The sequence below is a fragment of the Triticum aestivum genome, chromosome 5B (genome assembly GCF_018294505.1).
Source record: "Triticum aestivum cultivar Chinese Spring chromosome 5B, IWGSC CS RefSeq v2.1, whole genome shotgun sequence".
Classification (NCBI taxonomy): Eukaryota; Viridiplantae; Streptophyta; class Magnoliopsida; order Poales; family Poaceae; genus Triticum; species Triticum aestivum.
This window is the reverse complement of record NC_057807.1, coordinates 4,224,696-4,296,784: the sequence shown is the minus strand read 5'-3', so window position 1 is coordinate 4,296,784 and position 72,089 is coordinate 4,224,696. Positions and strand designations below refer to the sequence as shown.

At 47.6% G+C, this 72,089-nt stretch overlaps 3 protein-coding genes and 2 long non-coding RNA genes across 7 annotated transcripts in view; 2 read left to right on the top strand and 3 right to left on the bottom strand.

Annotated features, from left to right (window-relative positions):
- Positions 1–17,493: 17,493 nt before the first annotated feature.
- LOC123115389 (B3 domain-containing protein Os03g0212300-like) lies at positions 17,494–18,477 on the bottom strand. The gene is made up of 2 exons (XM_044536550.1): positions 18,373–18,477; positions 17,494–18,282 (listed from the first exon to the last, which is right to left on the bottom strand). Exons 1-2 carry the CDS (start codon positions 18,445–18,447, stop codon positions 18,034–18,036), a joined length of 324 nt encoding a protein of 107 aa, XP_044392485.1. The 5' UTR covers positions 18,448–18,477; the 3' UTR covers positions 17,494–18,033.
- A 5,809-nt stretch (positions 18,478–24,286) lies between these two features.
- On the top strand, positions 24,287–27,179 carry LOC123115387 (cation/H(+) antiporter 28). Its single transcript, XM_044536549.1, has 2 exons — positions 24,287–24,682; positions 24,800–27,179. Exons 1-2 carry the CDS (start codon positions 24,539–24,541, stop codon positions 27,110–27,112), a joined length of 2,457 nt encoding a protein of 818 aa, XP_044392484.1. The 5' UTR covers positions 24,287–24,538; the 3' UTR covers positions 27,113–27,179.
- A 727-nt stretch (positions 27,180–27,906) lies between these two features.
- On the bottom strand, positions 27,907–29,309 carry LOC123115386 (uncharacterized). The gene is made up of 2 exons (XR_006456602.1): positions 28,697–29,309; positions 27,907–28,610 (listed from the first exon to the last, which is right to left on the bottom strand). It is a non-coding gene; the product is annotated as an uncharacterized lncRNA (long non-coding RNA).
- A 14,000-nt stretch (positions 29,310–43,309) lies between these two features.
- Positions 43,310–47,516, bottom strand: LOC123110044 (uncharacterized). Of its 3 annotated transcripts, none has more exons than XR_006453121.1 (5): positions 47,305–47,516; positions 47,114–47,242; positions 45,798–46,087; positions 44,162–44,912; positions 43,310–43,500 (listed from the first exon to the last, which is right to left on the bottom strand). It is a non-coding gene; the product is annotated as an uncharacterized lncRNA (long non-coding RNA). The 3 variants fall into 3 exon arrangements; XR_006453119.1 differs by having other exon boundaries at positions 44,184–44,912; XR_006453120.1 differs by having other exon boundaries at positions 44,184–44,912; positions 47,315–47,490.
- A 21,877-nt stretch (positions 47,517–69,393) lies between these two features.
- The window catches only part of LOC543056 (probable sucrose-phosphatase 1), a 6,084-nt gene continuing 3,388 nt past the window's right edge, over positions 69,394–72,089 (top strand). The window contains exon 1 of the mRNA XM_044530448.1: positions 69,394–69,664. Coding sequence (XP_044386383.1) covers positions 69,410–69,664 — 255 coding nt within the window. The 5' untranslated portion in view covers positions 69,394–69,409. The remainder of the gene's footprint in view (positions 69,665–72,089) is intronic.

Sequence of the window (72,089 nt, the reverse complement as noted above, 5' to 3'; positions counted from 1 at the left end):
ACATAAGTGATTACCAATTGTCAAAAGACAAGAAGTATTTGGAAATAATTCCCGGTGGTAGATAGCAAGGATATCCGACATCATCTTCAGTCCAAACAAAAAGCTAATTGCAACTTGTAGAGCTAACATGCCACCTAGGAACAAGATAATTTACAATATCAATTCTAGGTGACAATATCTCAAATGTACAGATTTTCTAGGCTTGTAATATGCACTTAGTATATTACTCCCCCATAATGTGATACCAATAAGAACTTAACAAGAGGCAATAAGAGGATCCAACATGAGATAATCAATGGAATTTTTAGAATTTGAATTTCTCATGAGAGATATACCAACTAGCGACTAGATAATCTAGTAATATCAATACTAGATGGTATTCCTCATGTACACACATTTATAGGATTGTGAGGTGCACAAAGCACATCACTCCCCAAAAATGGGATGTTCCATTGATCTCTCACACGAGCCAACTAGGATGCAAACAGGAAGCAAAAAGGCTCAACGCATGATGCACACGTACATGATGTGCAAACCAACGCACACATACTTGATTGCTCAAGCTAAGCAAGTTGGAAGCGCAACATATACAAACACATGCAAGGAACAAAACCAAAACATGCAAGGGGGCAAGTAAATTTCAAGGTAAACAATTTAAGTACAAGTTACCGCAAGGAGGGACATTGGATATAAGATAGAAACTTGATAATCCAATTGACTTGGCTTGAGACAAAGAGAATGATGAAGTCCCCTTAATTCTTCATAATGTAGCCAAGTCTCCAATGCCCTCCAACAACACCTATTGATCAAGTTTGAGCTTGTTGGTCCCCAACCAAGTTGGGTCCTAAGAGGTTAGTCACAATAGGTTTGACTACCCAAATGGTTCTTTTCTTGACACCACTTTGAGTACCAACAAACTTGGCAAACACATTGCCAACCTTATCCTTACCAAGAGAATAGATATCATCAATAATAATTGGGTTTGATAAGTTACCACTAGTGCATGAAGAAGCGACGTGACCTTTCTCACGACATAAGTAGCAACGTCTACTCTTCACTTTCTTCTCACTTGATTTCTCAATTTGAGAAGCATTAACTTGAATCTTCTTGGGAAGAGGCCTTTCTTCAACTTGATGTTGAGCATGAGATTGAAATTGTGCCCTCTTCCTTGTTGCTTGACATTAATGGCCTTCTTCTTCAATGGGCAAGATCTAAAATGATGCCCTTCGACTTTGCACTTGAAGCAAACAATCTTGGCCGAATTCTTGACTTGTTCTTGGCCCTTCTTCTTGTTCAACTTGGACGTCTTCTTCTTGTTGGAGTTGAATCCAAGTCCACCTTTGTCATTGGGGGATTTTTGCACACTCAAGATATTGTTGAGTGTGGCCTTCCCTTCATGACACTTTTCCAAGTCTTTCTTCAAAGAAGTGACTTGGGCCTTGAGCTCTTTGATTTCCTCTACATGGTTAGTCTCAACACAAGTACTAGAGGAAGTATAAGCTTCATCGTTAGAGCAACAAGGCAAGGAGAGCAATTCATCACAAGATGTACCAACATTGTGAGTAGATGAATTACAAGGACTAGCACATGGCAATATACTATTTTGACTAGAAGTAGTGCTAGTATCCACATCGGGCTCACTAGATGTTACCTTAGCAATCATGGCCTCATGAGCTATCTTTAGAACACTATGGGATACTAGAAGATCATCATGAGAGCTTGAGAGCTTTTCATGACTTTCTTCCAATTTCCCATAATTGCTAGATAGCACCTCAAGTTGAGCCCGTAGCTCAACATTCTCCTTCAAAATGGATGCTTCACAAGTAATAGAATTAGTAGCACAAGCATCATCATTAACAACAAGAGGAGAAGGCAACTTGGCAAGCTCTTTTAAATAAGAAGCTTCAAGTTGGGCATGAGACTCGGTGAGTTTGATGAGCTCACCCTTGATGACCCTTGAGTCATTTTCGAGGTGCTCAAAATCCTCAAGGAGTCTAGCATGAGAAACTTCAAGCTTAGCATTTTTAGTTTTGAAATCGTTGGCCACCTCAAGAGCTCTATCATGAGATTCCCTCACTCTAGATAATTCTAGAGCAAAAGTCTCCTCAAGAGATTCGGAGGTGGTTTGCTCATGTTCAAGAGCTTGAGATAGCTCCGCGATCTCATTTGCGTAATCACGCCCATGAGCTTCCATTTTCTCAATGGTGACCTCATGCTCCTCGAGATGAGATTCCAACTCCTCAATATATTTCTTGCCCTCAATGGCAATGGACATAATTTCCATGAAGTTGGAATGAGCAATTTTATTTTTATGAAGAGATTTAAAAATCATCTCCCCCTTAGTTTTTAAGGAGGCAACATTATCATTCTCTTCATCATTATCCTCATCATCATTAGCATCAACATCATCATCAAGAGACATATTGGGGTACAAAGTAGGAGATACCTTTGATGCCTTAGCCATAAGGCAAAAAGCAATAGATGATGATGTAGGATCCCTTGAGGCACCATTAAACACCACATCTTGTTCCATGGAGTGTTCGGTTTCCTCTACATTGTTAGCACAATAATTCGAGGAAATAGATTTTATCATGGCAACAAGACATAGCAAGCATATCATCATGCGATTTAGTCAAGCAATTTCTACATGATATGCAAGGACTATCAACACAAGCATGTGAAACATTTGGAGTGCTTGAAGTGTTAAAGCCCAAAGAAGGAGCATTGCAATAATATAGTGATGAAGGATCATCCACAATAAGCATACTATCACCATTGCAATGACCAACACTACTCACCATATCATTACCTTGTGGCAAACCACATGTGGGTGAAGTAGAAGAAGTTGAGAAGACTATACGACCGGAGGTGGAGGGGGAACAATCATCCCCACAAAAATTGGACACACCATATTTATCTTGAAGCTTTGTCCACAACTCATGAGCATCCCGGAACGGCATGAGTTGAAAAATAACTACATTGCTCCAAGCATCAAAACGCACATTAGAAGCTTGAGCATTGAGATAAGAGTTTTTCTCATCCTCTAAAGATAATCTTTGGGGATCCTTTGGAGGAGAAAAACCCATATCTACAATTCGCTCTAAATTTGGGTCCATGACCCTAAAGAGATTAAGCATGCAAATTACCCAAACATCAAAATTTGTGCCATCGAAACTAAGAGTGTCAGAGAATCCTAATCCCCTAGTCGACATATTTACTCTCTAGGCGGTTAAGCCTAACAAAGAGAGACGAGGCTCTGATACCAATTGAAAGATCGAGGATGTCGCCTACAGGGGGGTGAATAAGCGCTTTAAAATAATTACGGTTTAGGCTTGAACAAATGCGGAATAAACCTAGCGGTTAATTTGTCAAGCACAAAACGTAAAACAACTAGGATCACCTATGTGCACCAACAACTTATGCTAAGCAATATAAGAAACTATGTGATAGCAAGATATATGACAAAGAACAATATGGCTATCACAAAGTAAAGTGCATAAGTAAAGGGCTCGGGTAAGAGATAACCGAGGCACGCGGAGACGACGATGTATCCCGAAGTTCACACCCTTGCGGATGCTAATCTCCGTTTGGAGCGATGTGGAGGCACAATGCTCCCCAAGAAGCCACTAGGGCCACCGTAATCTCCTCATGGCCTCGCACAATGCAAGATGCCGTGATTCCACTAAGGGACCCTTGAGGGCGGTCACCGAACCCGTACAAATGGCAACCCTTGGGGGCGGTCACCGGACCCGTACACTTTGGCAACCCTTGGGGGCGGTCACCGGTACCCGTCAAATTGCTCGGGGCGATCTCCACAACCTAATTGGAGACCCCGATGCTTGCCCGGAGCTTTACACCACAATGATTGAGCTCCGAACAGCACCAACCGTCTAGGGCGCCCAAGCACCCAAGAGGAACAAGCTCAAGGGCACCAAGCACCAAGAGTAATTAGCTTCCCAACTTGTAACTTCCACGTATCACGTGGATAACTCAAACCGATGCACCAAATGCAATGGCAAGGGCACACGGAGTGCCCAAGTCCTTCTCTCCCAAATCCCACCAAAGCAACTAATGCTAGGGAGGAAAATGAGAGGAAGAACGAAAGAAGAACACGAAGAACTCCAAGATCTAGATCCAAGGGGTTCCCCTCACTTAGAGGAGAAAGTGATTGGTGGAAACGTGGATCTAGATCTCCTCTCTCTTTTCCCTCAAGAACTAGCAAGAATCATTGGAGGGATTGAGAGTTAGCAAGCTCGAAGAAGGTAAACAATGGGGGAAGAACACGAGCTCAAAGAATTAGGTTCATTGGGGAAGAAGACCCCCTGAGGGAGTCCCGGACTAGGGGGTGTCCGGATAGCCGAACTATCATCATCGGCCGGACTCCAAGACTATGAAGATAGAAGATTGAAGACTTCATCCCGTGTCCGGATGGGACTTTCCTTGGCGTGGAAGGCAAGCTTGGCGATACGGATACGTAGATCTCCTACCTTTGTAACCGACTTTGTGTAACCCTAGCCCTCTCCGGTGTCTATATAAACCGGATGGCTGTAGTCCATAGGACGAACAACAACCATACCATAGGCTAGCTTCTAGGGTTTAGCCTCCTTGATCTCGTGGTAGATCTACTCTTCTAACACACATCATCAATATTAATCAAGCAGGACGTAGGGTTTTACCTCCATCAAGAGGGCCCGAACCTGGGTAAAACACCGTGTCCCTCGTCTCCTGTTACCATCCGCCTAGACGCACAGTTCAGGACCCCCTACCCGAGATCCGCCGGTTTTGACACCGACATTGGTGCTTTCATTGAGAGTTCCTCTGTGCCGTCGCGATCAGGAAGGATGCCTTTTCCCGTCTTTAAAGACGGCACCGTCGTCAAGGGAGCTTTGGCCGCCGGCCAAACTGTCCGGCTAGGTGGTTTTCTTATGACCGCCATTTCGGCCACCACTCCGATGATGACCTCTCAGGTCATCAAAAGTGATCTTCACGTCGGCTTGGAATTCGCTGAGCAGTTAGATCCGATTGAGCTCTCCTCTGTAAACGAGCTCTTGGATCGCATCGCCGCCCTGGGAGTCGCTACAGACTACGATTAGATTGGGCTTAAAACCGATCCGAGAGAGATTAACTCTCCTCGGGCTACCCACCACATTGTCGTGGTAGAGGGACAATGCGGCAACCCTTCTTCTACTTTGAAAACCAACTATGTCCGGATTCCTGATCCCTCCAAGCCGGATTCCCGCGGAGGGACGGACGCTAATCAAATACTAAACTTAGAGTCAGGCATCGGACTAGATTCATTGGAAAGCATCCAGCAAGTCAAGCTTCCAAATCCGGAAACTTCTTGGCCTTTGAGCCTCAGATCGGGCGGGGTTCCGAACTTGATTCCACCCGCCCACCCAAACATAAGTGATCTCTCTCGAATACGGCAAGAGCCCGATGAAACAGTACATCATTACTGGGCCAGATTCCTCCTGGTTATGAACAGGATAAAGGACTGCTGCGAAGAAAGCGCGATTTCAATTTTCTGCAACAATTGCACGGACAAGGGAATCATGAACGCCATAAGTCATCGTGAAGTTACACACTTCGTCGACCTAGCGACCATCGTACAAAAATACTGTGCGGTGGAGAGTGTCAGGAACACCGAAGCTAGGTTTTGGGACAGTCTGGCCTTGACTACAACCCTAGTCCGAAGTAAAAGGGTGCACCATACTCAAGCACCTGGGTTAAAAACCAAAAAGCAAAAAACCCCTAAAGGGCATGGAACCGTATTGGAGGGCTGGCTCAACGGACCCTGCAAAATCCACAGTACGGAGGGCGCCACTCCAACACACAGCCTTCGAGCATGTTGGATACTACGGAAGGTGGCCAAAAGTGGCGAAGGCTTTTTAGCCCCGGGCAAACAGCCCAGCAGTACCGGTACGGTATTAACAATCTTCAAGACTTTCGCATCAAATAACATGCGAAAACGAACAATCCGCGGCCTCGCCGAAGTCTACCAAGTAGCAACAGCAAATCCATGGAGTGACACGGCTACCACCTTCAACGCCAGCGACGAACCTAAATTCCGAACAGCTAGAGCACCAGCCGCATTGGTCCTCAGTCCGATAGTGGACGGCTTTCGCCTTACCAAGGTACTCATGGATGGCGGCAGTGGATTAAACCTCATCTACGACGAAACCCTTCAAAAAATGGATATTGACTGGAGCCGCATCGAGCGAAGCAGCACAACCTTTAATCCCTAGTCGAGAAGTACGCTGCACAGGAAAAATCACACTAGATGTAGTGTTTGGCTCACCGGACAATTACAGGTCCGAGGAGGTCACGTTCCAAGTGGCCCCATTCGGCAGCGGATATCACGCTTTGTTAGGGCGAGAGGCATTCACAATCTTCCAAGCTATACCCCACTACGGGTACATGACGCTCAAAATGCCCGGACCCAATGGGATAATCACTCTTGCCAGTGATCCAGATACAGCACTCCGCGCTAAAAATAAGACAGCCGCACTGGCCCTAGAGGCATTGTCCGAAGCCCTAGCGGCAGAGGAACTAACTGTGCTGCGCTCCACGGTGGATAGGGACGATGTGATACTCGATAAGAGGTCCAAGTCCACCTCTTTTAAACCAGCAGACGAAATAGTCAAATTTCAGGTCCATCCAATTAAGTCCTGATGTCGAAGCCGCACTACGAGAATTCCTTCGGGAAAATTGGGACATTTTTGCCTGGCACCCTTCAGACATGCCAGGAATCCCACGCAGGCTGGCAGAATACAGCCTAAACATCCTAAAAGGATTCAAGCCGGTCAAACAAGCTCTTCGGCGATTTTCCGAACCCAAAAGACAGGCAATGGGAGAGGAGCTAGCCAAACTCTTAGAAGCCGGATTCATCAGAGATATAAAACATCCGGACTGGCTAGCCAATCTAGTAATGGTACAAAAAAAGGACAAATCCCGGCGCCTCTGCGTCGATTTTAAAGACCTTAACAAGGCATGTCCAAAGGACCCTTTCCCCCTCCCTCGCATCAACAAAATCATCGATGCTACCGCAGGGCACGATTCATTGTGCTTCCTCGACGCATACTCCGGATACCATCAAATCAAGATGGCGGAGAAAGACCAGGCTGCAACGGCATTCATTACTCCATATGGGCCATTCTGCTTCAACACAATGCCCTTCGGACTCAAAAACGCCGGCGCAACATATCAGCGCATGATTCAAACATGTCTGGCTACCCAGATAGGCAAAACAGTAGAGGCATACGTAGACGATGTGGTCGTCAAGACCAAACACGTCGAAACTCTAGTAGAAGACTTGAGGGTGACGTTCGACAACCTTCGAGCATATGACATTAAGCTCAATCCGGAAAAATGCGTCTTCGGCGTACCAGCCGGAAAGCTCTTGGGCTTCATCGTATCCGGTAGAGGAATTGAAGCAAACCCGCCCAAAATCCGAGCTCTGTCACAATTGGATATTCCAAAGGACCTCAAGCAAATACAAAAACTAACCGGATGCGTAGCGGCCTTAAGTCGCTTCATCTCCCGTTTGGGAGAAAAGGCTCTGCCCCTCTACCGCCTCCTCCGGCGCACCGAACATTTCGAATGGACGGATGCTGCCACGGCCGGACTCGAAGAAATAAAGGCCATACTGGCAACAAATCCGGTCCTGGCCGCACCCAACCTGGGCGAACCTATGTTATTATATATCGCAGCAACACATCAAGTTGTCAGCGCGGTACTCGTCGTTGAGCGAGAGACAGAAGGGCACAGATTCCCTCTTCAAAACTAGTGTATTACGTATCCACTGTTCTAACTCCATGCAAGTCCCGGTACCCACATTATCAAAAGATAGCATATGCGGTGTTCATGGCATCCCGGAAGCTACGACACTACTTTCAAGAGTGTTCCATAACGGTGGCCTCCGAAGTACCTCTCAATGATATTATAAACAATCGCGACGCAACGGGCAAGATTGCAAAATGGGCTATTGAGCTCTTACCATTTGACATAACCTATAAACCACGGCGAGCTATAAAGTCGCAGGTTCTGGCAGACTTCGTCGCCGAATGGACCGAAGCCGAACTCCCAAGAGTACGGCGCATACTCCAATTGGATCATGCATTTCGACAGATCCAAAATGTTGGCTGGCTTGGGGGCTGGCGTCGTCCTGACGTCCCCAACTGGAGACACAATCTAATACGTACTTCAAATAATGTACATGGACTCCAACAACGCAGCCGAATACGAGGCCCTTTTGCATGGCCTCCGGATGGCAATCTCCATGGGCATTCAATGCCTAGAGGTGCGCGGGGATTCAAACCTCGCAATATCCCAAGTAAGTGGAGACTTTGACGCCAAAGATCCAAAAATGGCAGCTTACCGCAACACCGTCCTAAAAATGTCAGCTCGGTTCGAAGGACTCGAATTCCACCATGTAGCCCGGGATAATAACCAGGCAGCAGACGTGTTAGCGCGCATCGGCGCGAAACGAGACGCCATCCCTCCAAACATCTTCCTGGAACGGCTCTTTAAGCCATCTGTGTTATGGGAAGAGGAGTCCGGAAATAACAATCCGGAGCCAGCTGCATCACCTAACTCAGACCATTCTGACACAATCGGTGGCTCAGCCATTGAAATAACACCTTCAGCTCACGAAATAATGGCAGTAATTGCCCCGTGGACAGAACCATTCCTAGCCTACTTAATTCGGCAGGAACTTCCCGAAGACCAAAATGAGGCCCGCTGCATAGTTCGGCGATCTAAAGCCTACAAGGTCCATGAGGGAGAACTTTATAAGAAAAGCACAACCGGAGTCCTTCAAAGGTGTATCTCCGAAGAGGAGGGGCGGAATCTCCTGGCTGAAATTCACGCCGGACTCGGCGGGCACCACGCTGCAGCCCGGGCCCTTGTAGGCAAGGCCTTCCGTACAGGATTTTATTGGCCGACAGCCCGGGCAGATGCTCAGGACTTAGTCCAACGATGCGTCGGTTGCCAGCTCTTTGCTAATCAGAGCCATATGCCACCCACCGCCCTCAAAACTATACCCATTACCTGGCCGTTCGCGGTCTGGGGGCTTGACATGGTTGGACCCCTTAAAGGGGGAACCCACAAGCACAAATACTTATTGGTCATGGTGGACAAATTCACCAAATGGATTGAGGCCAAGCCGGTTAAAACGGCAGAATCCGGACCGGTGATAGACTTCATATCCGGGGTAGTACACCGTTTTGGCGTCCCCCACAGCATCATCACTGATAACGGCACGAACTTCACGGCCGACGAGGTTAAACTCTGGTGCAAAAACATGGGCATCAAGCTCGATTACGCTTCAGTCTATCACCCCCAAACTAACGGTCAAGTCGAGCGAGCAAATGGTCTAATCATGAGCGGCATCAAACCCAGACTAGTGCGGTCCCTCAAGGAATCTAACACGCACTGGGTAGAGGAGCTCGACTCCGTACTCTGGGGGCTGCGGACCACGCCAAACCGAACTACTGGATTCACACCATTTTTCATGGTATACGGCGCAGAGGCAGTTCTGCCCTGCGATATAATTCATGACTCACCTCGTGTGCGCATGTACGAAGAAAGAGAAGCCGAGTTGGATCGGCAGGACAGTTTGGACGCCTTAGAGGAGGAGCGGGACGTGGCAAAGGCTCGTTCCGCATTTTATCAGCAGCAGGCTCGAAGATATCAAAGCAGAGAAGTACGGGCCAAAACTTACAATGTCGGCGAACTCGTTCTACGCCTGCCGGACAAGAAAAAGGACAAACTTAAGCCCAAGTGGGAAGGTCCCTTCATCATCGACCAAGTCCTGACCGGCGGAGCATACCGTCTACGTAAAGCATCTGACAACCGACTCGAGCCGAACCCATGGAACGCAGCCCGTCTCCGAAGATTCTACGCCTAAACACCGGACTCAGAGTTCGTCTCACTCCCCCGTCCACCTTTTTATATTTTTTACTGTCTCTTGTCCCCCTCCTTCTTCCCACTTTTTTTCTCAATACCTTTTATAGGCTGATTTGCGCTTTGTTCGCACACACTTGATGTGCTCCTAGCACTCATTATACCTGGGGGCTTCTTTACCAGAAGCTTATTAATATGGGCTTCACGCCCAATACATGTGTCATACTTCCGCATGTACCTTTTATTCACCATTATATGCATCGATATGACTTAAGTTTTGGCCAAGCTGGGTTGCCTGGCTCCTGTGCTTACCCCTACATTCCCGATTGTTCGGCTAGGAGGTAAAGGGAGCACCTCTGCGATTGTTACTGCCGGGTCAGCCGGATGTGTACCTCAGACTGGGTGAAGCCGAAAGCTAGCGTTCTTAAGAGAATATTCGGTCGGTGACTTGAAAGATGATTTATTACTTACTTATTTATCTGCCCCCAGATGCTTTTTCTGCTATTTTCGCAGTCCGGCATTGCACCTTAGGGCATGCCTCCCAGGGAAAGGAACCCTTAACGGAACTATTCTCCCTGGAAGATGTTTCTTACTAACCATGTAATATAACATAACTAGTTGGGCACTTGTCTGATAAAGCAATTATGACCCCGACGCCTTGTCTCCATGCATGCCCCGGTTCTTTTATAACCGTAGGGGTATTCGGACACACTCCGGACTGTTGGGTCCCGAGGTTGAAGCGAAACGGTCCGCAAAGACAAACGATCTACAATCCGGCTAGAAGGCATCTTACATGTCATTTCAAATTACATCGTCAAACCGACTGATTGTACTCCTCCTCAATCCCATCTAACAGGCTGTCTAATTTACAGTCCTGTTGGGAATATTTCGCGGCCAGTTCTACTTGGCCGTACATCAAGCTCACAGGGATCTCCTTCCCATCAGGCCCCGCAGGTCCGACCTCGGCCATGTGGTTTGGGTCAGCCTTCGGGTAGCGCGTCTTCACCATGGCCCAGGCCTCCCTGGCGCCCTGACGGCAGGCCGATATCTTCCACAAACGGAGGCGTCGCCGTGCTCCCTGAAGCTTCTCAGCAAGCTCACCAAGGCCCTCGGGTAGGGAGACGGATGGCCATAAAGCCTGAACGACGCCACTCATCGCCTGCCGAACACGTTCGAACAATTGCACCAGCTCGGGAAGTTGGTCACCTGTTGACCCAGGCATTTCCTCCGCAGGGCGACCTGTGAGCACACCTAAAGACATATTTCTGTCAATCGACTTCCTCGCCGAATTCTTCTTTTCAAAGGAATTTGCTCAAGCACTTACTATAAATGCCGCGACGAAGCCGCTGATTCTCCTTCAAGGAGCCAGACAGCTGGGCCCGAACACCTTTCAGCTCTTCTCCTAGCTGGGTGTGGGCATCTTGGAGCTTGTTTCTCTCCTGCTGCACCTTCATAAGCACCCTCTCGCCGGCCTTTAGCTGACGCAGTAGCTGTTGCTTGTCCGGATCTAGTCCGGCGCCCTCTGCAATATTATTGTCAGATTCACGCCGCACTTTGTTAATTAATTATCTTTTCAAAGTACGTCTTACCAGCGGGGGTCTCTGTGGCTCCCCCTGTAGCGGCCAGTGCGGCCTCAAGTTGGGCCTTGCACTCTTGGAGCTCCTGGGACAGATGGGTATTCTTCACCGTAAGATCCTGCATAGAAATTGATCCTTAAATCAGTTATTTTAACTATTTTAAGTCTCGGGGGCTACTGGCATATATAACTATTAAAATTACTTACACGTATGTCTTTCACATACTGCTCCGTGGCTCTGGTTAACCCATCTTGAGCGGCACGGAGGTGCGCGTTTCCCGCATCAAAGGCATTTAACGCCTCCGGGGAGAAACACGCGTCACGAAGAACTGTCCGGCGACGCCTGTGATTCATGGCGCTCTCCACCTCAGACCGGGTGGCGGACAGCCTGTCGGCATCCTCCGTCGGAGGAGCGTCCGGCTCGTGCCTTGTATTCGCCTCCCCTCCCGGGCCATGCGTTGGAGCATGGCTGGCGGAGGCTTGATTGGCAACCTCTCCGGACACTGTCCGGCGAGCGCTCCTTCTGGAAAAGTTATGAGCATTAATATACCTCCTGGGAATCCTTCCCTTAAAAATAGCGGTGCTCCGTACCGTTGCGGCGACGTTTCAGTTCGCGTCGCACTCCTCTTCCGCCTGCCGGGCCGAACTGACCCTTGTTGGTCGGCCACCGCGGGTTCGGCTTCCCGCCTTAAAGGCACCTCCTGCGATGCACCATCAGTATGGGATGGTCAGAATTGAGCACGGATCAAATGATGGTGTCAAGACCTCGGTCGTAGTCACCTGGGAGGCCGGAAATAAACCGGGGTAGTCAGCCGTAATGGCGACTAAAGCATTGTCTATGCTGAGCTGGTGGAACACCCCGTCGATCAGTTCCACCGCTAAGTCCGGATCCTCTTCGGAGGCCGGATCAAGGGACCTTTCTGGATCCTCGGGTTGTGGAGCTGGGCTTTTTATGCCCTCCACATCCCGACGCAGTTCCTGTGTCAAAATCATACAATAAGACAATTGCCTTTAAAGGCACGGATCAGATATGCATGCGACCGCTTACCCAGCTCCGAGGGTTGTTCATGGAAAATCCGTTCAGAGGATTCGTGCGGAGGAAGTCCTCCTTCTCCCCCTTGTACAAGCCGGACAGGATCTTCACCAGGTCGTCGGCCGAGCCAGGTCCCTTGCGGCCGTGACGGGTGGCGTCATCGTCTCCATTGAAGTCCCACATGGGGTAGCCCCTATATTGGAGCGGCTGCACCCCGCGCATAATGCATGTGGCCATGACTCCGATCATGGTTAATCCGGAATGGGCTAGCAGCCGTATCCGGCCCATCAAGTAATGGACGCTCCTATCATCTTCTTGTTAAGGGCTTCGTGGGCGCCAACTCAGGCGTTTCTTCAGTGGAGCGTTGCTGCACTCCGGAAGGCCGATTCGGACTGGATCCGGCAACGGAGCGTCCTCCATATAAAACCACTCCGAAGGCCAGTCTTCGAACGCCTTCTTCGGGGTCCCGGACAGATATCCGGTCCCGGCGATGCGCCATATTTCGGCTCCGCCCACTTGATATATCGACCCCTCGTGAGAGCGGGGTACGAGGCAAAACAGCCTCTTCCACAGCGCAAAATGGGGCTCAATGCCCAAGAACAGCTCACACAGAGCTACAAAGCCCGCGATGTGCAAAATGGAGGCAGGTGTAAGATGATGAAGCTGGAGTCCGTAAAACTCCAGGAGCCCCCGGAGAAACGGATGTATAGGAAATCCGAGTCCCCTTATTAAGTAGGGGACGAAGCACACCCGCTCTCCTTTGGAGGGATTGGGGACGCTCTCCGCCTGCTTCCCACCCTTGTAGGTGGCTAGTCCGGCTCGAACCGGAACCATGAAAGCTGGGGGAAGATATCCCTCGGTTTGGAGCACCACTAGCTCGCTGTGTGGAACTGAGCGTCTCCCCCAATCTCCTGGCTTAGGGCCGGGAGCGCGAGAGGAGGAGCCGCGTCGACTATCCATGATGGAATGGATTTTTGTTAGAGGCGCTTCGATGAGAACTTGCGGATGGAGGATGGTGCAAGCTGGATCTAGATCCTCGCCTCTCTTATAGGCGGCTCGTTCGCACGGTTAGGGGGTAAAATGTAAAAATACCCCAGCCTTTCGCATTCATACGACACGTGGAAGAGGGCCATTATTGGGCGTAGAAGCCAAGGAGCGCAACATTTATAAGGAAGCCGGACACTATTCGAAGGGAACATGAAGTTTGAAGGAGAACCCGCCTTACGACGCCGAAGACAATATACGCGCCGGACTCATCGTCGCTGAAGCCCGGTTCGGGGGCTACTGAGGGAGTCCCGGACTAGGGGGTGTCCGGATAGCCGAACTATCATCATCGGTCGGACTCCAAGACTATGAAGATAGAAGATTAAAGACTTCGTCCCGTGTCCGGATGGGACTTTCCTTGGCGTGGAAGGCAAGCTTGGCGATACGGATACGTAGATCTCCTACCTTTGTAACCGACTTTGTGTAACCCTAGCCCTCTTCGGTGTCTATATAAACCGGATGGATGTAGTCCATAGGACGAACAACAATCATACCATAGGCTAGCTTCTAGGGTTTAGCCTCCTTGATCTCGTGGTAGATCTACTCTTGTAACACACATCATCAATATTAATCAAGCAGGACGTAGGGTTTTACCTCCATCAAGAGGGCCCGAACCTGGGTAAAACATCGTGTCCCTCGTCTCCTGTTACCATCCGCCTAGACGCACAGTTCGGGACCCCCTACCCGAGATCCGCCGGTTTTGACACCGACACCCCCTTTTATAGGACCTCCCGAATCCAACCGTTATGTGCTCAGGTCGTGCACAAGCGGTACTACCGCTTGGAGGAGTGGTACTACCGCTTAGCACGGTCAAAACAGCCCAACGAGAGAGAAAACACGAGTTTTTGGTCCGGAGCGGTCTACCGCCTAGGAGCCACGGTAGTACTGCTCTGGAGCGGTACTACCGCTCAGGAGCCGCGGTAGTACCGCTCTGGAGCGGTAGTAAAAAATTACACCCGCTCTAGTCGCGGTAGTACCGCTGCAGCCTTTTACCAAAACAGCCACAACTTTTGCAAACTGACTCCCAACTCAACGAAATCAAGTTTGTTGGAAAGCTAACGACATGGGCTAACACAATTTTGATAGAAATATCAAGAATAAGAAAATGAGAAAAGTCCAATAAGAAAATGGTGAGAACCCTTCATCGGATAAGACCGGTAAAACCTCCAACACTGAAAACATCATAGAAGACGCATGCGAACTCCGTTTTCGATGAACTCAAGCTTGTCATCAAGATGACCATAAGCTCTAAGAAACATGATGCAAGGATGCAATGGTTTGAGCTCTCTACTAATGATACGATCAAGCTACCAACTTGAGAGCCCCCCTTGATATTACGGCAAATGATCCTATAACTCGGTCTCCCAACTACCACCACAAGACCGGTAAAATAGAAAACCTATCAAGGGAAAACCTTTGCCTTGCACATGGTCCACTTGATCTAGATGAAGACGATCTTGACTCCCTCAATTTGGACCACCTTTCTTGATTGTGTTGGCTCGATGAAGACTAGATGATTGCTCCCCCATAGTTCACTATGGGTGAGCCACTCTTCGGCTCATCTTCACAAGTCCATTGACACCACAATGGATGGCAAGATTCAAGCACTTGATCTCTTCGTGATGCTCCACTTGAACTTGCACATGGCAATCTTGATGACGATCACCACTTGATGTCATCATTTCCATGGGTTGATGATATCTTCCTCTTGATGCAAGCCCATGGATACGTACCTAACCCCACATAGAACTCTCACATAGACCATGGGTTAGTACACAAAGTGCAATGGACAATGCTTACCATACCATGGGATCACTTGATCTCTCTCGGTACATCTTCTACGCTTTGTGAGTTGATCAACTTGATTCACTATTGACTTAGTCTTGATCAACCTTGAATCTTTGCAACTCTCTTCATTTGGATGATGTATTGAAGGTAAACATGAATGATCACACAACCTTCTTCTTCAAGATATGCTTGCAATAAGCTCAACTCTCACATGACCAATCTTTGGATAATTCCTTAATAGCACCTTGGTCAACACAAACTCTCCTTGAAGCCAACACATGTACTCCAAGAAAAGACTATGGACAAAACCTTCAAATATAACTCAAGGCAACCATTAGTCCATAGAGATTGTCATCAATTACCAAAACCAAACATGGGGTCACCGCATGTTCTTTCACCCACTATACTCACAATTGATCAATGGTGAGCAGCAGAAGGCGATCAAAGGCATCGTGAAATCTGCCCGAAAGATACTCTCTGACACCAAGCACACGCTGCGGTACAAAGCCATGATGTAGTGTCGGCCGCTCGATGAAAAGGGAGAGAAGATGACAAGGAAGACTGCTTGCCTGACCAACTTGTCGCGAGAAGATTACCTGTCAGTGGTAAGTGACTACATCAGTTGCTAGTACATTCATCCCTCTTGTTCCTCAATTATTCGATTTTGTCTGACTAGCTAGGTGAAGGAAACCTGGATGAAGGACGATTGTTGGGAGGCCCTGGTTGACATGTGGTATGACCTAGCATGTGGAGAAGGTAAATGATTGAGCCAAAATGACAGGCCCGTCTCATGTCCAGGGGAGCCGGAACCTAATCGCTCTCAAGCAACACATGGTATGTGGATTAAGATGTTAACTTTTTTGCACGGTGCATCTTGGTTCATTAAACTTGATGGTTAATTTTGCAGGAGGCGACGGTTGGTCACCCGGTCCACATCCTGGAAGCCTGGAGAGAAGGCCACAAGGGGAAGGATGGCGCCGAGTTCTACATCGAGTCGACAGAGGAGAAGTGGGGGACCTTCAAAGAGGTCTTCCAGGTGGTGCACGGGCAGGAAGCCGAACCTACGTCCAAGCCCCTTGATCCTGAGCTTATCATCATTGCTGGCGAGGGAAAGGGCTATGGCCGCCACCTCCTTTGCAACGGGGCGATCGCCACCTCCTCGCATCGCAAGCTACACGAGATACGCGCATCGAGCACCAGCTCAACTCCGTCCATATGGAGTCGCCCAACCGCCGCCTCACGTGAGATAGTGCATCTCAAGGTTAGCACCCTAACCTTTCATTTATGTCCATGCCTCGAAATAGCACCGTTCCAACCTATATGAGCATAATGCCATGTTACAGAATTTAATGGAGCAGCGGGCTGTTGAAGAGGAGCAAAGGCGGAAGGCTGAGCAGGAGTCCGGAGAAAAGAAATGGGCAGACACTAACAATAGGTTGAAGCTGCTTGAGAATCAACTACAGGTAGAACATTATCTAAACTAGAGTAGAAGATTCATTACATAGGGACGAACCACCCTCACGTGACTCTACTCTTATAGGTTCTTATGCAATCTCGAAGTAGTGCAAGTGATGCCCCTCCTCCACCTCCGAAATGTTAACCCGATGGCCTCTCCTCCTCAAGATGATCTATATATGAACAAGTGTACTTCTACTGTGACATGCACGTGTTTTGCAAGTAGTGACAGTATGTATGAATTAGCGACTTGTGTGTGACGTCTACTTGGATACTACATTCGACTTGTGTGTGATAATATGTGGACTATCCCTAATTATGCATATGTGTGCGTGCGTGTGTGCGTGCGTGCGTGTGTGTGTGTGTGTGTGTGTGTGTGTGTGTGTGGACTAGATCAAATATTGCCTATATATGTGTGGACTAATCAAATTGCACTGTAGTTGTTTTCATCTGCAGGGATCAAAAAAGAAATAGCTTAACAGCAAAATGGATGGGAAAGATTTTCTAGAGCAACACTCGAAAAACGATATACTACCGAGAGCGCCTCTCGGAAAATTGATCGTCTGGGAGACACTACTGTTGTGCCAGGTGGGCCACACCTTTTCCGAGAGCAGCTCTCGAAAAAGAAGGCGAGCATTGCCGAGACCAGCTCTCGGCCAAGATATCGTCATTTTTTTCAAAAATATTTAGCAAATTATTTGAAACTTTTATTGATAAATGTGACCAGTGGGACCACATGTCAGTTAGAAAGAACGCACACACAAAAGAAAATAGGATGTGGCATATACTTTGCCGAGTGCAGTTCGTGGGCTCTCGGTGATGTACACAGTAACTGACGGAGCCATCTGTTTCGGACGTGCATGCCACGTAGCTCCTCTTTGCCCTGAGCAGCTCTCGGCGTCTGCAGGGTTTGCCGTGTGGTGCCTCTTTGCCATGAGGCAGTCACAGCAAAGAAGGCAGTTTGCCCTGAAGCTAGGTTTGCCAAGAGTGACTCTCGGCGTTATTTTCTTTGTCGAGTGTCCGTGTTTTAACACTCGGCGAAGTGCATGACACCTGGCGTACATTAGAATTCCATTAGTGATAGTCAGCCAGTACAGTCGATCCAATTTTAAACTGGAGTTTGAACCGGTCGCTCTCTCTTCCCTACTTCCTTTTCCATCCCCGGGTGAGTGAAATCAGAAGAGTTGATTCAAAATCCAATTCCATAAACCCAACACATTACATCTTTTTTCTATCACGAACCAATAAAGCTCGCCGGCGATTGATTGCTCAGGTCGTCGAGGTGGTCGAAGACGAGGAGCTGGCCGGCGGAGAGGCTGCAGCCGGCGACGAAGCTGCGCCACCCCTTCCCGTCGAAGCGCAGGCCCGCGGCGCCGTGCCGGACGAGGCCCACGTGCCACGACCGGCCCGTGGGGTCGCGCAGCGTGGCGACGGCGAGCACCGGCGGCTGGTCCAGGCGCGCCGCGAACTTGGGCGGCAGAGACTGCAGACAACGGCGACAAACATCAGGTATAGCGCAGCAGATTATGGATTGATTAATTAGTTGCAGATTGGAGACGGCGACGGCGCTTACCAGGCTGGACTCGAAGGAGCCCGGCAGGAGGATTTTGAAGAACTTTTGCCGGCGTACGGCGCCGCTCTCCTCCATGGCCGCAACAGATCCACCGGCGGTTATGTCGCTGCCCTTCCGTAGTCCTAGTGCGTGATTATATATCGGACGCCTTATATAGAGGTTAATTTCTTTCTTTCCTTCTTTATTCTCTTCGTTCCTGCCATAACACGGTCCACGGCTCGGGCTCGTCTTCGCCTCCGTTACAAAAACAGTCCACGGTTGACTTTTTTCTTTCAGAATTCTTCTACTACTTCATTTCGGACCAGCGGATTAAGATCCAACGGCCCAAGTTGATGATTTTATGCCGCCAGCCCTCTCCCGCCTGCCTGTTTAGATTTAGGGAAATGATAAGAAGCTGACATCAGTTCTTAGGATTTGGGTCCAACGTTCCTAACCATTGGATCAAACATGAATCTTAGCACCCGCGAAACCAGTCGCGTCATCATTTTCTTTCGTTCGGAAAAAGTAAGGGGCGGTTGCGAACGGGGTGAACGGTGAACGCACCTTATCCACCCACACTCTCTCCCCTCTGCTCACTAAGTTTACCATCGCTCTCACTCACTCGCACATCCGGAGGCGGACCCCCCCCCCCCCCCCCCCAAACCCGCATCAGCAGCAACCGTGTTGCGAGGAGCTCCGCGGCCGAGCGGCGGCAATGAAGAACGGTAGGTCATGCGGCAGCCATGCGACTCTGCTGGGCAACCACCGCATCCACCCCTGTGCATCCGCAGTTGCCGTGCAACGAGGAGAAGCACCACAGGTCACTGGCGGCGGCTATTGAGTGCTGGGTAAATAGGCAAAAAATTCAATTAAATTAATCAAAATATAAATCATGAGCATGACGTAAAAAACACTAAGCACATACTGATACTTGATCATATTATCGCGTACTAGATAGATAGTAGAAACATCTACGCAAAAATGACTAGTATGGCTAAGACAATAATAAACAAGAGTGGAATAAACGAGTTATACCCTCTGATCGTCCAGGCAGAGGCCACGGCAGCGACGGCAACAAGTGTCCCCGGTGGCCTTCTTCTTGGCTTCAAGCTTCTCAATGGCGGCAGGGTCGACTTCATTGGCAGTGGACATGGTGACGACGCCTACATGGACGAACAACGCTGCGCGGTCGCATAGGAGATGCTCCCTGAAAACCTAATCACCCCTCTCATATACAGGATCGAGAGAGGCGAGGGTTCAGAGGCCTACAGTGGGACGGTTGCGCATGGAGGTAGTTGCGATTTGTTGCGACGGCTAGGGTTGGTAGACACCTCACATATATAGGCGAGGTCACGTGGATAGACGCGGGCTGAACACTACTAGGAGAAACCTTATAGATAAAATCTTAGTAGTAGCGCTGGGGAAGGGAGAAGCACTACTACTACTTAGTTGTAGCGCGGGGCAGGAAAGAGCGCTGCAGATAGTAGCTTGGCAGTAGCATGGGGTTGCTTGATGACTAACTTAAACCCTTCTCTACACCGAAGGAAGCCACTAACGAGATTCTTCTTAATGACAGGGATATGCTTGGCAGAGTGATGGCTCGGCTGAGAGGCCGTTTCTGGGTCCTACGGGTGGTTTTGTTGAGGGGGCATCTGGCCCGGGATATCGGCAGCGGGGAATGATATTTTGGCTGCTCCTTTTACTGAGAAATAAGTGTTTGAGGCCATATCGCAGATGAAAAATAATAAGGCTCCAGGCCCGGGTGGATTTCTGGCTGAATTCTATAAGAAGTGCTGGCATATTATTAAGGGGGATCTATTGCCTTTGTTCAATGATCTATTCTCTAGACAGTTTCAGCTTTTTCAACTGAATTTTGGAGCGATAACCCTGCTTCCTAAGAAAACAGAGGCTATGAGAATTGAGCAATTCAGACCCATCTGTCTTCTTAATGTTAGTTTCAAAAAATTTACCAAGGTCGGGACTAATAGGCTCACACAGATTGCGCATGCTGTGGTGCAGCCTAGCCAAACTGCTTTCATGTCGGACAGGAACATCCTCGAAGGGGTTGTGGTCCTTCATGAAACACTCCATGAGATTCACACAAAAAAACTAGATGGAGTTGTTTTCAAGGTGGATTTTGAGAAAGCGTACGATAAAGTCAAATGGCCTTTCCTTCAACAGGCCTTACACATGAAGGGTTTTGATGAAGCTTGGCAACGCCAGGTAGAATCTTTCACGCAAAAAGGGAGTGTTGAAATTAAAGTGAATGACGACATGGGTCATTATTTCAAGACACACAAGGGCCTGAGACAAGGTGATCCAATCTCTACTATTCTGTTCAACATTGTGGTTGACATGTTGGCAATTCTGATAGGAAGGGCAAAGGAGGCCGGTCAAGTGGGTGGCTTGGTGCCTCATCTAGTTGATGGTGGTGTATCCATCCTGCAGTACGTTGATGATACAATCATCTTTATGGAGCATGACTTGGTAAAAACGAGAAATATGAAGCTGGTGTTATGCTTATTTGAACAATTGACTGGATTGAAGATTAATTTTCATAAAAGTGAGTTGTTCTGCTTTGGTAGAGCCACTGAGGAACAAGAGGCTTATAGGCAATTGTTTGGATGCGATTTGGGGGCATTACCTTTCACGTACTTAGGTATATCCATTCACCATTGTAAGCTGACAAACAGATAATGGAAGTGTATCGAGGATGGGTTTGAGAAGAAACTGAGTTGCTGGAAGGGCAAACTCATGTCATATGAAGGCCGACTGATTCTTATTAATTCGGTGCTCACAAGTATGCCTATGTTTCTCTTATCTTTCTTCGAAGTCCCAGTTGGTGTTAGGAAAAGGCTGGACTTCTATCGATCACGGTTCTTCTAGCAGAGTGATGAACTAAAGAGAAAATACCAACTCACCAAATGGGATATCATCTGTCGACCAAAGGACCAGGGGGGCTTGGTATTGAGAATCTTGAAGTCAAGAACAGATGTCTTCTCAGTAAGTGGCTGTATAAACTATCAGTTGAGACTGAGGCCACATGGGCGCAGATTCTCCGTAGTAAGTATTTGCAGTCCAAGACGTTGTCCCAGGTGACAGTGAGACCGATGGACTCGCCATTTTGGAAGGGGCTTATGAGAGTCAAAGCTGTTTTCTTTAATAGAACAAAGTTTATAGTCGGTAATGGAAACACCACTCGCTTCTGGGAGGATACCTGGCTTGGTGAAACGCCGTTGGCGCTTCAGTATTCGTCCCTGTATCGTATTGTTCAACGACGTGATGCTCTTGTTGCAATGATTATGCAGTCCATTCCCCTTAATATTCAGTTTAGGAGGGCGCTTGTTGGCGACCGATGGGAAGCATGGCTTCATTTGGTGAGTAGACTAATGGAGGTTCAGCTATCTCATCAGCCCGATTAGTTATGTTGGAAGCTTACTAGGTCTGGAGAGTTCACAGTTAAGTCGATGTATATCGATGTTATTAACTCTAGTATTATTCCTAGTTCCAAAGAGGTTTGGAAAGTCAAAGTTCCTTTGAAAATTAAAGTGTTTATGTGGTTTGTACATAAACAAGTTATTTTAACAAAGGATAATTTGGTTAAGTGCAACTGGACAGGATCTACTAGGTGTAGTTTTTGTGATCGGGACGAAACTATCAACCACCTCTTCTTTGACTGCCCGTTGGCAAGAGTGTTGTGGCACACGGTGCATATTGCCTTTAACATTACTCCTCCGAATTCGGTCGGTACATTATTTGGAACGTGGCTTGTTGGGATAGAGTCTGAAACAGCTAGACATATTCGTGTAGGAGTATGTGCTTTGTTGTGGGCAATTTGGAATTGCAGAAATGATTTGACTTTTAACAAAACAACAAATATTCATTTTTTGCAGGTTTTATTTCGAGCTACTGTGCTGATCCATATGTGGTCGTTACTCACTCCGATGAAGGCCAAAGAGCGTTTGGTTAATGGATCTGTCTGATGGAAGATGGTAGCGCGAGATATCTTCAACCGGTTTGAATGGTGGTCATGTAATAGGATAGGCAATTAGTTTACCTATCTTTGTTATGCCAGCCGGTTGTGGCTTTTGGGCCATTTGTTTTTAGGCGTTGTGGCTCTTTGTGAGCTTGCCGTTTTTTTATTTTCAGACTATAAGACCTTGTTGAACATCTTTTTTATCTTTAAATGTGGTCGTATGCATCGTTCTGATGCAGAGGCTGGGGAGTCCCCCTTTCCGAAAAAATGGTGCACATTCTTAAGCTGCACGATCCTTCCCGAAGTAAACATTAGATCGACCGTGTTTCCTATTTTATAATCTTGTATGGGAAAATGGCCACAAAAATAGAGATAAGTTGGTTAAAATTAGTAAAATACACCAAATAAATAGAAACGGCGAATGCCTAACCTAGATTATTACAATCCATTGTGTTGCCATATAAAGTATGAGTAAGGATTTCCCCCAAATTTCCAACCTTCTAGTCAACATTACAACATTTTTATAAAAATAAGTTTCTCAATTTCTAAAATAGTTATTGGGAGTGAAACATTGTTCCTTGAGTAAACTAAAAAAGTGAGACTATTTTGATAAGCAGCTTATGACAACAACACTTATTAAAGTTTTTACCAAATTTTAAAAATTCAGTCAAATGTCCAACAGTATTAATAAAGGTTTCCGATTATCAATTTTTGAAATGATAATAGAAAATCAAACATGATTTACTAAGGAAAAAGGGAAAAAAATGGTCAGATTATAAGTAGTTTAGGAGAAAAAAGATAGTTATTAGAGTTTTAGCCAAATTTGATCAAAGAGTTCAAAGTTACATAAAAAGTTTGAAAACATTCTATAAAATGCAACACATTCGAGTGAGTAGACTATGCTGGTAAATTTATTTCATTCTAACAATGAGTTTGGTCGAAAACCGCTAGCGCGGGCTCCTTTGCAGTTGCTAAATTTTGCTACATTGTGCTTATTTTTAATCTTGTCATAAGAAAATAGCCATGAAACTAGTGACAAACTAATTAGTTAGATAAACATCAAAATTGGTAAAAGTCGTTTAAATAAACATGATAGTCATAATTTACCTCAACGCGGAACTCAACTAATTAAGTTTCAGCCTTAAATTGAGCCTCTATGGTGGCTTGGACAGGTGACTGTGACTATAAGGACCGGCTTAACCTGCAGACGTCAGCTGAAAAGCAGGGCAACTGAGAACCTTTTGCATGCCAATTTATGTTGGCCGAGGATGACAAGTTAGTTGGCAAGCACAGTAATTTTGATCAGTTCATTTTTTTTTGCCAGTATTTGCCGTGCTTCCAGAAGGAATTTGTCATCCCCCTAACAGCATAAATTGTCATAAAATGTTCTTTTTGTTATGTGTTCCCAGCGAATGTCAACACAATAACATTTCCCTAAGTGAGAAGATGTCGTGGCCACCAAAGTGGCAAAAAAGAAAAGAAAAAAAACAAGCAGAGGTAGGCCTTGGTGGCGTATTTTTATAGAAAAAAAATCTCTAGAGCATGTACAGTGGTTGATAAGATAGTCTTATCTTAAGTCTTGCATGTAATTTAAAGATGACAAAACAATACGTCTATATTGGGTCATCTATTAGCTTTATCTTCAAAAACTAGCTATTCCTAAAAATATGGTGAGACATATTGTGCTAAAAGATTATCTCTTGTCTTCTCTTAAATAAGATGAGACAACCCTTTTCTTATGAGTTCTCTCTCCTTCACCTCATCATTTATCCTACGTGACACTCCTAAGATAGCACTATTGGACATGCCCTAAGCACCCGCGGCGGAATTACATTTCCCAAAGTTAGAAGATGTCGTGGCAAAAAATCGGGGTGCTATATTTATCTGACCAGAATGCAGCATGATATCTAGCAGCTCGAAAGTTTGAGAAAAGGGAAGAGCTAGAAAGCACTTGGCATGCAATAACCCCCGCAAAATGCTCTCTTCCACACTTCCGACTGCTCCCCCGTCCCGGTTCCCCTGTTGATGGTCAAATCAATCAAACCAGAGTCAATTAATCTTCTTCCTGCTCTTCTTCGTGGATCGAATCCACAATAAAATGAAGTAGTTAGTTGGCACGCGTGGGTGTAATCGAAGAGGAATTGAAGAAGAGGATCGATCTTGGATTGGATCTGATTGGATTGGATTCAAGAAGAGCAGCGGGAGGCCGCCATGGATTGCTCGATGACGAGCAGCGTGCTGTCGGCCAACTACAACATGGTGCTGTTCGAGTTCGGCGTCATCCTCGTCACCAGCAAGATCTTGTACGCCCTCCTCCGCAACGTCTACCAGCCCCGCGTCTTCTCCGACCTCCTCGTACGCCTCCTCCGCGATCGCCATTAATTACCTTCGTTTCTCTCTCTTTCTCTTTCTTGGCGATCGCCATTGACATTCCTTTCCTGTCGTCGTCAATGGCGAATGCGGCAATGGCAGCTGGGCATCATCCTCGCGCAGTTCCGCGTCCTCTCCATCACCAACGCCATCAACCTGGTGTTCGGCAAGATCGGCGGCTTCATCTTCGCGCCATACCTCTTCGCGCTCGGCGTCGAGATGGACCCCTTCTCGCTCCTCGACACCCCCGCCGCCGACGCCGTCATCGCCTACGCCGGCATCGCCTCCACCTGCGTCCTCGTCACGCTCTGCCACGGCGCCATCACCTCCACCTCTCGTACCCACACCGGCATCGTCCACGAGCGCTCCCTCCGCGCCTTCCTCGGCCTCGCCGCCGCTCTCGCCAACACCGCCTCCCCCGTCCTCACCCGCCTCGCCACCGACCTCAAGATCGCCAAGACCAACGTCGGCCGCCTCGCCGTCGGTGCCGGCATCACCTCCGACATGGTCACCACCCTACTCATCGCGCTCGGCAGCATGGTGTGGCGCGACAGCGACGCCGACGCCGACGCGCCCTTCGCGCAGCCCGCGCTCACGGCGTCCGTCCTCGCGGTCGTCGTCATGTCCGCCTTCATGTCCCGGGCCATGGCCGACTGGGTGGACGGCCGCAACCCCGAGGGCCGGCGCATGCGCGGCTTCGACCTTTCCCTCGTCGCGCTCGTGGCCGCCACGCTCTGCTGGTTCATCTCCGTGCTCCGCCTCGACATCAACATGGCCGCCTTCCTCGTCGGCCTCGCGTTCCCCAGTGACGGCCGGGTGTCGCGGTTGCTCGTCAGCAAGATCAACTTCGTGCTCTCCTCCTTCGTGCTGCCGCTCTACGTCGCCCATGTCTGCCTCTCGCTCCGGCAAACCACCGATGACATCGAGGTCGCGGGCCTCAAGCCCGACGAGGGCCTCCGCGCCTATGTCATGCAGCTGCCCTTCCCATGGTGGAAGGTCTTCTTGGCCACCTCCATGGGCACGCTCGGCAAGCTCGTCGGCTGCACCGGCGTCGGCCTGCTCCGGGGCCTCGGCTGGCTCGAGGCGCTCGCGCTCGGCATGCTGCTCAACGTCAAGGGCTACTTCCACATCTACTGTGCGCTCGCCGCCTTCGAGGCCGGCATCATCACCGACAAGTCCTTCATGGCCATCATCTTCGTGGTGGCGCTCAACGTCGCCGTCACGCCCATGGTAGGGATGGGGATCGCGTCCTGGGCACGCCGGAGCGTGCAGTGGCGCCTCATGGGCCTCCAGCACCACGACCCGTCCACCGAGCTGCGCCTCGTCGCCGGCCTCCGCGGCCCGCAGGAAGTGCCGACCCTCGCGTTCCTCATGGAGTCGCTCCGGTGGGGCGCCGGCAACGGCGAGATCGCGTGCTACGCCGTGGACATGGTGCAGCTGACGGACCAGACGGCGTCTTCAATCGTGAAAAGCGTTGGGTTGGACGGCGTGACGGTAGTGGACGAGGAGGTGGCGGAGATGCGGAAGCTCATCGGCGAGGCGCTAGACGCGTACCAGGCGGAGTGCGGTGGCGTGGGCGGCAAGGTGAAGGTGCGCCGGCTGCTGGCGCTGTCGTCATTCCCGGACATGCACAGCGACCTGTGCATCTGCGCCGAGGACGCCATGGCGGCGCTCATCCTAGTGCCGTTCCACAAGACACAGTGCCTGGACGGCACCATGGACGGCGGACACTTCGGGTTCCGGCTGGTGAACCAAAAGGTGCTGCAGCTAGCGCCATGCTCGGTGGGGATCATCGTGGACCGCGGCCTCGGCAAGCAGCAGCGTCCAGACAGCACGGCGCAGGCGTCGGTGGTGGTGGTGTTCATCGGCGGCGCGGACGACCGGGAGGCGCTGACACTGGCGTCGTTCATGTGCAAGCAGCAGGCTTCGGTGCGGCTGACGGCGCTACGGGTGGTGCAGAACGCGATGGCGCAGGCGCGGGCTAAGGCGCGTACGAGCCTCTTCGAGTCCAAGAGCAAGCGGCACATGCCTCTGGCGGCGGCGACGACGACGGGGCAGGAGGAGCTGCAGGCGCAGGCGGACGACAAGTTCTTCGCCGAGTTCTACCGGAAGCACGTCGCCGGCAACAAGTCCGTCGGGTACCTGGAGAAGCACGTGGCGGACGGGGCGGAGCTGGTGGCGGTGCTGCGGGGAATGCAGGGGGACTACCGGCTTTTCGTGGTGGGCAAGGGAAGGGACCGCAACTCGGTGCTCACCGAGGGGCTGGATGAGTGGGCGGAGTGCCTGGAGCTCGGGCCCGTCGGCGACATCCTAGCCTCGTCGGACTTCTCGACGACGGCGTCCGTGCTCATCGTGCAGCAGTACGACGCCAAGAAGCACTACAAGGTCATCGATGAGGAGTTCATGCCCTTGTAATGCAATCCATTTCCTTGTTTCGTTATTCCACCTCCATAGTTATATTTCTGTAACAATTTCTACGAAGCAGCTGTACTGGATGTATTATTCTTCCATAGTAAGTGTACATTTTAATGTGGAATGGATAGCCTTTTACTCTTCAAAAGAAGCAACGGAATACTTTCATGTTCCCCCTTGTTAACTAGCGAGAACCGAGATAAAAGCCTATTCTCAAACCAGAAGAAGTAATAGAGGAGAGGCAAATCAGCATGGACAAAGAACATCTAGAATTATTTAAAAGTTTGATCAGAGCAGCTGGCTGGTTTCAATGACATAATGGATCATGTGGTCAACCAAAAAAGTCAGATATTCTTTGTTGATGGTCCAAGCGGCACTGGGAAGACATACTTGTAGAAGGCATTGCTTGCAAAGGTGCGTTCAGTAGGCCAAATAGAGCCATCGCAACCGCTACATCAGGTATTATGTTTAGTTAGGAAATACAAGATAGACTAGGATGTCGAATATATATATGCCCACGAGGCTCAAGCAATAAACATCGATTCCACCAATAATCCCTCTCTATCCCTTCCAACAGGATGGTGTGCGATATGCTGACTTATTCCACATGGTTACCCCTGTAGTGTGCCTGATGTACCTCTCTTATTACAAACCATTGCAACAAGGCCGGAGTACGAAACTGCGTTTGTGATAGGCAGTTTTAACCGTGTGCTATGGACGGTTCTGCACTAGTGTTAGGCATTTTTGGAATAAAATTAAGGACCATGCATGTATGTAGAGCAAACCACAAGAAGATAGATACATACATCTGTAATCTGTTTAGCAAAACTATGCAATTCAGAAACGCATATATGGATGAGTACATGGTACAATTTGAATTTACATTAACAAGTCTAATGACCTCTGCCTCTCTATAATCACCTCACAACAATGATGTACGTCTGGAATATGAAGTGATATCTTACTAGGGAACCTGTTCAAAAAATTTCTACATCATCCTGTCTATAATCACCTCTGCATGTTTATCACCCTTATCCATCCTGTCCCAAAGGTCAAGAAAGAGGCCGGCGGAGAAAAACCCGACAACCATGCCCGCCACGGCGAGGACGCGCGTGGCCACGTAGACCGCCGATCCAATGGCGATTGGGATTGCTGGTGGAAGAAGACTAGGAGAAGCATGGAGCCGAGGAAAACGAGGAACCCGGCAAGAAACCCCACACAAAGAAAGCCGCACCTGCTGCACTCGTCGGCGTCCACGGCCGCGACCTCGTCGTCTCCCAAGTCGGGAGGGTTGTAGGTGAAGTAGGTGATGACGAACCTCTCCTTCCATGCCCAGAAGCCGTGCCGGCTGGGCTCCGCCGGCGCTGACGCTGCGTCGGGACTAGCACCGGGGGCAGGCGGGTTCTCAATATCGACCATGGATCGATCGGGGATTCGGTATCGACGTACCTATTCTGTCTTGGGATAACGCACACACATCTTGTAGCATCACATCCAATGGCTATAAAAGATGAATGAGACCAAATTATATCTCATCTAGATGAGTTCTAGCAAAACTGTATATAAATAGTTAGAACAGAAAGAAACCAAGGAGGACAGGAGATTGATGCTCTAGCTAGTGTCCGAGTCGAAGTGCAGCCCTCCTGCTACAAGTCGTACGTCCGCCCTCCTGCACTTCCTCGGCCATGTCCAAGTGGCACCTCATCCAGCGACGCTTGGATCTGCTCCTCGACGGCAGCGAATTTACGCTGGAGGCTGTACCTACTACATCAAGCGGTGCCCGGATCTATCTATAATCCTTTTTCCTCTTCGTCTCTCTAAGAACAAGCAAAGAAGAAGGAGAAGAAGAAGGCTACAACACGCAAAGAAAACACACACCCAAAGCAAACACTCTCTCACGCAGAAAGCATGGCCTTCTCATCTCTCGTCCAAGTCCCACGCGCACCCTACACGTGGATGAATGAGTGTCTCTTGTATATACACAGGAATGGCGACATGATGAAGGTGGCGAATTTGCATTGGCTTGATTGCTAGATGCGGTTGTATGTAGAAGCCCAAAGATCAGGGACGAGAATCCCCTGCCGTACGGCACCCAGCCGTTCCCTCATTGACATGTTGGCCCGGCAAGAACCTGGCCCACATGTCAGTGGGCCAACGGCAGAGGCCATACGGCAGAGGAGCCGTTGCCAAAGATCAGGGATACGGGGCTGCACGCACAAGCCCAAAGACGGGGTCATTACGAGGGATATTAATAGCGGGTTAGGTTGCGGTCTGGCAGACTTAATACTTGCCTGCCTTGGTCGCAGCGAATTTGCTCACCCGCCAACTAGAGGATGTAGTCAGAGCAATTTGTTTTACAGTGGCCTAGAGAATATCTAAAATACATGAAGATTACTTGCTTCTATAAGACCAGCCACAGTGGGTAGTAACAGAGGCGGAGCCAAAAATAATCGCCAATGGGTTCATTCACTAACTAGTTGTGATTTTTTTTAATGAACTTTGTCCTATTTTGTGACAAATTGCAACGAGATTATATCAGTCAAAGAAAGCACAATTAATATGATATCACTTATCACACATATTTTTCACTTAAAAAAACAAGAGTGCATAACATACCGATCGGATGAAATTATAAAATCACTTGTTTACATATTATAGATAAAAGTAGTACCAAAATAAACTTCATATCTCATATCCAACTTCTCATCTTTCTGAAAACAATGAAGAAAATAATAAGTTAATTAGTTTGGCAAGTTTAAAATAAAAGTGACATCATGTGAAAGAATCATGTAAAGTTACTACATTTTAGAGCTTCCCTTTTCGATCTTTTATCGCCTTAAAAAGATCAAACACAACATCATTACTAATGGGAGAAAACATATCTTTCTCCACATAGCAAATTAAACAATCACTCATGAACTGATCACCAATTTTGTTGCGCAACTTTTTCTTGACAACATTCATAGCTGAAAAGCATCTCTCCATGGATGCTGTTGCAACTGGTAATATCAATACTAACTTTAGAAGATGATAGACCAAGGGAAAAGTAACATGTTTATTTGTCTGCACCATTAACTTCACAAGATCAGCAATCCCATCCAAATTAGCAAACCTTTCATCCGCTCGCACATTGTCAATGTAAGTGCGCAGTTCAGGACCAAGATCATCCATTTTTTTGAATCAAAATCATCTGGATAAAACTCAGCTAGCTTCGCTAAGCTATCCAAGTTAAAAGCAACAAATCCATCGTTTGGGTTGAAAGAAGCCATGTGACCAAGTGGCCTAGAGAATATCTACAATACACAGTGGCAGACCCAGGAAAAAAATGAAGGGTGTGCACACTCTAAAAAAAATTCCCACCTAATCCATGTGTCAGACAAAATATGGCAAAATAATAACATGAGTAGCTTAATGCAAATCTCACAACAATTTAGTTCACAAAATATATCTCCAATATGCTCAATTACAATACGAGTAGTCTTACATGAAAGAAGCACAAGTAGAAAATTACATCACTAGGTAATTCTACATTTTTGCATTGCCATGAAAGCATCAACTATGTCATCTTCGCTTACTTCCATGGACACATCCCGTTCAATAAATGTACCAAGGAATCATTCAAGCAATCATCACTCATAGTAGTCCTCAACTTATTTTTCACTAGATTCATTGCTGAAAACACTCTCTCAACACTCGTCGTCGCCACCGGTAAAATCAATATCAATTTGATGAGTAAGTAGATCAAATCATAAAGAACATGTTTCTTTGTTGCAACAAGCATAATAGAGAGCTCACCAATATTACTTGCATTTCTAAACCTATCATCTTGTCTCATATCATCAATAAAATTAGTAAGTTGAAATTCTAGCCTTATCAAATCTGTGCTTGAAATGTCCATGGGATAGACACTACAAGAAATATGTCAACTTGTGACCCTGACTATTGGTCACTGAATGGTCATTATTTTCCATTTGTGACCTTTTTGTGACCAAAAATAGATGGTCAAAAGCTGACAGTCGTAAACTGAAATTAACGACCTTCTCTGTGAGAAGGTTGTATACGTTTACGACCAAAATATGCCTACTGTTTTGTTTTGGTCACTAGCTATCTGCCCAGGCCACGTCGGATCCAACGTGGCAAGCTGACGTGGCAAAATTACGACCAAATGAAAAGGTCGCTGACAAGAATCAGCCCGGTCCGATTAGGTGTCTATATGGGCCAAGCCCATTAAATCAGCCCATTTATTATATATTTTTCCTGTCAATTTTTGTTAGCTACCTGGGCCTGGACCAACAATTCGGCCTTCTATTTATTTCCGGGCCATGGCCTTTTAACATTGTTTGGGCCATTGTATTTTGAAGCTGGTCCCACCACACTAGTAGAAAAAGGACCTAATATGAGACACATTAGTGCCGGTTTGATTTTGAGCCGGCACTAATGTGTCCAATAGTGCCGATTCCAACGGCTAGCCGGCCGTTCTCATTAGTACTGGTTCGTGGCGAACCTATAGCAACGGTTCGTGCCATGAATCGGTACTAAAGAGGGTGGTGGTAGGGTGATGTCAGTCTGGGGCCCCTCGAGCACCTTTAGTACCGGTTCGTGGCATGAACCGGTACTAAAGGTCGACCTACATAAACCCTTCGTCCAGCCGAGCCACTCCGTTCTTCCCCTTTCCCCTCACACCCTCTGTTCTTCCCCTCTTTTCCTAGAGCTCCTCACAAATTTTGCTCAAAATTTGTCAAGATTTGAAGGCCCCCATCCATTCAAATGATCACAAAGGTTAGCAACTTTGTCCTTTGAACTCTCATTGCTAGATTAGCTCTTGCAATGCTTTGTATAGTGATTAATTTGGAAGGAATTATATTTGCTAGTATTTTATTTATATGCAATTTGAGGTCAAAAATAACACTTAGTTTGCATATGTAGGTGTGGTTTACTTAGTGCCTTCTAAATCTCCGTCGTAACCACCGTCGCTCGCCCGCACCGTCCCGTCGCCGGCACCACCTTGTGGTGAGGCTCTTGTTCATGAATGTTTTACATTACCAAATTGATGTTTGTGTGATTTGGATATATAATTACTCATATAATTATCTTACCCGTACATTGTTTGTTATACATAGTGCCGTGGTTTTGATATCTGTCCCCGTCGGCCCTCGTCCTTGTTATGATTCGGATGTGGTATATTATCTTTTAAAACTAGTTGTTGCATTTCGTGTTTATGAAAAATTATGCCCATCAAGTTGACATAGATATTTTTATCTAGGAGGTATGTGAACCGGAAATTCCAACCGACCCTATTGCCGAGAGGTTAAATTTAGTTGAAAGAGAAAACGGGTATTTGAAAGAAAAATTGAAAAGAATTGAGGGGGAGAAGATGGAATTGGAGTTTCATGTTGCCGATGTCGTCGATGATCACAAGATCAAGATGGAGAAAATGAGGTTGAAGATTAGAAAGATTAGAAAATATGCCATTGATAGTGTGGCTTGGTATCATTATGCTGTTGGATCAATTGTTACCTTAGTTGCAATCTTCATCGCATTTGTTGTTGCATTTAAATTCTTTAGCTAGAGAGTTATTTGTATGTTGCATTTAATTAAGTGTTGTATATGAACTTTATGTATGAACTTTATGTATGAACTTGTATTAATTTGGTATATTCGGTGTTGTGTAATGAAGATGAGCCGACAATGGATGTATGATGACAGATGCTCTCCCGAGTTCATTAATGGCGTGCATACTTTTCTGCTTGCCGTTGAGGCAAACAAGCGGGCGGATGGTTTTATGCCTTGTCCATGTGCTGGCTGTAAGAATGGTCATAGTTACTCTACGTCAAGAACCATTCACGTCCACCTATTTGAGTCCGATTTCATGCCCCACTATAATGTTTGGACCAAGCACGGAGAAATAGGGGTTATGATGGAAGGCAATGAAGAAGAAGAGGACGACGACGGCTATCCTAGCCATGGGTTCCCTGAATACGATGATACAACAATGGGGGAAGAAGCTGAGCCGGCAATGCAGGAAGAAGTTGAAGAAGAGGCATCAGATGAGCCCGCTGATGATCTAGGTCGGGCCATTGCTGATGCAAAGAGAAACTGCACAAGTGATCTGGAGAGGACGAAGTTGCATCGCATGTTAGAGGATCACAAGAAATTGTTGTACCCGAATTGCGAAGCTGACAAAAAAAAGTTGGGCACCACACTTGAATTGTTGCAATGGAAGGCATAGAATGGTGTATTTGACAAGGGATTTGGAAAGTTGCTGGTAATGATAAATATGCTTCCAAAGGACAACGAATTACCCGAGAGTACGTATGAAGCAAAGAAGGTTGTCTGCCATCTAGGGTTAGAGGTGCAAAAGATACATGCATGCCCTAATGACTGCATCCTCCGGTGAGTATGAGGATTTGAACGCTTGCCCGGTATGCGGTGCATTGCGTTATAAGATCAGTCGCGATGACCCTGGTGATGTCGAGGGTGAGCGCCCCAGGAAGAAGATTCCTGCCAAGGTGATGTGGTATGCTCCTATAATACCACGGTTGAAATGTTTGTTCCAAAACAAAGAGCATGCGAAGGCGATGCGGTGGCACGTAGAAGACCGTCAGAAAGACGGAAAGTTGAGAGTACCCGCTGATGGTTCACAGTGGAGAAAAATCGAGAGAAAGTACTGGGAGGAGTTTACAGGTGACCCAAGGAACGTATGGTTTGGTCTAAGCGCAGATGGCATTAATCCTTTTGGGGAGCAGAGCAGCAACCATAGCACGTGGCATGTGACTCTATGTTTGTATAACCTTCCTCCATGGTTGTGCATGAAGCGGAAGTTCATTATGATGCCAGTGCTCATCCAAGGCCCTAAGCAACCCGGCAATGACATTGATGTGTACCTAAGGCCATTAGTTGAAGAACTCTTACAACTGTGGAATGGAACATGTGTACGTGCGTGGGATGAGCACATGGGGGAAGAATTTGACCTAAAGGCGTTGTTGTTCGTGACCATCAATGATTGGCCTGCTCTCAGTAACCATTTAGGACAGACAAACAAGGGATACCCTGGATGCACGCACTGTTTGGATGATACCGACAGTATATATTTGAAGAGTTGTAAGAAGAATGTGTACCTGGGACATCGTCGATTTCTTCCAAGCAGGCATCCCGTAAGAAAGAAAGGCAAGCATTTCAAAGGTGAGGCGGATCACCGGACGAAGCCTCGCCACCGTACTGGTGCTGATGTACATGATATGGTCAAGGATTTGAAGGTAATCTTTGGAAAGGGTCCTGGCGGACAACCTGTTTCGAAGGACGCTGACGGACGCGCACCCATGTGGAAGAAGAAATCTATATTTTGGGACCTGCCATATTGGAAAGACCTAGAGGTCCGCTCCGCAATCGACGTGATGCACGTGACGAAGAATCTTTGCGTGACCCTGCTTGGCTTTTGGGCGTGTATGGGAAGACAAGAGATACACCAGAGGCACGGGAGGACCAGCAACGTATGCACGGAAAAGACGGCATACATCAGGGTCAGCCCAGCTACGCTCTTACCAAAGAAGAGAAGGAAATCTTCTTCGAATGCATGCTCAGCATGAAGGTACCGTCTGGCTTCTCGTCGAATATAAAGGGAATAATAAATATGGCAGAGAAAAAGTTCCAGAACCTAAAGTCTCATGACTGCCACGTGATTATGACGCAACTCCTTCCGGTTGCATTGAGGGGGCTTCTACAAGAAAACATTCGATTAGCCATTGTGAAGCTATGTGCATTCCTCAATGCAATCTCTCAGAAGGTAATCGATCCAGAAATCATACCAAGGTTACAGAATGATTTGGTGCAATGTCTTGTCATATTCGAGTTGGTGTTCCCACCATCCTTCTTCAACATCATGACTCACGTCCTAGTTCACCTTTGCGAAGAAATTAATGTTTTGGGTCCTGTATTTCTACACAATATGTTCCCCTTTGAAAGGTTCATGGGAGTCTTGAAGAAATATGCTCATAACCGTGCTAGGCCAGAAGGAAGCATCTCGAAGGGCCATGAAAATGAGGAGGTCATTGAGTTTTGTATTGACTTTAGTCCTGACCTTAAGCCGATTGGTGTTCTTGAATCGCGGCATAAGGGCAGACTGTAAGGAAAAGGCACGCTAGGAGGGCATCAAATAATATGTATGGACGGACATTCTCTCACTGAAGCACACTACACAGTTCTACAGAATTCCGCCTTGGTGGCTCCGTATATGGAGGAACACAAGAATTTTCTACAGTCCAAACACCCGGAGAAGTCTGACGACTGGATTACACGCGAACAAACAAGGACTTTTGCCGGTTGGTTGCAGAAACGTGCCCTGAATGATGGTGATATTCAAAATGACATGTACTCGCTGTCCCAGTTACCATCTTCGAATATAATGACTTTCAAAGGGTACCAGATAAATGGGAATACATTTTACACGATCGCCCAAGATAAGAAGAGCACCAAGCAAAACAGTGGTGGCCGCTTTGATGCAACAACCAACACGGGAAAGGAAACATATTATGGTTACATAGAGGACATATGAGAACTTAAATATGGATCAGGTGATTTGAAGGTCCCTTTGTTTCGGTGCAAATGGGTCAATATGACACGAGGCGGGGTAACGGAAGACCCGCAGTACGGAATGAAAACAGTGGATCTCAACAATCTTGCGTATGCAGATGAACCATTCGTCCTAGCCAATGATGTGGCGCAGGTTTTTTATGTGAAAGACATATGTACCAGGCCGAGAAAAAGAAAAGATAAGGAAGCGAATGGATCATACGACGAGCCAAAGCGCCACATAGTTCTTTCAGGAAAAAGAAACATCGTGGGAGTGGATGACAAGATAGACATGTCAGAAGATTATGAAAAGTTTGATGGAATTGCTCCATTCACAGTGAATATTGACCCGAGCATCCAGTTAAATGATGAAGATTTTCCATGGCTACGGCGCAAAGGGACACACGCGAAGAAAAAGTTTCACACCCAAAGATCTGGGATGTGATCGGCTTCACTATCATCACTTTCTTCTGTGTTTCACACCCAGGAGGGAATGTCTGTAATAGTTAGGGTAGTTAATTATGTGTTTTAGCATTTGAAACGCGAAGAAATTTTATGTGCAAACAAATTCTTTTCATGCATTTACTAATTTTTCTAGCTAAATGACCCTGAAATTGAAAAGCATTTGAAATGAACTCAGAAAAGGTTGAAAGTTGGCATGGTATCATAATTTCATACAAATAGCATGTGCAAAAAAGTAGAGAGGGTTACGGCAAAAACTGGATACACTTCGTGTACAAAATGGACAATCTCTTTTGAAGTATCAGGTTTCCGACAAAAACTGAACTGTTACAAAGGCATTTCATTTTTTAAATAACCTAAGCATTACCAAATTGAATATAATGATAAAACACACTAATATTAAACATAAGAAAAAAGAATCACTGAAAAAACTTTTTTCAAAGTTAAGTTATTCACAAACTAGTGATTCACACAAATTCCAAATAATTCAAAATTTAAACTATTCAAATTTGAAAACTACCGGCACTAACAGAAAGCTTGTAATTTTTCGTACCTAAAGCAAAAATATTCACAAAGAAACTCTAAATACAGCAAAAAACAACTCAAAAATAAATAAAATAAAAATAAATAAAGCGAAAATAAATAAAGCAAAAAAATTAAGAAAATAAAAAAGCCCGCCTACTGGGCCAAAGCGGCCTTCATACGACTGGGAACACAACCTTTATTTGGGCCAGGATGCAGGCCCGCAAAGGCCCAATAGGCCCACAGGATAGAAGAGGACAGGTAGGCCCAGTAGGCCTGCTTAGGAGAGGAGCTCGAGAGAGCTACCGCACTGGGGCTTATAAACCAGTGCGGTAGCCCCTCGGGTAGCGAGGTGGGACTAAACTTGCGCACCACCTTGAGCCAGCGCACCACCTTTAGTACCGGGTCGTGGCTCCAACCGGTACTAAAGACCCCCCCCCCTTTAGTACCGTTGGAGCCATCACCCGGTACTAAAGGGGGTGCGCTTCCCGCCGCTTGGCCTGGCCAAAACAGACCTTTAGTACCGGTTGGTGGCTCCAACCAGTACTAAAGGCCCATCCTATATATACAACACTTAAAAAATTCAGTTTCCCTCTGTTTCTTCCCTCCGTCGCGCCGCCCTGCCCCGATCGACGCTGTCCCCGTCGATGTCACCGCCCCCGCCCCTCGTCGCCGACCCCGACCGTCCCCGCCCCTCGTCCCCGCCCCCGTCGACGTCGCCGCCCCGACCGTCCCCGTCCCCGTCGTCCCCGTCGTCCCCGTCGCCGCGCCCCGCGCCACCCCGTCGTCGCCGCCCCGTCCCGTCGCCCCGGCCGCCCCGCCCCGTCGTCGCCGCCGCCCCGTCCCGTCGCCCCGTCGTCGCCGCCCCGTCCCGTCGCCCCGTCATCGCCGCCCCGTCGTCGCCTCGCCGGTGAGCTCGCCCCGGCCGCCATGTCCACACACACACACACTACACACACACACACACACACTACACACACACACACTACACACACATTATTAGTTTGTTTGTTATAAATTTTTCTGTTTTTATAGAAATGTTAGAAATTATTCTATTTTTAGTTATATAAATATTAGAAATGTTAGTTATATAGAAATGTTATAAATGTTTTCTGTTTTTTAGTTATAGATATATTTATAGAAATGTTAGCAATTTTCTGTTTTTTAGTTATATAAATATTAGAATTGTTATAGAAATGTTAGTTATATAATCAGGAAATTTTAGAATTAGTTTTAGTTAGATGAATTAGATTAATGTCAAATTGTTAGAATTTGCATATATATAGAATTTTAGTTATCACAATCCAATCATTTAAAAAATGTTACTTTTTGCGGGCATATAGTATTTGTTCTCGACGACGTCCTGCTTCAGAGGACCCATGTCCAGGACTGGGCTCCGCCGGGCTGGCACTGGGAGGTGCTACCTGGAGGGGCGCGCCGCTTGGTGAGGAATCCGACCTCGGGTTCCGTCGTCGACCCTGATCTTCTTTGGTGGCGTTCGCGTGGGCCACATGCGGTGCAGAGGCAGTCGGCCCCGCCGAAGGTGGTGCGTCGCCGTGTCAGGGAGGAAGATGAGCACGTCCATCGCTACATGGCTGCTATGGAGGACGTCAGGTTCTCCACTATTTGGTGGGTTCTTTGCGCAGATGACCGGAGATATGATCCTGTGATGGTTCCTTCTCTTTGGGTGTGCACCGCCCGTGCCCCAGGAACCGCGAGTGGCGCCCTAGATTCTTCTGTAGTACTCGATCTTTATTAGGTACCTAGCCAGTGATGTATTCGATATATAATATTCGAGATGATGTATTCGAGATTATATATATTAAGACGATGATGTATTCGAGATTATATATTCGAGACGATGTATTCGAGATTCAGTTTTTCCTTATTGATTAATTGCATCCATGCATTGTAATTTGAATACTAAATTGTTTTATATTTCTTCTGTACTAATTAGTAAAGCAAAAGCTATGGCGGACAATACCGGCAGAGAGAGAGAGAAGAGGAATTGTTCGACATCATACGCAGCCCTCATAGGCTAGATGATCTGAATGAAGATGACGGCTCCCAATATCTAAACAATACCGGAGAGGGTGATGAAAAGATATTCGATCTCGACGACCGAGCTGATGAAGTCATGAACTATGATTATGATGACACAGACAATGTTAGTGATGACACAGACAATGTTGATCTTCAAATAACAAAGACTTCCGGCGAGGTATATATTTATATAAGCATGCATCCTGGTGATCATCACATGTTTTTTTATTGAAGATATATTAACGAATCGATCTTTCTTCTTTCAGCCCTCCGGATCGAGCAAATCTGCTTCTACAGACAGCAAGACAAAGCGACGCCCGGGCAGATTGTTGAAGGATGGTGTAAAGTACCACATCGAATCCACCAAACTTAGTGGCGAACCCCTCACGCCTAAGAACGTTGCGGATAAGTGGACTCGTCAGTGCGGAGTTCTTGTGAAGGACAAACTCCCGATCTCCATTCAAGAATGGCAAGAGCCAAAGACTAAACGTCCAGGTGTTACTTGAGTCGATGACAGAGCCAAAAAAGACTTGGTGAAATCTCTGATGGAACATTTCGCCCTACCAGATCATTTCATTAAAGCAGATGTGGAGAAAGTCAAGGCCGTTGCTCTTAAGAAGATGGCAATTGCATTCAACACCCACAAGAAAACGGTATGGGCCAACTACCTCGCTAATGAAAGGAAGAGAACACTGGAGAAGCAAAGAGAACACTGGGACGATTTCGTGACCTTCAAGGATTCAAAATTATCTAAGGAACGGTCGATGAAAAACAAGGCAAATGCCGCAAGAAAGACGCAGTTCCATAGGCTGGGTCCAGGTGGCTACGCGGTGGGATTGCCTAAGTGGGATAAGTCTGAGCAAGAGATGGAGGGTGCAGGGGTCACTCCGATTAATAGGAGCTGGCCCCCCAGGTGCAGAACTTGGTTCTATGCGCATGGGGGGGCGTTGGACCCGAAGACAGACCTGGTTTCAAAGAAGGCAAGTCTAAAAGGAGTCGAACAAAAGATACTTGACGCAATAGAAGAAGCTCGAGCGGGGGTGTTCACACCCAACAGAGAGAAGAAAGAGCTTACGCGCGCCTTGGGAAATTCTGAACACCCGGGAAGAACACGAGGCATGGGCGTTATTCCCTGGTATGAGGGCTTTTCAGACTGGAATGACGACTACAAGTCCCGTGCAAGAAAGAAGATGGAGGAGGAGAAGAAGAGGAAGCTGGAGGAGGAGCAGAGGAAGCAGGACGCAGAACGCCTTCAAGGCCTAGAAGCAAGGCACGCGGACCTGGCACTCAAATTCCAGCAGCAGCAGCAGCAGATCGACTCACTTAGCCAGGAAAGAGGGTCTCAGCAGCGGCAACAACAAGCGGATGATCGTCCAGCATTGGATAGCACCGTCCCATCCATGCCGAGAAGCAGCATTGGTTCTGCCCCGGGCGACACACTGCTAGATACATACCCTGTGGATAACATCATAGAGAACACTAACTGTGAGCTACACTCCAAAATGAAGAACATATCCATGAAGGTGGCGGACGGCGTTGCTTTTCCAGTGATCCCCGAAGCAACCTACCATTGCATCCCGATTACAGAGAGCTATGCTCGTGTCATGGTTGATGAAGTGGTGGACCCATATTCGGGGCTAACGCTTGACATTCCTGGAGGTGAAGACGAGCGCACACTGGGAGAGGCCATACATCGTATCATCCTATGGAGAAAGGATTGCATCATCTTTCGAAGTCCACCGACACCGCGTCATCTGCCGACTCCTCGAAGTCCGCCACCGAGTTAGCAGACTCCCGCTCCTCCAAGTCCACGAACGCGTGAGACGACTCCTCCTCGAAGTCCGCCACCTCCTCCGCCGGTTTCAAGTCCGGCACCGTGTCAGGCCACACCTCCTGCTTCAAGTCCGGCACATCGTCAGGCCACTTCTCCTGGTCCAACTCCACGTCAGCCGTCTCTGCCGTCTCAGCAATTGCAGAAGAGACATGCTGCAGCTTTGGTGCGTAGCGGTACGAGTCGAGGTAGTTCAGGAAGTACAGGCGGAGACAAGCGATATAAATATGGTCCAAGCTTCGCTCCTCTTCATCAGAGGCCTTACGACATGACCGAGGAGCAAAACGCAGCCATAGTGTAGGCCCAAGTGGACGCCCATTTTGGACCGAAACCGGCACCACCGCCAAAGGAGAAAGTGCCTCAGAAAATGATTGACCACTTCATTCATATGGCTAGAGCACCAGCTCCCAAGCCTGTTGACTCAGACTATGAGCGTCAAATCAGGAAGCTACATCGAGCACGACTACAGAAGGAAGCGAGCTCGAGCTCGAGCCAACAAGCAGCTGACAAAAAATGCGGGAAAACCGTTCCCCAGCTGGGAGAACAGGCGGCGCAAGCGATCCCCCCGCTTGTTGTGCCAACAACACATGAGAGGAGTACGCGCGCCAAATATTATTGTGGGAAAATCGTTAGCATTCCCCAGCAGGGCGATGTGGTAATAACAGAGGAGCATATCATGCAGGCTGAAATGCTCAAGATCTCTGTTGGACAACTCCTCGAAATCGAGCCCATGTCTCCGCTTAAAGAATCGGAAATAAAATGGAAATATGCCTGGGGCCAACCTTTGTTCCATCCAGACAAGGTCAAGGACCTCCCAACGAGAATGTATGAATTGCATAAATGGTACATGAACATGACCAAGATTTCCAATCGAGTGTCCCTCATGGTGAATGTCAAGAAGGAGCATTATTACCATGAGAAAGCTCTGTCCATTGAGTATACAGAACTTTTCCAGATATACAATCAAGACGCACTCGACAAGTCTATCGTCAGTTGCTATTGTCTGTAAGTGATTTCTTTCTGTAATTTAAGTCTCAAGCTAATTATGTAGTGATAATTTTGATCAATCATTACATGTAATTATCCTCACTATATTCTTTTCTGTGGTATTATATGCAGGATGAAGATGTATGAAATAAAAAAATCTGGACGCTATGGCATTGGGTTCATTAACCCAAATACCATTAATGAGGACATATGGCAGTTTCCATTTTATCAAGCAGGTGTAGAGGAAAGCATGATAGAGTTTTTGAAGCGCCTCAATAGCAATGAAGATATACTACTTCCTTACAACTTCCCGTGAGTCACACTGTCTTGTACTACAAATTCTGTTGTTGCTTACTAGCTAGCTAGATGTTAATAATTAAGTGTATATGGTTTACGGTAGTTGATTAATTTTATGCACATGCCCGCTTATTTAAGACATGCAAACGTGTGCGCATGCAGTTGGCACTGGGTCTTGATAGACATTAAAGTTGAGGAAGGAAAAGTTGAATTACTCGACTCACTAACTAAAGAAGAAAGTGACTTCACCATCGTGAAGGGGATAGTCAACAGGTAATTTCAATCATTATTAACTATATATATCTCGGCCTATTATTAGTTCGTCATTTCCTGATATGAACTATTTAATAACCCATTTATTAATTTTCTTTCCCGGCGGGCAGGGCATGGGCAAAGTTCATCAAGGTGACTCCAGGCGAATGGAAACAAAAGTTGTTTTGGCATCGACCAAAGGTAAGTAATTAAGTAGTACTAGCTAGCTACCATCTCTTTAATTCTTGTTTCAATATCATTAATTAATTATCATGCTTGATTAATCATTATCTGATTCAATTCCATTCTCGTAATGGCCCTGAAGTAGGCGTCGGGGAATAATCTGTGTGCATTCTATGTTTGCGAGAACATTCGCATGATGACGTCCGAAAGGAGCAAATCTGATAGACAGGATTGGGTACGTTTGTTAGAACACTATTCACACCATTATCGATATCTAGTCACACAACTAACACACATGCATATTGATCTCCTTCTTAACAGTTCAGAGAGGTGCGGGATAAGCTCCTACCATCGGACCGCATACTAGCACTTCAAGAGGAAATTTGCTCGACCAAGTCACAAATCCCAAAGGAGAATACTATTACCCGCTACCGCCCCCATGAACCACTTGTCATCGTGCTCCGGAGGCACCAAGGCAACATATGTAGGAGAAATTGTATATGTATATACATGTGTATGTGTGAATAATGGTGTTGGTTGTGAGACATTCGATGATATATATATATATACGGTTCTATACGTACGAGAAAATCTATTTATATATATGCATAACGTGTACAATTTGTAGTATCGTGAAATACCAGCAAACAAAAAAATGAAATGGAAAATAAAAAAAACCAAACATTTAGTACCGGTTGGTGTTACCAACCGGTACTAAAGCCCTACGCGCACCCGGGCCTGACTCGTGCCACGTGTTTGCACTTTAGCGCCGGTTCGTCACGAACCGGTACTAAAGGGGGGGAGGGACCTTTAGTCCCCACTCTTTAGTGCCTGTTGAAGAACCGGCACTAAAGGTCATTACGAACCGGCACTAAAGGCCGGTTCTGCACTAGTGCTAATCAGATGGGTCCCACTTGTCATCATCACACACATTGGGCCCACTTGACAGAAATTTCAAAACTGCTCAGATTATTTTCATAAGTGGGTCCCACAAGTCAGGTTTCCATTCCACATGTTTTCAAATCACATACATAATCAATATTTCAGACCCAACAGTAGAAATGTAGTTCATCAAATAACAGTAAGTCTACTACAATCTGTACATAGTCTATTACAACCCCAATATGCCTACTGTTACAATATTACAATATTACGGTCTATTACAGTCAAACATAAGCGACAACTCTTTGCTGAGTAGGGCTATACTATATGGCTTCAAACTTCAAATTTCATAGACCTGGAGCTCCTGTAAAAGAGTGAAGACATGGGCTACGAGCATTAGAGTCGCTATTATTCTTGGACAATCAAAAAATTATATACTAAAAGATATCTCATAGAAATGTAGATTTATGGACCAAATATATGATAAAGCAACAGATTCAGCCAACTTCAAAGACCTAGATGTTTGTGATGCATCTTCACATAACCACAAGAACACTAGATACAGTATAATATGATTCCAGGAGACCAAAAGAGCATCAATCAGGAGACCAAAAGAGCATCAATCAGTAGCAGGTATATAGCTAGCAAACTACTACTAGACATCATCGACACTTGAACCATAGCATGTCCAGCAAGGAAACAAAAAATGGGACAAGTACTAATTCTAGATAACATGTCCAGGAAGGTCATCCAATGGTTTCAGCTACATCCTAATAAACCAGCGGCACTCTAATACTACTAATTACCAGCAACAAATCAAATAGCCACAGAAGCACCCATCCAATGGTTTCAGCCACATCCTAATAAACTAACGACACTTTAATACTACTAATTACCAGCAACAAATAAAATAGCCAAATGAGGCACCAACACTTGATCATCGACACAATAGTCGGCAAGGACTCAACCATGGCGCAAAAAGCATCAAAATCCTAACTAACCCATGAAACAGAGCATGGTTGTACCATAGCAAAGGGAGGAGCTCACAATGGTGGTTTGCGTAGCCGATGTCGAACATCCTCCGTTCCTCGCTTGCGAGGACCATGCACCTTGGTGCCTTGCATACGGCCTCCTTCGAGTCTGCGAGAGAAAGAACTAGGTGAAGGTTAGTCGCATCAAGGATGCTGCTGTTCTGGGTCAAGCTAAGTGAACGACATAAGAGATTTTAGTCAAATTAACATGTGAACATCTTGCACAATAGTAGTAGTATAAATTGTAGTAGTAAGCATGCAAGGAAACAAAACATGGGACAAATATTAGTAGCAACAAAACAACGAGGATATGACAATAGCAGTAGTATAGATTGTAGTGACAGAAGCACAAGCATGCAAACATGCATCTCATCCCAACCTAAAACTAGAAACAGTAGCAGCCATTCATTTTTACGCAGGTGTAAAACTAAACCATAAGCACTGTAGCATTTGCTAAACATGCCAGCTAAAGAAATCTATCGCGAAAGGCCTGAAAGAAGATTACATAAGCACCAAAACACCCTAACCACCACCAATTCTCTTCATAATTGATCTGATGTAAAAAAGTAAGCAATATGATATAGCAGCAGGCAAGTAGTATATATCACTCATGGGCGTATGGGGCGAGGCGGGAGGCGAGGCGGAGGTAGTTCATGTGCTCGGTGCGCTTGCGGATGGCGTTCTCGGCATGGATCTGGCCGCCGTCGGCGTTGCCCTTCTCGATGGCCTTCTTCACCTTGAGCTTCTGTCGTTCAACATATAAACATATATAAGTAAAGTACACTAATTCTAGAAGAGAAAACACAAAGAAATAAAGGATAAATAGACCATTTCCCCATAATTTTTTTCCTGATTCAAAGATCTACAGTCTAGCCACTGATGTCTTAAGCATGTGTTGCTGGTATGACCACAGATGAGAACCAACTTTAGAGAATAAAAATCAGATTTGCTCAAATTATGCAAGAAAATCAAGGGCCCCTGCCCTCCCACTTTCCTAGAACAAAATGAGTACATGAGCAGCAGCTATATAGGACTGATGATGCATGTACTACCTGGGAAAGAGCCACCACCAACAGTTTGTTATAGTAGCAGGGTCAGTGAACTTTCCAAATATGGATTCAACAAATGCATAGTGAGTTCACTTGTTAATTGGTTAGTTGAGTTCTACTAATAACCTACAGAGCAACTAAAAATGTGCTGCTATATATAGACACGCAGCGTAGATGAGAAAAATGGAAGACATGAATTTGATGCTATCTTGAAAGTAAAAAAGAACTATATTTATCACAACTTTGGAAAGTAACTAAATGGTGCAATGGTATAATACTTGATATGGCAACCAGGAAGTGGTACAATACAAATGCTGATTAACCAAATTAAAAAGAGTTCCCAAACATTTGGTGCTCACAGGTAGAACTTAAGAATCATTGGTGAATTACTAGTGCAATATAGAGATGCTGAAAACATACCCAAATCCGTTCAAGATTTCCGCACATTTTATTTTTGCAATGTTTTCTATGTAAAGAAGTTCTTTTCTGCAATGTTCTAGCAAACCAAATGAAAGATGCTAGTCTCACACTATGCAGAATATGAACCCGCATGAAATGCAAATGAATAGATGACCCAATACCTGCTAGCATATGTACAAGACCAAGATAACGTGATCATGCGTTGGGCAAGAGAAGCTATTGATAGCGACCTCATAGCACAAAAATTCAGCAGACCAACAATGTGTAAGGCAAGACCATGGCAGGGATCTAGTTCTCCCCCCAGCAAAGTCCCTTTGGAGCCGATCAGCTCCCCACGCAAGCAGCTTTTGGATGCAATCCAAGTCCCCGCTGTGAGCCATCAAATGCATAGGGTGAGGGGGCGCCATGACCCTGATGATCAGCCGGAGGTTGCTTCTCACCACACAAGTACCTGCACGTATCACTTGTTGGAGTTAGTTCTTTTCAATTAATAAATTCTTTTAGTTGAACAAGACATGCTCATCCATGGTGCAGTCCAAGAATACATGTATAAGACATGCTCATAAGTATTAAAACTAAGCAGCACTCCCTCAGAACAGAGGATATGTAGATGGGGGGAAGCACTGACAACAAGGAACAGTTGTCTGCACTGACAACAGAAGCTATGCTCACAAATTTATATTGTTGCTACAGGAAATGTGCCAGACATCATATAAGCATACACAATTACACACATGATACTTAGATCACAACTGATTTCCAAAGCTAATTAACAAAGGAAGTCACATTTCTACTGTAGCAATAGCCAAATGTGACTGATTTATCATGCAAAACCCACTTTCACACGCTAAACATCAAGCATTACAAACAGAGCAAATAAATACTGATGATGTGACCACCTTGACCACAAAGGCCACCACCTAGTGTACACAGCTAGACAACAGGGCGGAGAATCACCAACTTAGAATTATGAAGGGAAACCTCCAGGCATAACAGGGTGGCAGACAAAATTCCGCATAATAATACTGGTGCTGACAATGTACTGTTGTCTCACATTATATGTGTGGCATATGCTTTCAAAACTATGGTCAAATAACCATTCACCTCTGGAACGAAAAGAATATATGCAAATTGAGCAACCTGAGTGTAGATACACTACAATTTCAGATACACTGCATAACATCTACATGGATCCAATTTGCAGGTCATTCCGACAACTGATAGGGAACCAAAATAAAGATGACAGAATAAGTTGAAACTTGAAAAGTTGAATATTCCCCAATACTCAGCATCCCTCGAATGCAACCAAGCCTCCATGTGCAGTTCAGGTTCAGACATGAATATTCCCCAATACTCAGCATCCCTCGAATGACCAAAGTAAACTCTACAGAAAACATACTAGTCCCACTGATCCTAAACTCCAGGAAGTGACCCAACAAATCTAGCGGGGCAGTGAGATGTGCAGAGACGATGGAACCTTCTTGAGCGCGAGGCGCTGCAGCTTGGGCAGGTCCTCCTCGAGGAACTTGGCCTTGGCGCGGCGGATCTCGACGTTGAGCGTGACGACCGTGGTCTGGTTCTTCTCCTGCTTCGCTGCCTCCGCTTTCTGCAACCAAACCGATCAGATTCAGACCGGGGCAGTGGGGGTAGGGGCGGAGAGTAGGGTACCTCGACGCACTGGGAGATCTCAGCATCGACGGAGCCACAGAGGCAGGCGAGCGCGTGGAGGGTGGGGCGTCGCGAGGAGAAGACTGCGGAGAGGAGGGGGTGTTGGAAACGTGACAGCGACTCCACCTTGGGAGGGAAACGGACTGGACCGATTCCTACGGACGCACGACGCCCACGGTGATCGCGGTGCCCACGCTCCCCACGTTCCCCATGATGAGGCTTTTCTGTTACGACCTGTACATGAGCTCTCTTGACTGTATCTCTCTCGGGCGTGTATATAAGCCCTACTGTACATCAATACAAGTCATCAGTTAAAGCATCATTCACTTTCTTGGTATCAGAGGCCGGTTCCCTCCTCTTCGCTTCCGCCATGATGAACCGGCGCACTCTCAGGCGCACTCGCTCCTTCGGCGATGCAGACGCTGCCGCGGGCCTTGCTCCGTTCCCCGTGGCGCCCGTCGCCGCCGTCCCTCCCGCAGCACCTGCCGGCGCCCGTCTCCCCGGTGCCCCTGCTGCACGCTTACCGGCCTGGCCCGGCGTCTGACCCTTCGTGCCCACGCCGACGCGCTCGCTCTCGCCAACAACGCCCAGGTTCCGGTTGTTCCCCCTCCCCCATCCATGCACCATGTGAGCATTACCTCCTTCATCCCCTTCAAGTTGAGCCTGGAGGCCAACAATTACTCGAAGTGGCGCCAGCTCTTCCTCTACGTTCTCCACAAGTTCAACATGGAGGACCACGTCCTGGAGGAAGCCGATCCCCTCCATCAGGGGCCCGTGTGGAGGAACGACGACATCACCCTGGTCCTGTGGATCTACGCCACCATCTCGGATGATCTCTACGACATCATCATGACGCCGCAGAGCACGGCCTACCGCCTGTGGCATGCGCTGCACATCTACTTCCGTGACAACGCCGCCGGGCGCGCCGTCCACATCGGTGCGTAGTTCCGTGCCACAGTGCAGGGGGACTCCTCCATCGGCGAGTACTGTCGCCGCCTGCAGTCCCTCGCCAACACACTGGCGGAGGTGGACGAACCCGTCACCGACCGCGCCCTCACCCTCCAGCTGGTGCGCGGCCTGAGCTGCCGTTTCCATGTGATGGGGACCCTGCTACCGATGCAGGTTCCCTTTCCCAGCTTCAGCGAGGCGCGCTCCCGCCTCCTTCTGGAGGAAATTTCTCTCGGCGAGCGTGAGCGCCTCGAAGGGGCCACCGCCCTCGCCGTCGGTCACGTCTCCGGCGGCTCCTCCTCGGGCGATCGCGGCACCGACTGTGGCGGCAACAGGCAGTCCGGCGCGCGCGCCGACAAGGGAAAGGGCCCTGCTGAGGCCCCCGAGCGCCCCACTCAACATGAGCACCGCGGCCGCGGCGGGCGCGGCCGCGGCCGTGGACGTGGACGTGGCAACGGCGCGTCCTCCTCGAGCTCCTCCGCCGGGCGTGGCCAGACGACTCCAGTGCCGTGGATGGGCTACTTCGCGCCCTGGGGTTCGGCGCCTCCATCCGCCCAGCAGTGGCGCGCGCCCTGGGCACCGCCCAATGCCGCCGGCGTGCTCGGCCCGCGCCCCAGCGCGCCGCACCAAGCCTACTTCGCCGGCCCCTCGCCACACCAGGCCGGCTCCTCCTCCGGCCCGTCCAACTGGGATAGCTACGCCATGCTGAACGCTGCCCTTGCCAACCTTCAGATGCAGCAGCCTCACGCCGAGCCCGACTGGTTCATGGACTCGGGGGCCTCGTCCCACGTCGCGGGCAACAGTGGTAACCTCGACAAGCTCACTTCCCCTTCAATGCATACTTCTCCTTTCATTGTTGTTGGCAACGGTTCTAAGATCCCTGTAGCTGCTACTGGCACCGCACGTCTCACTCATCGCCCCTTCCATCTCAACCACATCCTCTACTCCCCTCACATCGTTACAAATTTAATTTCTGTTCGTCGCTTCACTCGAGATAACCTTGTTATTGTTGCCTTTGACCCATTTGGCTTCTCCGTGAAGGACTTGGCAACGGGGACAACTCTGATTCGGTGCAATAGTTCATGCGAACTTTATCCTTTCCACTCCAATAATGGCAGCGCACGGGACACGCAGGCCCTCTCCGTTCTCGAAGACGGCGACATATGGCATCTCCGATTAGGGCATCCTAGCCGCGCCTCGCTTTCCATTTTAGCTAAAGATTTCCTTCCTGAATGTAATAGATCGCCAGTTTCATCCATATGTGGATCTTGTAAAATTGGCAAGCAGCCCAGACTACCTTTTCCTACATCAAATTCATTTACTACTGCTCCTTTCCAATTGCTTCACTGTGATCTTTGGACTTCGCCCGTGTGTAGTTTCTCCGGATTTCAGTACTATTTGGTTGTGTTGGACGATTATACCCACTATTCCTGGACCTTCCCATTACGATGCAAATCTGACACCTCCTCGACCCTCCAACGTTTCTTTGCGTTTGTCCATACACAATACACCACTCCCATACGCTGCCTACAGTGCGATAACGGCGGTGAATTCCTGTCCTCCTCCCTACGTGAATACTTCTCTCGTACCGGCGTGTCTTTCCGTCTCTCGTGCCCTCACACATCACCACAGAACGGCAAGGCCGAAAGACTCATCCGTACAACGAATGACATCATACGCACACTCCTTGTCCATGCCCACATGGCTCCTGAATATTGGGTGGAAGCCTTGCATACTGCAACTCACCTCTTAAACCGACGTCCCTCTTCAGCCATCAAAAATGTCACCCCGTACCTGCTCCTCAACGGTGTCCACCCAACCTACGACCACCTTAGAGTCTTTGGCTGCCTGTGTTACCCAAATCACCGATCAAGTATGCTGAACTGCAAAACTATCTCCACACCGATTGACACAAACTCAAAGCAGTCCGCCGACGGCAGCCCCAGTTTCCACGACCCCTCTTTGTACCGGAGCCTTGCTGGCGCGCTCCAATATCTTACCCTCACGCGCCCGGATATCTCGTATGCTGTTCAACAATGCTGCCTGTTTATGCATGATCCCAGGGATATTCACTTCCAGATGGTGAAGAGGGTGCTGCGCTACATCCGCGGCACAACTGGACTTGGGCTCCAGTTTCATCGCTCCTCCGGCGGCGACCTCACCGTCTACTCCGACGCAGACTGGGCGGGGTGCCCCGACACCCGCAAGTCTACCTCCGGGTTCGCGGTCTACCTCGGCTCCAACCTCGTCAGCTGGTCGTCGAAGCGGCAAAATACAGTCTCGCGGTCGAGCGCGGAGGCTGAATACCGCGCCATCGCCAACGCCGTCGCCGAAGCCTGCTGGTTGCGGCAGCTCCTCGTCGAACTCCGTTGCCCGCCGCCTCGCGCCACCGTTGTCTACTGTGACAACGTGAGCGCCATGTACCTCTCCAACAATCCGGTCCAGCATCAACGCACGAAGCACATCGAGATCGATCTTCACTTCGTGCGAGAACGGGTTTCCCTCGGCGAAGTCCGTGTTCTCCATGTTCCGACGACCTCGCAGTTCGCGGACATCTTCACCAAGGGGCTCCCGACCACTGTCTTCTCCGAGTTTCGATCCAGCCTCAACGTTCGCGAGCACCACGCTTCGGCTGCGGGGGGCTGTTGGAAACGTGACAGCGACTCCACCTCGGGAGGGAAATGGACTGGACCGATTCCTACGGACGCACGGCGCCCACGGTGATCGCGGTGCCCACGCTCCCCACGTTCCCCATGATGAGGCTTTTCTGTTACGACCTGTACATGAGCTCTCTTGACTGTATCTCTCTCGGGCGTGTATATAAGCCCTACTGTACATCAATACAAGTCATCAGTTAAAGCATCATTCACTTTCTGGGGGAAGGGATCGAGAGGAGTGGGGACGGAGTGGCGATGTGGTGATTAAGGGCGCGGGTGAGGATGGCAGTGAGCTCCGCCCAATGGAGTTGGCGGCGGTGATCTCGCCTCGCCGTCACCGGAAGTGGTGGATCCCAGAGAGGGCGGGGCAGCGGCGATGGGATCTGGATCGGGGAGAGGAGTGGGGCGGGGAGGGATCTGGAGCGGCTAGGGTTCACGCGCGTGTGTCAGAGAGAGAGGTTGCACTGGGTTGGATCGACGGATGGATTGATGTATGGATGGACGGATGGACGAATGTTTGCCACATCATCGATCCATGTCATAATGGATCCCACCAATCAGAATTCAGCCTATGTTTCTCGTTTTTATCCTCTTATTTAGGGCAAACATTCAACATATTAACCACTTATAGTTTGATAAAATGAAATAATATTGTGTACATGTGTGTATCTTCTGATGACAAACCATGTTCATCTAGGGAGTTTTCATTTTCATTGCACAGAAAAGCCGTTTTCTATTTTTCAAATGTCCGAAATGAGTTTTTTTTAAGAACCTACCATATATTTGTTGCAATATTGGACTTTAAATCATTTTTATAAAATACTAGGCCATATATAATGCACAATTGACCAAATGGTTGGGTGTAAAAACTTTCGATCCACCTCTCATGAAAAAGACAAATTTCCGCCAATTCAGCATGAAGCAGGTAAAATTTCAACTGCAGCTGCCTCGTAGTTTGCTCATTATTTTTTCCAAAAATCATTTCTAGGTACGTAAGTATCTATTTAATCATAGAAACACCAAAAAAATTCCAAGATTCAACCACTAGCTAGGAACGGTCATTCCCGCCGTTTTGACCGCATTTTGAAACGGGCATAAAAAATTCAAAAAAAACAAAAAATTGGAAAACCTTCACATTGTTTCATCATATGTGGCCAAGTTACCAGAAAAAATTATAAACTTGTAATACGGCAATTGTTTTAAAAAAGTGTTCTCAGAAATGAGCTATCATGCGTGAAGATTCACGGCTTTCAAGCGAGATGATCAATCTTATGGCCACATTCATGGCATAGTTTGTTCAAATGATCTCATATTATGCTCGATGGTGCATCTTGGAATTCCAAACAATATTACCTAAGGCAGTTTTCATTTTCTTTGCACAGAAAATTCATTTTCCATTTTTTGAGTGCCCGAAAAGAGGTTTTTTTGTGAAGGACCTACCATATATTTGTTGCAAAATAGGACCTAATCAAATTTATAAAATACTAGGACATATTTAATGCACAATTTACCAAATGGTTGGGTGTAAAAAGTTTTTGATCCACCTCTCGCGAAAAAGACAAATTTCCGCCGATTTAGTAGGAAGAGGGTAAAATTTCAACTGGAGCTGCCTTGTAGTTTGCTCACTATTTTTTTCCAAAAATCATTTCTAGGTACATAAGTATCTATTTAATCATAGAAATACCAAAAAAATTCCAAGATTCAACCACTAGCTAGGAACGGTCATTCCCGCTGTTTTGACCGCATTTTGAAATGGGCATAAAAAATTCAAAAAAATCAAAAAATTGGAAGACCTTCGCATTGTTTCATTATATGTGGCCAAGTTACCAGCAAAAATTATAAACTTGCAATATGGCAATTATTTTAAAAAAGTGTTCTCATAAACAAGCTATCATTTGTGGAGATCAATGTCTTTCAAGCCAAATGATCAATCTTATAGCCACATTCATGGCATAGTTTGTTCAGATGATCTCATATTGTGCACAAGGGTGCATATTGGAATGGCAAACAATGTTTCCAAAGGAAATTTTCATTTTCTTTGGACGAAAAAATCATTTTCCATTTTTCAAGTGCCCTAAATGAGGTTTTTTTTGTGAAGAACCTACCAAATAATTGTTGCAAAATTGGACCAAATAATTTTTCTAAAATACTAGGTCATATTTAATGCACAATTGACCAAATGGTTGTGTGTAAAAACTTTTGATCCACCTTTGGTGAAAAAGACAAATTTTCGTCGTTTCAAGTGGAAGCGGGTCAAATTTGAACTGCGGCTGCCTCATAGTTTGCTCTTTATTTTTTCCAAAAATCATTTCTAGGTACAAAAGTATCTATTTAATCAAAGAAATACCAAAAAAAATTCCAAGATTCAACCACTAGCTAGGAACGGTCAAGCCCGCCGTTTTGACCGCATTTTGAAACGGGCATAAAAAATTCAAAAAGAAATCGGAAAACCTTCGCATTGTGTCATTATATGCGACCAAGATTCCAGGAAAAATAATAAACTTGTAATACGGAAATTATTTTAAAAAAGTGCTCTAAAAAATGAGCTATCATGCGTGAAGATTCATGGCTTTCAAGCCAAATGATTAATCTTATGACCACATTCATGGCATAGTTTGTTCAAATGATCTCTATTGTGCACAAGGGTGCATCTTGGAATTCCAAACAATGTTGCCTAAGGGAGTTTTCATTTTCTTTGCACGGAAAATTCATTTTCCATTTTCCGAGTGCCTGAAATGAGTGTTTTTTTGTGAAGGACCTACCATATATTTGTTGCAAAATTGGACCAAATCAATTTTCTAAAATACTAGGCCATATTTAATGCACAATTGACAAAATGGTTGGGTGTCAAAAGTTTTGATCCACCTTTTGTGAAAAACACAAATTCCCGCCGATTTAGTAGGAAGCGGGTCAAATTTGAACTGCAGCTGCCTCATAGTTTGATATTTATTTTTTCCAAAAATCATTTCTAGTTACATAAGTACCTATTTAATTATAAATACATAGTTTGGTGGCGATACGTCCAGGTTTGGATGGTGGCCGAGGGCCCCAACTCTAGAGCGCGTAAACTCGCATGCCCACCGCGTGGTCACCATGTGACCGTGGTGTTGCCATGTGTTCTGGGCAGCCTAGGCATGTCTAGTGGGTTGGGCACTCCCCAGGTAGGTGCTAGGAAGAAAATCACAACATAAGATTCTCACGAGGAGACCGATCGATGCTCAAACATGAATACGTAGCCAAGTGTTTGATTAGCAGTACGAGAAATGCACATGGCTAATGGGCGTGAGTTTTGGCTGAGGATGATCAATTACTAAGAAGATCGTCTTCACAAATTTTCAGCTCAAAGGAGGAGCCTAGATGGTACCAAGTACCACACTGGACATAAATACAAATGTTGAAGCTGGGCTCAAAATAATGAATGGACTGAGCTGGCATTTGGTGGAGGATGGTTATTGGGCATAGGAAAGCACTGTAGAAAATGGATACCATTTGGACATGCCAAAGTGGTACTTCCTTCACAAAGTGTTTTTCTGAACAGAATAGGAAAATGAATATTTTTGAATTATTTTTTAACTAGGCAAGGAAGGTTTTTTACATATTTGACAAAGAAATGAACCAAAGAATTTATGAGATTTTTTGGGAATTTTGGAAATGACAGAAAAAGAGGTTGCTTCACAACCTAGGGCAAAAATTGCCACATTGACATGACACACAGGCAAAACTGATGAGGTGGCGCCTAGTCATAGCAACCCACCATAATTTACAAGGTTATAACCATCTATATTGGTCATGATCAGATAGAAATAAGGCAGCGGACCAGTGCTATCTGCTTTATGACCATTTCGTGTAAGGAAATTACGACCTTTCTGACCAAAATGGTCGTTATAGTTTATGGTTTGGAGCCCCCTGAACAGCTTTTGACCAATTGGTCTGAAATGGTCATAGATCTATGACCAATTCTTCCAGGGTCGCTGACAGAAGGTCACTAGTTGACATATTTCTTGTAGTGAGAATTCAGCAAGTCTCATTACCTTGAGTGCATCATAAGAAACCAAGATTACACCACACTCTTATGTTTCCAATCCAAGTAGACGATGGCTTCAATTTACCCCTCCCGGAGGAAAGTATCCTCGGAGGAATCACTCCGCCGGAGAGCAAAAGTGCTCCTGCCTTGGTTCTGCCTCGAGACGACGGCGACTCATCCCGAAAGCCTTCTTTTTTTCTAAGGAAAATGGCTTCATATAGGAGAAGATGGGCAGTAGTGGGCTTATGTGCGACCCACAAGCCTCTAGGGCGTGCCCCCAGGCTTGTGGGCCGAGGGTCTTCTCTGGTACTTCTTTCTTCTAGTATTTTTCATATATTTCAAAATAAATCTTCATAAATTTTCACATCATTTGGATCTCCGGGGAATTGCTACCTCTGTTGTATCTTGCAATTTAAGAGATAAAGGGCATTAGAATTGCATCATAATATGGTATAAAACTTCAAAACAATATAAATAATAGTAGGAAAACATGATAAAAATGGACGTACCACACGGTGGCGCTGCTCGCCATTGTCGCTCGCTGGGCGCAGCACTAGTACCCGTTGGTCTGCCTTATGCACCAAACTGAACAACTAGGGGACCCAGCAGCACTAATAGAAAACAGGGAAATAGTCCTGGTTCCAAAGGGCCTTTAGACCTGGTTCGGAAACCGGGACTAATGGGTCGGGACTAAAGCCCAAAACATTTAGTCCCGGTTTGCTTACGAATCCGGACAGAAGGGGCTCCACGTGGCCGCTGCGGGGTGCCTAGGCAAGAGGACCGACCATTAGTCCTGGTTGATAACACCAACCGGGACCAAAAGGCAGCCACACGTCAGCAGCTCACAAGTGCTGGGGTTTTTGTTTCTTTTTTTTGAAAGGGGGTGGGGTTTGGGGGTTTTGGAGGGTTAATTTAGGGGTTTGATCATATTGTGTTAGCTAGCTAATAGAGAGAAGTGACCTCTCTTTCTCTGTGCTTGGTCGGTGCTAGCTACTATACGTATAGAGAAAACACGACACACTAGCTACTAAGCAAATGAAGGAACCATTAATTACACAAGATCGTCATGAACATATACAGGGAGGAGTGACCTCTCTTTCTCCGAGATTGGTCGAACAAGTAGTTTTCATATATCTATCCGACGCTATTACATATATACAATATAACATCTCTTACAATCCCTAACATCTAAATTCCATGTCAACTTCCACATGGCATTCTCTGTCTTTATGTATGACGTGGTCAAGAAAGAATCCCGCCAATTCCTCTTGAATTGCTCGTATGCGATCATGTGGTAGGAGTTCATTCCGCATCTGTCACAACTAATTTAAAGAAGGGGTCAATAAATATATATGAATGAAACTCAACACAATTGATGGAAACAAAATAAAATTGTGAATATTGTTTACAGACTTCATATTGTTTGTTAGAGTTGCCCTGTTGAGAGGTCGAATTGTAGATTAACTCACAAACATAGTATCCACATAAATTATTCCCGTCTTCCTACCACAAGCACTTTACGGGAAATAGAATTCAATCAAACTTATAGTCAAGCATGATAAATGGTATTGATGAAAATAGATTCAATGAGAGATGCACAGAACTAGCTAGGACTACTTACTTTGGGGTGTGTAAATCGCAGCTCCCTCTACAGACCCAAAATCATTCCCGTGAACTTTTTTCCAAACCCCGCCAGACGGAAATGATTACTTGATATCAACAAATGAATGAAGATGCCGATATGGTGCGATAATGATCGATTGAACTTACTTCTGGAGCATTGCAGTCATGTTCTCATAATCCTGGGGATCTTTACGTCTCGAGTCTAAGACAGTTACTATTCCCCCGTCAAGCTTAAACTCTAGCAGAATAAAGTGAAAGTTGCGCACACTTTGACTCACTTTTGATGTCGAAGTAACGATTGTAGCAAGTTGTCCTCAGTATCTTTGACTCACTTTGACCGACCATTCATTTATGGTATTTGGGTTAATGAATCAAATGTCATAGATTTTTCCTTTTTTGCATTCGATTATCTTTAGTCTGCATAATATAGTGAGAATAATTATATATACATGCAATGAAAGAGCTGAGCTATAAAGACTCACAGAAGTAATACTTACAGACAGTAGCAAGTCATGAGTTGTTTGTCGAGGTCGTCTTGATTGAATAACTGAAATAACTCCACAAATTCAACAGGCAGCAAATCAACTCCAATGAGGCCGTACTCACCTATAATTCTCACCTTCATACTATCCATCTGAGACTTCCTGCACGTATCCATGTACCATTCATGCAATCTTCGCATCATCGTTATTAGAGGAGGATGATCAGGTTTGACGAGAGGCTTCCTGTACTCGTATCTGAAGATCTCTACTGCCTCTAACATTTCAAACTCTACATCATCGCTCAGGTAATCACCAGGATTGGTACTGGACAATAGCCCCGGATGATTAGCGACGATGTCGCTAGACACATTGAGCGGGGGGCACGATTGCTTTGCCTGTTTACCAAAGAAGGAACTTTGGTTGCTAGCTCAGTTAAAACCATTTCCCCAAGAGAAGGCCGACAAGAACATTGGTCATTACTTTTATACGCTAAAAGGGTTGAGACAGGGTGGCCCGCGACAGTTCTTTTCAATATTGTTGCCGATATGTTGGATGTTCTTATTGCAAGAGCAAAGAAAGATGGTTAGGTAGGAGGTCCTATACCTCATCTAGGTTATGAAGGGGTATAGATTCTCCAATACACTGATGATACTACTTTGTTTCTTGAGCATGATTGAGGGAGTCCTGGATTAGGGGGTGTCCGGATGGCCGGACTATGACCTTTGGCCGGACTCCTAGACTATGAAGATACAAGAATGAAGACTCTGTCCCGTGTCCGGATGGGACTTTCCTTGGCGTGGAAGGCAAGCTTGGCGATACGATATGAAGATCTCCTCCCATTGTAACCGACTCTATGTAACCCTAGCCCTCTCCGGTGTCTATATAAACCGGAGAGTTTTAGTCCATAGGACGAACAACAATCATACCATAGGCTAGATTCTAGGGTTTAGCCACTCCGATCTCGTGGTAGATCTACTCTTGTACTACCCATATCATCAATATTAATCAAGCAGGAGTAGGGTTTTACCTCCATCGAGAGGGCCCGAACCTGGGTAAAAACATCGTGTCCCTTGTCTCCTGTTACCATCCGCCTAGACGCACAGTTCGGGACCCCCTACCCGAGATCCGCCGGTTTTGACACCGACATTGGTGCTTTCATTGAGAGTTCCTCTGTGTCGTCGCCTTTTAGGCCCGATGGCTTCTTCGCTCATCAACCGTGACGTGGTCCGGGATGAGACTTTTCTCCCCAGACAGATCTTCGTATTCGGCGGCTTCGCACTGTGGGCTGACTCGTTCGGCCATCTGGAGCAGATCGAGAGCTACGCCCCTGGCCATCAGGTCAGGTTTGGAAGCTTGAACTACACCGCCGACATCCACGGGGACTTGATCTTCGACAGATTTGAGCCACAACCTGGCGCGCCGCACTGTCATGATGGGCATGATTTAGCTCTGTCATCGGACAACGCCCAGAGCGTCGCTCGGGTGTCCGCTCCGACCATTAGCTCGGAGCCCACTACGCCAGTCGGGGACGGACGGTTAGACGCCACCCCAGAAACTGCAATCTCTACGGCGATAGAGCCGGATACCAGCCTAGTCCCTCGCAAGGCCCGTGACTCCGAGGTGCCGGACTCCGATCCGGACTCCGTAAATCCCGCACCTCTCCCGGTTAAGCCCGATTGGGCTCCGGTCATGGAGTTCACCGCCGCGGATGTCTTTGAGCACTCACCTTTCGGCAACATCCTGAATTTGTTAAAGTCTCTCTCTTTGTCAGGAGAGCCCTGGCCGGACTACGGCCAACACGGTTGGGACGCGGACGACGAAGAAATTTTTAGCCCACCCACCACCCACTTTGTAGCCACTGTTGATGATTTAACTGACATGCTCGACTTCGACTCCGAAGACATTGACGGCATGGACGTCGATGAAGGAGACGAACAAGAACCAGTGCCTATAGGGAACTGGAAAGCCACCTTGTCATATGACATATACATGGTGGACACCCCTAAAGCGGGGGATGACAAGGAGAAAACGGAGGATGACCCCTCCAAGAAGCAACCCAAGCGCCGACGTCAGCGGCGCCGCTCCAAGTCCCGCCATAGCAAAAACGGCGATTCCGGCACCGGAGATAACAATACGCCGGACAGTGCCGAAGACAACCCCCTCCAGCAGGATTCAGTGCAGGAGAACGAAGGAGCCAGCCCTCGTGAGAAAGCGGCCGACAAAGAGGATGAGGACGACAATTACATGCCTCCCTCCGAAGACAAGGCAAGCCTCGACGACGATGAATTCGTCGTGCCAGAGGATCATGTCAAGCAAGAGCGTTTCAAACACAGACTCGTAGCCACAGCAAGCAGCCTTAAGAAGAAACAACAACAGCTTAGAGCTGACCAAGACTTTCTAGCCGACAGATGGACCGAAGTCCTGGCGGCCGAAGAGTATAAACTAGAATGCCCATCCAAGAGCTACCCGAAGCGCAGGCTGCTTCCCCAACTTGAGGAGGAAGCAATTAAACCTACATCACCAGCGTACGATGCGCCCGATCGGCCACCCCGTGGCCGTGATAGAGAGGCCTTTAGGCCCTCGACCCAAATCGCACCCCGACACCGCTCAAAACATACCAGAGTACGGGGAGACGCAACAGACCTACGAGACATCTTGGAGAATAAGGCAAGGCAAACAAGATCGATCTACGGATCGCATGGGCGCCCTGCATCACGTGACGCTAGCCATCATGCCGAACATAATAAGTATGGCCCGGCCGAATACAACAGACCAAGCTCGTCCGAGCCGCGTCGCGATATAGCTCAGTACAGGAGCGCCGCACACCCACTATGTTTCACAAATGAAGTAATGGATCATCAAATCCCCGAGGGCTTCAAACCCGTAAACATCGAATCATACGATGGCACAACAGATCCTGCGGTATGGATCGAGGATTATCTCCTTCACACCCACATGGCCCGTGTCGATGATCTACACGCCATCAAATACCTCCCGCTCAAGCTTAAAGGACCAGCTCGACATTGGCTTAATAGCCTACCAGCAGAGTCAATCAGTTGTTGAGAGGACCTGGAATTCGCATTCCTTGACAACTTCCAGGGCACGTATGTGCGACCACCAGACGCCGTTGACCTAAGCCACATAATCCAGCAACCAGAGGAATCGGCCAGACAATTCTGGACACGGTTCCTGACAAAGAAAAACCAAATAGTCGATTGTCCAGATGCCGAGGCCCTCGCAGCCTTCAGGCACAACATCCGAGACGAATGGCTTGCCCGGCACCTAGGACAGGAAAAGCCGAAGTCTATGGCAACCCTCACGATACTCATGACCCGCTTCTGCGTGGGAGAAGACAGTTGGCTGGCTCGTAGCAATAACATAAGCAAGAGCCCCGGCAATTCAGATAACAAGGATAACAACGGCAGGTCACGCCGCAACAAGCATAAGTGCCGCATTAACGGTGACAATACTGAAGATACGACAGCCAATGCCGAATTCAGAGGCTCTAAACCGGGTCAGCGGAAGAAGCCATTCAAACGAAACCCTCAGGGCCCATCCAGCTTAGACCGGATACTTGATCGCTCGTGCCAGATACACGGCACCCCCGAACAGCCAACCAATCACACCAACAGGGATTGTTGGGTGTTCAAGCAGCCACGCAAGATAAGTGCCGAGACCAGAGACAAGGGGCTACATAGCAATGACGAGGAGGGGCCCCGGCCGCCGAACAACAAAGGACAGAAGGGATTTCCCCCGCAAGTTCGGACGGTGAATATGATATACGCAACCCACATCCCCAAAAGGGAGCGGAAGCGTGCTCTCAAGGATGTCTATGCGCTGGAGCCAGTCGCCCCAAAGTTCAACCCATGGTCCTCCTGCCCGATCACTTTCGATCGACAGGACCATCCCACCAGCATCCGTCACGGCGGATTCGCCGCATTGGTCCTAGACCCAATTATCGACGGATTTCACCTTACCAGAGTTCTAATGGATGACGATAGTAGCCTGAACCTGCTTTACCAGGACACAGTGCGAAAAATGGACATCGATCCTTCAAGGATTAAACCCACAAAGACAACCTTCAAAGGTGTCATACCAGGGGTCGAAGCCAGCTGTACAGGCTCGGTCACACTCGAGGTGGTCTTCGGATCACCGGATAACTTCCGGAGCGAGGACGTAATCTTCGACATAGTCCCATTCGGCAGCAGCTATCACGCCCTACTCGGACGAACCGCATTTGCAAAATTCAATGCGGTTCCGCACTACGCATAACTCAAGCTCAAGATGCCAGGAGCTCGCGGAGTCATCACGGTAAATGGAAACACAGAACACTCTCTCCGAACGGAGGAGCACACGGCGGCCCTGGTGGCGGAAGTACAGAGTAGCCTCTCAAGGCAGTTCTCCAATCCAGGCGCCAAACATCCGGACAATGTCAAGCGAGCCCGAAGTAACCTACAACAAATCTGGCTGGCACGTTCCGAGCAAGCATAGAAGTGCGGCCCCGACCCCAGCCCCCGCCAAACGGCAATGCTGGTACCACGCGTACATAATTACGCCTTAGAGATACCTTGGGCATAAGGGCAGGGGCACAACAACGGCACGCCCAGAATGCGGCTTAATCGCACTAGGGGGCTCCTTATTTCGCCGTTTTCCTTTTTTACACACTTTCAGGACCCAACTATTCGGAAGGCCTGTCCGGCAATACTATCGGTGAACAAACGATGCAATAGCCAGGGAGGAAGCAAGCTACGTCAAAAGTCAAGGTGGTCTCTATAACGAGTTTAATACCTGTTTCTCTTCCAATCCTGCAGCTTGCCCCTGAAGGGGAATATGTCAAATACTCCCATCTCTTGCTTACCGCACTTTTTGTATCGTTCTGCTCTCGCAGCAGCCCTTCTTTAATAAACAATACATAGCTCTTACCCATTATTGTACTTATCTATTTTTATATGCAAACATGTTCAGTCATGACACTATGCAACCGTACACTTTGGCACGGATAATACACCAGGGGCTTACAACACCCCATAACACGGTGTGAGAAGACCGAACACTCTAACAAGTGCGGCACCCCGAACTTATAGCACTATATGCATCGGCTCCGAATCATGTCTTTGGTCAATAGTTGGGTTTGCCCGGCTCCCATGTTTTGATACCTTATGTTCCGCATTGTTGGCTAAGGTAGCGCTGGGAGAACTATTGTGATTGTGCCCCAGTTGAGCTGGGTTAACACCTCAGTAGAGAAAGCTAAAATTGACTGTCATGATAGTGTGAGAGACCGGTCGCTGTTCGCGAGGTTTTTTCGAGTCCTTAAAGACTTATGCCGCTTCAAGTGAGGAACCGGACTTATCCGGCCTAGGCGTGGATAGCGCCCCGAACTCGGTCTTCTGAATACTAGGGGCTTCGCCGAAATTTAAAATTATAGAATTCTATGGCTAAGTGAGAGCGATAAAGCATTATAAGTCCGACGGCCTGGTTCGCTGTGCTGAACGCCTCCCTAGATGGAACCAAGAATGGGAACAAGAGCGCTCAGGTTTATCCCGAACACCCCAGCACTCGTGGCATGGGGGTCGAAGCCGACGACTTGCATCTCTCAGATTTGATAAACGTCCGCACAGAAGGTAATATTTTAAATTAACAAGCGTTGCTTAACGCATATGAACAAAGCTTCAGCGTACATGATAACAAATGCGAGTTCACTCAAAAATTACATCTTTGGAGCACTCATCCGCTCACCCTTCAAAACACCATTGTAATACATCTCGGGCGTACGATACTCCTTGCCTGGCGGTGGCGCGTCCGTCAACAGCTTCTTCGCGTCTAGCTTGCCCCAGTGCACCTTAGCACGGGCAAGGGCCTGACGGGCACCTTCAATACAAGCGGAGCGCTTGACGACCTCAATCCACGGACACGCGTCCACCAGCCGCCGCACCAGACCGAAGTAGCTCCCAGGCATGGCTTCTCCAGGCCACAGCCGAGCTATGAGGCCCTTCATGGCCTGTTCGGCCACCTTGTGGAGCTCAACCAGCTGCTTCAGTTGGTCGCTCAGGGGCACCGGATGTCCGGTCTCAGCATACTGAGACCAGAACACTTTTTCCGTCGAGCTCCCCTCTTCGGCTCGGTAGTATGCGGTGGCGTCAGACACACTACGGGGCAGATCGGCGAACGCTCCTGGGGAGCTCCGGATTCGGGTAAGTAGCAGATAATTAACTTTTATATTTTTGCTTTGCATAAAGAATGCCTTACCCGCCGCTATCTTCTTCATCGCCTCGATCTCCTGAAGGGTCTTCTGGGCTTCGGCCTTAGCGGTCTTGGCACTCTCAAGAGCCAAGGCAAGCTCGGACTCTCAAGTCTTCGAGTCACGCTCCAAACTCTCGTGTTTTTCCACGAGAGCCTGGAGCTCTTGCCGCACCTCCGTCACCCGCGCCTCCTGCTTCTCTCGCTCGGTGTGCTCCTAGGTCGCACTCTTTTCTGCCCTCGAAACCGCCTCTTTCAGGGTCGCCACCTCGGTCGCGGCTCCTGCAACATTAACGTTGGTCCTGTTATTATTATGCAACCAAGTATTTCTATATACATTTTCAGGAGGTGCTACATACCCTCTTTATCCTCGAGCTGCTTCTTGGCACGGCCGAGCTCGTTCTCGCACCGCTCGAGGCTTTACTTCAAGGCATTGACCTCCGCAGTCAGTGCGGCAGAGGTCAGCAGCGCAGCCTGCATTCCCATATTGACACATTTCTATTAGACTCCTGCATATATCTTTTAAGATCCTCAGTTCGGCTTTTCTTTCCGAACACCGAACTAAGCATCAAGGGCTACTGTCTATGCGGTAACATTTTTTATTTATGTTTTTGAACACATACCTCAAAGCCCGTTAACAGGCTTGTGCAGGCTTCCGTCAGCCCGCTCTTGGCGGACTGAACCTTCTGAATCACCGCACACATAACAGTGCGGTGTTCTTCGTCGACAGAGGCGCCGTTGAGCGCCTCCAGCAAATTGTCCAGCGCCTCCGGGTGGACGGAAGTCGCCGGCGTCGCGGACTTGCCCTTCTTGTGAAGGCGCCGCCTGTCGGGCTCTGGAACCACTGATGGTTCCGGAGCAGTGTCTGGCCCAGGGCTGGACTTATATCCCTCCGGGGTTTTACCCCCTTTGGGTTGGGAGTCTGGAAGGTCGCCTTGTGGCGCTTCCAGGACCACCTCCTCCTGGTTTTGTCCCCTACGGGACTCCACCTCCGCGTCGTCTGTAGGAAGAGGGGAGGAGGCCGTCGGAAGTGAAGCGCTATTCACATCCGACGAATTCAGAGATCCGCTCGACGAATCGCCAAGCTGAGCTCTGGGCGAACTGTATGATTAGCTTCGGTGTTAGAAGCTATCAAATAATAAAGGAGTGCAATAAGTCATTCGGGTAGCCGGACACTTACGATTTTGCTAGGGGCTTGACCCTGGAGGGCCAGTCCTCCTCGCCGTCTTCGGCATCGGGGGCGAAGTCCGGTAGAAGGGGCTTCCCCTTCTTGGACCCTCCGGCTTCCCCAGTTGGGGCGGCCTTTCTCTTCTTTCCTCCCCCCGTTGGAGGGGGAGAGGCATCTTCTTCTTCCTCCTCCTCATGTTCGGAGGCGGAGGGCGCGTTGGAGCCGTCGGGCAAATCCGATGACACCGGGCGTCGGGAACTCTTTCGGGTACCCGTGGCCTTCTCCTTGGCCTTCTTCTCCGGCACCACATGGGGTGCCGGAACCAGTAGCTTCGCTAAGTGTGCGTCTACTAGGCCTTCGGGCAAAGGGGCCGGACAGTCAAACTATCCGGATGTCCTCTTCCAATCCTGTCAAAGGAACGGGAGTTTAGATCCCACATAAGGTCACACTATGAAATGCGGATATCCCGTAAGGGGCTAAAGGTAAGCTTACTTCGGAGGCTTGACGTTTGGTGCAGAACCCGCGATCCTCGGTGACGGGAGGGGAGACCTCAGAGCTTTTGAAAAGCACCTTCCAGGCGTCCTCGTGCTTCGTTTCGAAGAGCCGAGATAGAGTCTGGTGCCGGGACGAGTCGAACTCCCACAAATTGAAGTCCCGTCGTTGACACGGGAGGATCCGGCGCAAGAGCATGACCTAGACCATGTTGACAAGTTTGACCTTCTTGTCCACCAGGTCTCGGACGCAGGTTTGGAGTCTGGTCACCTCTTCCGGATTGCCCCACGACAGGCCCGTCTCTTTCCAAGATGTGTGCCGGGTGGGGATGCCGGATCGAAATTCAGGGGCCGCTGCCCATTTAGGGTCACGCGGCTCGGTAATATAAAACCACCCAGATTGCCACCCTTTGATGGTTTCCACGAAGGCACCCTCGAGCCAGGTGACGTTGGCTATCTTACCCACCATGGCGCCTCCGCATTCCGCCTGTCGGCCTTGCACGACCTTCGGCTTGACGCTGAAGATCTTCAGCCATAGGCCAAAGTGGGGCTGGATGCGGAAGAAGGCCTCGCACACGACGATAAACGCCGAGATATTGAGGATGAAGTTCGGGGCCAGATCGTGGAAGTCCAGGCCGTAGTAGAACATGAGCCCCCGGACGAACGGGTGAAGAGGAAAACCCAGTCCGCGGAGGAAATGGGGAAGAAAAACAACCCTCTCATGGGGCCTGGGGGTGGGGATGAGTTGCCCCGCATCTGGGAGCCGGTGCGCGATGTCGTTAGACAAGTATCCGGCCTTCCTCAGGTTTTTGATTTGTCCCTCCATGACGGAGGAGGCCATCCATCTACCTCCCGCTCCTGACATGGTTGGAGAAGGTTGAGGTGGGAAGTGCGGGCTTGGGCGCTGGAGCTCGAGCGCGCAGGGACGGATAAGCAGAGGAGGAAGAGGGCGTGAATGGAAAGGGCGGATTCTTATCCCCTTATATGGGCGGCCAAAACTACGAGCTCCCCACCGGCCTAATAAAACTCGCTTAACCCCCAAGCACCGCGGTTAATGGCGCGGTTGGGTTACCCACACCCGTATTGATGAGAATCCCGGAATAAGGGGACACGATCTCTGCTTTGACAAGACGTGCTAGGGAAACCGCCTCGCTAAACGCGCCGAGGTGGAATAATAAAATGAATAAAGAGCCTGGCTGTGGCATGATGTTACGCCACGGAATACGTCAACAGATCTGATTGATGCAAATATTATTCTCTCTACGAAGGAATGTGGAACTTATTTTGCAGAGTCAGACACTACCCTGGTGTTCAACATCTTCTATGAAATATTCGGAGGAGGAACCCGCCTTGCAATACCGAAGACAACTTGTGCGCCGGACTCGTCGTCATTGAAGCCTGGTTCAGGGGCTACTGAGGGAGTCCTGGATTAGGGGGTGTCCGGATGGCCGGACTATGACCTTTGGCCGGACTCCTAGACTATGAAGATACAAGATTGAAGACTCCGTCCCGTGTCCGGATGGGACTTTCCTTGGTGTGGAAGGCAAGCTTGGCGATACGATATGAAGATCTCCTCCCATTGTAACCGACTCTGTGTAACCCTAGCCCTCTCCGGTGTCTATATAAACCGGAGAGTTTTAGTTCGTAGGACGAACAACAATCATACCATAGGCTAGATTCTAGGGTTTAGCCACTCCGATCTCGTGGTAGATCTACTCTTGTACTATCCATATCATCAATATTAATCAAGCAGGAGTATGGTTTTACCTCCATCGAGAGGGCCCGAACCTGGGTAAAAACATCGTGTCCCTTGTCTCCTGTTATCATCCGCCTAGACGCACAGTTCGGGACCCCCTACCCGAGATCCGCCGGTTTTGACACCGACAATGACCTTGACAAAGCCGTTAATATGAAGCTTATTTTTCTATATTTGAACAACTGTCGGCACTTAAGTTTAACTTTCACAACAGTGAAATATGTTGCTTTGGCAAAGCTGTTGAGATGCAAAATGAGTATGGCCACATTTTTGGTTGTGAGGCAGGTACTTTTCCATTTAAATATTTGGTAATTCCTATTCATTATAGAAAGTTGCTAAATAAAGAATGGAAATCAATTGAGGACCATTTCAAGAATAAAAAAGCTTGCATCATGGGCGTGAAAGATGCTCCATATGGGGTTTGTCTTGTCTTGATATATTCTGTTCTCACTAGTCTACCCATGTTCCTTCTCTCCTTTTCTGAAATACCAGTTGGGGTTCGAAAAAGACTTGATTACTTTCGTAGTCGGGTTTTCTGGCAAAGTGATCAATATAAGAGAAAGCATCGCTAAACAAAGTGGAATATCACCTACCGTCCTAAAGACCAAGGGAGTTTGGGTATTGAGTTACTTGAAATTAAAAATAGATGTTTGTTAAGTAAAGGGCTTTTCAGTGGCGATGATCATACTTTACTGCATCACCGAGATACACTATCACTCTCAATTTCATAAAATCATGAACATTTTTTAAACTGGTTACATATTTGAAATCATGAACATTTTTTTAAATTCGTGAACACTTTTACAAATTTTGAAACATTTTCTAAAATCAAGGACATTTTTTGAATTCATGAACATTTTATACTATTTAATAACATTTAAAAAAATGTGAACATTTTTTAAATAATTTTCTTGAACCGGCGAACATTTGTAGAATCGACGAACATTCTTCTGGAAATTGGTGGAACAATTTTTTAAATTCACGTACATTTTTTTGATCTAACGAACATTTTTTGAAATGCATGATCGTTTTTTGAATCAGCGGGCATTTTATCAATGAATAAACTATTTTATTAGTCACGAACAGTTTTTGAATTTTTAGGATATTTTCCATTCATGGTCATTTGTTGAATTGACAAAATTTTGTTCAATGTCATTAACATTTTTAATACATGAACTTTTAAGAAAATCATGAACATTTTTTAATTTCCCGAACATTTGTTTTTCAAAATTTTGAATTTTTTTGAATAAGCAACATTTTATTTACAAAATCGCGAACATTTTATGATTTATTAAAGTTTTTATTTCAAAAAAATTATTTTAAATTTTCAAAACTTTTTTGAAGTCCCAGATTATTTAGATTAGAAATAAAAAGAAAAACTAAATAAGCAGGTCGCCCGGATATGGGCTGCTCAAACTAAAGAAGGAGGTCCGTACTGAATGGACCAGCCCAGGTGGGGATTGACATGAGTGAAACGTTTTCTATCACTTATATGTGGCTTTGATAGGTAATATTTTGCAACTTTAAGAGTAATTTTAGTGATGTACCGCCAGAAACAATATCCCTTTATTATTAGGTTTATACTAGAAAAAAGCCCGTGCGTTGCAATGGGGAAACAAATACCACACGTCCTTAACAAAATAATCATGACTGAAGACCTCAATGGATCCACGTGTATCCCAACTATGTTGCCGTCTACTCTCCTTCCCACCCTTGTCAACGGCGGGCTCTATGCTCACAATCACAACTCGCTTGAATGTGGCCAATTCTAGGGTGTCTCTCTTTCTCTTCACATAAGATGAGAAGTCTACTTTTTTCACCTGGAAGTTTTACCGAGTCGTGCATGCATGGTTACAGATGGTTTGTTTCTTCTCCAAACTAATTTTGCTGAGGTGTTGATTTCTAAGCCAATTTACACCTGTAAGAAAGAAAGATGGATCCTACGCTATTGATTCATATTGTCCCCCTATATAGCATTTGAAATAAGTTTAACAGGTAAAAGAACATCATATTCAAATTCTACATATTTTTCTAATCAACTAGAACAATGCTTGTGCGTTGCAATGGGATATAAAAATTCTAGTGCGTTAGCTTGTGATTTACCTATCAATAATAATGCGATTGCGTAAGTAAATATTCATCAAATTATGGTCGTGAATACCTTATATTTTGATTAGAAATTTGGTAAGTAAATTAAAGTGGAATTGTTCAGAAAGTAAGTAAATTAAGGTGATTGATTATCATATATATGAAAGGTTGGGCGAAGGGGTGATGGAAAAAAAAAGTGAAATGAAAACCTTACGATCTTTTTAAGTAGTAGAGATTTCCATATACATAATGTCAAAATTAGTTAGGGTTTAGAAGATATGAATATTTTTAAAAAAGCATTTGAATCAAAAAAAATAAATATCTAAAAGGTAATATAACACCATATTAAGATTCTAGACATTTATAATCAATTTTCATATATTTATGATAGCCGCTTTATTATTATATTAAAGAAAGATATGTATCCCTCTGTGAACTAACATAAGAGCGTTAAACATTTTTATGTCAGTTTGCAGAGGTGTATATAAGAAAATTAGTTGTGTGTAGATATAGATATAGATATATGCATAAGACCGGATTGATTCGTGTCATATGTGTGACGCTTATTATCTAGGGTCCGGTGCGTGAAACAGCACCGAAGGACGCGTGGTTGGGTTGGGGCGGGTGTGTGATGGAGAGCGTTTTCCGATCCGGAAGTGGGCAGCGGTTCACCTCTCCTCACGGGCGGGGCCCCACCACCCTATTTCACCGCCAACCGCACGAACCCCATCCCTCCTCGCCTCTCTCTCTCTTCCTTTCTTCCTCTCTGTGGCGGCGGGTCGGCGCTCCCACCAAGCAGCAGTGGACACCGGCGGTTTGCGCGGCGCGGCGGCGGGGAGCGGCGGCAGACCGGCCGTGCGGCGGCAGGCCATCGGGCTCCGTCAAGGTATGAATCCAACCCCCTCCCCCCTCCCCTCCGCGCGCCTCAACTCCTCCCTCGTGCACCGCGAATCTCGACCCGATCTTGGCCAGCGGCAGATTGAGATTTGAGAGGATCCCGATCTTGAGAGGGGATGATTCGAAATAAACAGGCTCATCTGCAATCTGTCTGATTTTGTTGCTGTTTGTTCTTGCCCAATATGTGTTCGGCGGTTAGCAGTATGTTTATTGGTGCTATATTTTCATTTTGATGATAGGATGCGTGCATTGTACATGGTCAACAGCATGAGTAATAAAAGGAAAAAAAAGGATGATTAGAGCATCTCCACCGGCACCCCCCAAATGAACAACCCCCAAAGGCCCAATGGGGGTCTGGACTGAAAAAAACAGCACCCCCCATGTGTCCGGGCCAGCGCCAGCCCACACGCCGGCGATGCGGCATCCCAACGTGTAGCATGAACGCTAGTGCACCCCCCCCCCCCTCCCCATCTACCCTGATAAAAGGCAGGCGCCCCTCTCCTCGCCGTGCACACCACACCCTTCTCCTCGCCATGCAAACCCACCCCGCACCACTCGCCCTCGCTCTCCTCGCCGCGCCAAATGGCGCACAACTACGAGGCTTCTGGCTTGGCGTACCGCGGCGGGCGCACCATCAACAATGACGGCGCGTGCGAGCTGCACCGCTATGGGCTCCTCGCCCCACCCGATTGCCGCCTCCCCAAGGGGTGGTGCTTGTCCACCGGTGGCCTCCCTGTGCCGCCGCTTCTCGAAACGGCGGAGCAGATCTGCCGCCGGAGCTGGATGACACGGGAGGAGTGACGCCTCCCCGAGAACGACAACTACCACAAGTCCACAACCGGGGCCGGTGGCTACAACGGTTCACACTTGAGCGGGTGGCGGTCCTCGCCACCGCCGACGGCCCATTCATGTCACGCCACAACTCCGTCGGGTGGCACCACTAGTGGGAGGCGACTGGCCACACGGTGGCCAGCGCAATCAAAGCCGCCCACCGCCACGCCGCCTCGGGCAGCGTGGCCCCACTCCGACTGCTACCACCGGTGCAGCGAGCCAGCACCTGCTGCCTGGTGAAGGAGGAGCGACGATCGCCACCGCATGGACGCCGCGGCATTCTCATCGGCTCGGTGAAGGAGGAGCGGCGATCCCCACCGTGCGGCTGCCTCAACCTCGTTCGACGCCGCCTGGAACCGGAGTCGCAGGAGGCCCTGCAGCTGGGCTACGGCGTGCCATCGCAACTGCGGGACCACTCCCCTGGCTTGCTGGCGGCCCTAGCGGACTCGGCCCTCGAGATCAAACTGGGTACGCCCAGCTACATGGCGACTATGGCGAACTCGACGCATATGGCCACCTCCTCGTCCGGTGGCGCCTCCACCTCCCGTGTGCCTCGGGACGGCGCATCCACTTTTCGTGCGCATCGGGACGGCGCCTCCACCTCTCATGCAGCCTCCTCCATCCTGGTTGTCCTCGGCGAGCTTGTCCCAGTCGACGTTGGAGGCGCTGCCGTTGTCATCGTCCCCATCGCTGTAGTCGTCGTCGATGGCAACGGCAGCGCCTCCAACATTGACTGGGACAAGCTCGTTGAGTAGGCTAGGGTTAGGGTTAAGGCCGCATGGTTTGAATTTCATTCAAAAAAATTGTAAAATATGTACAAAATTTGAATGAAATTGCAGTTTTTTTGCTATAATATGTGATCTAATTTTTTAAATTGATTTGCTCTGTGGGGGGCGCCGCTGGGGCGATCACCCTCTATTAAGGTTCTCATTACTGCGGCAAAACTCGCAATGCTTTGTTTCCATCATTTCTTTGCTAAGTTGTCTTTAGTCAAAACGCCGTTCTTTTTTTTCGAAGGAGTAAAAAACATGTTTTTAACCATTAATAATCATTTCAAAAAACAGATGGATATGCCATTGGATGGGCCGGAGATGCTGAGATATGTTATCTTGTGGTAGCCATCGATGTGTCGATAGAAGGGAGCGGTTGCAGCCAAGGCGCGGGGGCCTCACCACCAATGAAATTCAGGAGGAAGAAAGGCGCTCGTCCATCTCTCCCGAAACAACCGCTCGCCACCCGTCTCTCCTCCCACACTCCACTCCCCTTCCTCTTCCCCTGGCGAAGGCATCGTCGATCGAACACAATCTACGCCAAACGTGCCTCTAGATCTCGCATGCCACCTCAAAGGGCATCTCCCATAACTGCCGTCCTCCTCCGCTGTTCGCCTAGACCGGCGTGGAGCAGGGATCGGTCCGGGCTTGGTTTGCTTTCTATCGTTGGTGACGAACCCTAACCTGCTTGGATCGTTCTTAAAATTCTGGTAGGGTTTGTTTCGTCCAGATTCTAGAGCCAGTGATGCTAATTACCTGGCCCGTAGCAGCCTAGCAGTATCAAAACACAATTGAATCACACTTCTATGTTAG

Excerpts from the sequence above, each read along its gene's own strand:
- LOC123115389 (XM_044536550.1), bottom strand. The coding sequence starts at position 18,447 with ATGGAGGAGAGCGGCGCCGTACGCCGGCAAAAGTTCTTCAAAATCCTC. Across the intron at positions 18,283-18,372 it reads GCTCCTTCGAGTCCAGCCTG|TCTCTGCCGCCCAAGTTCGC; the intron begins GTAAGCGCCGTC and ends CGTTGTCTGCAG.
- LOC123115387 (XM_044536549.1), top strand. The coding sequence starts at position 24,539 with ATGGATTGCTCGATGACGAGCAGCGTGCTGTCGGCCAACTACAACATG. Across the intron at positions 24,683-24,799 it reads GCGTCTTCTCCGACCTCCTC|CTGGGCATCATCCTCGCGCA; the intron begins GTACGCCTCCTC and ends CGGCAATGGCAG.